This window comes from Oncorhynchus tshawytscha, linkage group LG13 (assembly GCF_018296145.1).
Source record: "Oncorhynchus tshawytscha isolate Ot180627B linkage group LG13, Otsh_v2.0, whole genome shotgun sequence".
NCBI classification, from domain to species: Eukaryota; Metazoa; Chordata; class Actinopteri; order Salmoniformes; family Salmonidae; genus Oncorhynchus; species Oncorhynchus tshawytscha.
The window spans coordinates 49,875,226-49,941,360 of record NC_056441.1 but is presented as its reverse complement, the minus strand read 5'-3'; the positions used below and the strand labels follow the sequence as shown (position 1 = coordinate 49,941,360).

Here is a 66,135-nt window from a genome sequence, read left to right as displayed (position 1 = left end):
GAATTTATCTGAATTAACATCTATCTGAATTTCTGTCAGTGTCCATTTTGAAAGCGCGGAACAAATAGGCCGACCTCATTGCAGCTAGTTTGCTTGCACTTGCTTGTACTTAGAGCAACGTTTTAATGATATAAGAATAAACATTATGAATTTACTGAACAGAAATGTAATCATGTTTGTTTTATCCTTTTGGCCTTTGTTATTATCGAAGGAGAAAGCGGTTCTTATCGACTTACACAAATCCACAAGGAGTCAGTAGTAACCACATTTGTTTAAGCAAGTCAGCCATATCAGCTGACTTGTTTATATATATGTTTTTTTTTTAAGGCAGTAGATGAGGCTGAATGAACTGTTTCGCTGCCAGATAAGGCTCTGCTGATAGCCAGGTGTAGCAGTGGTAAGGATTCACTCCATGGCGCTGAAGGAAAGCTCTGCTGCTGGGACAGCTTTATATAAGGCTCTAACAGTTTGTGGGCACCGTTTGTCACCTTTATAGTGCAATTAATGTATTGTTTAGTGTTGTGTTGTGTAGGTATGCATCTTTTAAAAAATGACGAGTTTGCCACACGAAGATTTACATGCTAAAATCGCCACTGGTAATAATAATAATTTTAAGGGAATAATAATGCATTTTATTTGATGAAATGGTTTCTTGCATCAAACACAATACAATAACATGTTCAGTTACCTCTTAGTCTGGAGGACAAGTGAATGAACAGGTTAATGTCAAACCCTGCACGTTTTTCCAAAGGTGTAATGGATTGTCGACATTGAACACCCCGGATTGGCTATTACTGTTGGCTGAATTAAATTACTATTTCCTTGTTAAAATGTTATGACATGCATTTTCTCCATTGTTTTTGATAGTAGGCAACTGATAGGCCTACACGATTATCAAATAGCCACAGTAGCCTTCATAGCCACAGTTAAAACTGTTACTAAAAGTCGGTAGGCTTCAGCCTCAGTGTTCATAGTAAACGCGCACCGGAAGTTGCACAGAATTTTCACAACGTTCAAGTTTTGCCGAACTGAAATTTGCTCAGTGCCCCAAAATTTTTGAGGGAACATTGGATCTGACACTTGTTTTGTCCACACGAGGACTCGGACTCTCAAAGAGCCCTACAGTCTGTCACTGGGCCGTTCTCCATCACGCCTGATTAAATCGACGATGAGAACAGGAATGATTATGACCAGAGCTAAACAGACACAAAGAATAGCGACTCAAACCCATAGAATGGTCCCTTTTAACTCCATTATCCGCCTGCCCATTATCTCCGTATGGTCTTTGAGGCCGGGATTATACATATCCCTAATAACAAAGATCGCCGACCCGCCCTACCCATGTCGACACTCCCACGCCTTCTGCGACCCTTTTGATCCCACGAACCGCGGCCGTCTGACGAAAACGGTCGCCGCAATTATTAAAAAAAAAAAAAAAAAATGTTTTTGTTTTTCTTGAAAAAAAAAAGATAAATAAATAGGTAAAGGAAATGTACAATATGAACCAACATAAATGAAAAAAATAGAAATAGAAGATGACAGATTTCATTTCAACATACCGGTAGGCTACATCAAATGTAATTATACAATTCTACAGCGCAAATACTATTTTTGTTACTATGTAACTTGAGGGAACTTAGGCTATACATTCATTAATTAAGACTTGAAATCTGGGCTTCTTTGAAAATGTACATTTATGAATATAGATTTTACTCAGAAGTAAAAAAATAAAATAAAAATTTTAAAAAATTTCATACTATCTTTTAGTCAGTTGGAGTCTAGGTAATTACTTGGTGCCAGGAGCTGACTTTGAACTGTAGCTTATTATTTATCGACCATTTACATAATTTTCTGTGGTCAGGCAATCCCATGTCGATTAAATGTGAATGTTGATTAAAAAAGTATGAAGAACAGGCTGTGTGTGTTCTCTCTCACTCTTTATCTCACTCTCTCTTTCTCTCACTCTCTCTTTCTCTCACTCACTCACACAGCCTATATTAAGGCACCATAATTGGGGAGGAAGGGCTCGTGGTAATGGCTGGAGCGGAATGAGTCGAATGGTATCAAACACATGGTTTGTGTTCGATGCCATTCCATTGTCTCCGTTTTAGCCATTTGTATGAGTCCGTCCTCGCCTCAACATCCTCCACTGATAAACCCTGAATTGCTGATGTTATATTTTGGCCAATAAGAGGCTTTGAAGACACCGGCAGCCATTTTGGTAGCAGTCCTCCATAGGAATAAATGGAATTCAAAAGTACATGTTCCTCTTTGTTGTTGTGGGGACAGTAACATTATTACTCTCTAAAAAAATACTCTAAGGAATAGGTTTTTATAAGCAAATATATATTTTTATGTTCAGTTCACATATCCTAATATAATTTAGAAGTAGGCTAAGCATTAAGGTGTCCGTAATAAAAACGAATAGATAGTAGACCTTAATGCATTTCTATAGATTCCAAAATCTTTTTTTACTTTGGGAGGAGTACCAAAATGGCTGTGTGGTGGCTTTAATACGTCGCCCCCTGTCAGTCATCCAACATTTATAGGCCTACACATCCTTGGCTAAAACCAGAGAGTAAGAGGCAAGTGAGAGGCGAAGCGAGAGGGTTTACTCGGCCCAAAACCTGTCCACGAAAATAAGACCACGAAGTTTGGCCATTTTTTTATGTAGGTCAATGAGAGTGTCAAACTCAACCAACAAGGTAATAGCTAATTTTCTACATGAGGCTTATTCGATCTAATTCAAGTTTTGTAATGGTTCGGTTGTTAGGAATGCACTGATATAATTGGAGGCATGTTGCATTTTGTCAACTTTCAAAAAATACTACTTTATATCGGAGTTGTGCCTGTTGTTCACATGCGTATCTGCCCTCTCATTGCTAGAATGGTGCCACCTGATCTCGCCTCCTCTCGCCTGTCTTCCGTCTTTGAGGACATGCATTTCCATTGTTAGAGTGGTCACTCGACTATGTTTTCAATATAATAGATCATCTTTGCTAAAACTGTCCTCGCAATCAGACCAGTCAAATCAAATCAAATTTCATTAGTCACATGCACCGAATACAACCTTAAAGTGAAATGTTTACTTACGAGTCCCTAAAAATATGAATAAGAATAAGAAATAAAAGTAACAAGAAATTAAAGAGTAGCGAGACTATATACAGGTTAAGGGGGGGTGGCGCTCCAGTACAGCTTGCCGTACGGTAGCAGAGAGAACAGTCTATGACTAGGGCGGCTGGAGTCTCTGACAATTTTTAGGGCCTTCCTCTGACACCGCCTGGTATAGAGGTCCTGGATGGCAGGAAGCTTGGCCCAGTGCTGTACTGGGCCGTACACAGTACCCTCTGTAGCGACCTTGCGGTCGGAGGCCGAGCAGTTACCATACCAGGCAGTGATGCAACCAGTCAGGATGATCTCAATGGTGCAGCTGTATAACCTTTTGAGAATCTGAGGACCCATGCCAAATCTTTTCAGTCTCCTGAGGGGGAATAGGTTTTGTCGTGCCCTCTTCACGACTGTCTTGGTGTGCTTGGACCATGTTAGTTTGTCGGTGATGTGAACACCAAGGACCTTGAAGCTCTCAACCTGCTCCACTACAGCCCCGTCGATGAGAATGGGGGAGCGCTCGGGCCTCTTTTTCCTGTAGTCCACAATCATCTTCTTTGTCTTGATCACCTTGAGGGAGAGGTTGTTGTACTGGCACCACACGGCGAGGTCTCTGACCTCCTCCCTATAGACTGTCTCGTCGTTGTCGGTGATCAGGCCTACCACATGTGGGGTCTCCTGATGTGAGCACCTTTCTCGCTCTACCAGACTGCAATCGATAGTTGTCTACTACATTTCGTCACTAGAGGGCAGTCTGTCTCCACTAGATGGGCGAGAGGGAACTGGAGTTGGGGCCTATACAATTTTGCAGCACTAAGAGACAATAAAGCAAGAAAAGTTATGTAATCCGCAAATGTTACTAGCTAGCCATAAATGGGAAAAGAGAGATGCAGAATATGCCTACGAATAGGCCAAAGCTATTTCTTCTTTCCTTCTATGACTATAGCCTATGTTCATCTAGGCTTACATGCATGAACTGATCATATAGCCTAGGCCCATTGACCCTAAGTAGCCTAGCCTATTCAGTTCCATAACACTGTCATAGGTAATCCGCAGGTTCATTATTCATATATAAGTGACGGACTAGGCTCAATTGCCCTTACAGGGTTGATGCCCGTTGTGCAAGGTTCCATGAGGAATCGGTCTTGGGGATCCCAAAAAACATTTGTTTTTTTGCCCTAGTACTACACAGCTGATTCAAATAGCCAAAGTTTGATGATTAGTTCATTATTTGAATCAGCTAGGTAGTGCACCCCTTGGGGTCCCCAGGACTGAGGTTGGGAAGCAAGGTGTTAGGATTAGACCAATGTTCCCTCTAAACTGCGTGCAAGGGAGAATACAGGAGAGAGAAAATGGCCGAAGCAGATTTTCTGTTTGAATCAGATGGCGTGTTGAGTGGAGATGAGAGGGAGAATAATTGTATTCCAGTGGCAAATGCAAAAGGAAATAAGAGAAGTAAAGTGGTAGTGGAATCTAGTAAATTCCAGCCTAGTTCTGATTTTTGGAGTAAGAGTTTTGGATTGATGTTGTTACTTTGTATTGGATAACACCACAATCATTTGGGCTTGCTTGGGCTCATAAAATGTCTTCAATGTAGGGCTCATAACATGTATTTAATGTATGGCTCATCAGACTCCGGTCACATCAGACTTTCATTTTCATGCCGAACAAAGCTCTACTCAAATCCATACATGTTAATATTCTTTATACGCTTTAGAATTACACTTCCGGTTTGGGCAGGCTATACCAGATTACCCGGGAGAAAAGTGGTTATTCTCAGGATGGAACAATTGTAATACCGGGAAAATATTCTACCCTAGTCTGTAGTATATTCTTTAGATGTTTGGGGCTGCTGGTGAACCATGATGTGCAGGCATAATCAAAGTGACGCTGAAATAGCGCACTTGCCAGAGACTTTTGGGTGTCTATAGGTTTCCATCCAATTGGCAACAGATTTTAATGCAAATATTCTAACATCTGCCTAAAAACAATATGGACATTTCAAGGTTTCCTTTACGAAAATTTGGCGCGGGGCAACGTGACCGGGAAGATTTAAATGTACCATACATTTGAGAAATTTACCAGACATCCATATGCATTCAAATCCTACTTGGCGCAGTCAGCACGATAAAAAAAAAACTAGGGATATTGGCCAAATTATCCACATTTACGTGTCCTTAAAAACAGCCTATAACAAATTAGAAAAACACGATTGCTTGTGTTTTGATATGTAGCATATGCAAAACTTTCTAGATTTTTATTTTTTCCTTTTTAGGCTACTTTAAGCAATGATTGTCCACCTCACGGTTCAGCTGTTGGAGATTTGAACACTAAATGCATCAGGGCATTGCATACATAGGCCTATAGGTTTAGGTGTCTACTGTATGATATTGATATATATATATACAAAATATGGCCTTTATAAAGAATAAAAAGCTTAGGCTTAGCCCCAGAGAGAGAGAGAGATAAGAGATATGCCCGCGGCATGCTAAGACACCGACATGCTTGTATTTATGTTAGATGGTTACTGTGTCTGCTATACAGATATAGATGTACAGAAAGAAGCTAATGCGTACATTTTTTTATCAGAATATTTTGTATTAAGATAAGCATAATATTGTTAGATTATAGGAGTAACTCTGGTAGGCCTGAAACATTCTTCCTCACCTTAAATTGAGAATCAGTCTGTCGGAATCAGTCTTAAACTAAATACGGAGTACACAATTAAAAATACAGATCTAATTTCATTTAGCCAATGAAAACGTCTCAACAGAATTAAACAAAACAGGTTTCACATGTTTAAAGAACTGGTTTCGATTAATAAATAGACTTATAATAATAACAATTATATACAATAATAATAATAAAACAAATTATTATAAATACATTTTACTTCCAAAATTGCATCCTACCTGAATGGGGAGTTGTGTAGCAGCCTGCATTCTTTTCATCTTAGTCCACTACAATATTACAATTTATATTAAATTGCCCTTGTAAGCTTTTCACTATAAGAATACTGTTTTTCCTCTTTCCATGGCTGCTCTGTTCTCTCTATCCTCAGCAGCAGGCGCATGTGTGCGCAAGACGTGAGAGAATGGTGCTGGAGCGAGAATTCAAGGTGTAGGCTGTGATAGACAGCCACTACAATTCGGCCTGCTACAATGTTATTTATCTGCTTTAAAAACACATCGACCAAATGCTGACAATTACCATCTTAGGGAAAGCCTGGAGCATTTTCCCACTAGAGTTGTGTTCCCATCAAATTTACTTGTTGCAGATACTTTACTCACATAAAAAGGTTGGAAGGAAACCTGGTTAATGTCAAGCCATTTTGAGGATGCTGGAATTGTATCTTGGATGAATGAATGTGCGCATGGCTACAGGATCATTTTGAAGTAGCCTAATCAGATTAAAACATTGTGACTGGTCGTGTTTATGCCACATACACATTTAGGAAGATCAATTATACATATGTTAGGCTATATTTAAGCTTTAGGTTCTAGGTGCGTGAGGAACAGTCGAGGAGAGGAGGCTGTGCGTGTTAAGCTTTTCTGAGGAACTGGGCCTGCCGGGAGCATATGTGGTCACATGCATTATTATAGGACGAGTTGGGAGAATGATGATCTGCATCAGACAGTAGTAAAAATACAGCCGGACTGGTCTGCTACTTTGCCTTTCCTAGGTCTTATATATAAACTGTCGAGAGTAGACCCACCACTGATCCAAATCTAATGAAGCATTCAAATCACAGGGCTTTTGTTGCAGATTTTTTATTGCAGCCTAGAGTAGGCTAGAATGCTGTACTCACATGAAAACAATAATGCAATTATTAATTGCATTGTGGTGTTGTGGGCTAGTCTAGGTAGGATAATTGTATTGTCCCTTAACAAGATCAATAGGGGAGATTGTTGAGCTGTGTGTGTCTCATGTCTTCACTGTTCTTTCATGTGCAAGGATGCACCTGGCCTTTCCTCTGCCTATCAGCTATTCCTATTTGTTCTTGTCAATTCATTTAAAAAAAATAATTGGTAGATCTGGACAAACAATCCACCTACCACTACTGTCACTTTGAATGGTGGATAGAGGGCATGATAAACCATTAGACTGATAGACTATACTGACCTGTGGTATAGTAAAAGTTAGCACGTGGAAAAGGGTAGTGTAGTGTATAAGGGTACCAAAAAACCTTGATATAGGGGAGGTGCGTGCAAGCAGATGAGGAAATGTGGCTAGGATGTAAGAAATTATATATAGTAAAACCTGCAAGAGCCAATGTAAACCAGGAAAACAACGTAGTACCACCCCCTGTGCCCAAATAACTACACATCCTTCCCCAAAGCAAAAATAAAATTTTGACAACCCTCCCCTATTTTGGACCATCCCTCCCCCCAGTAAATTGTGATATGTCCCTTATTTCTCCTTGGCTGTCCCATCTATGCCCCCTCCACTCAACCTACACTGCCTTTCCAGCTCAAACTGCCTCAACTTCATCCCAAGATGACGACTTTCAATCTCCATCATTAAAATATTTTGTTTGCTCTTTTACGTTTTATGTGCCTTGAAAAGCATTGTATGTCAAATGTATGTATTTTTTTTGCCCAAGGTAAAATTATAAACAGACTTATTTGAAAAATATATAACAAGATCATCCCAGAATTTGGATATTAAAAAAGGTGACACAGCGATTCAGATTCATTACCACAAAAAAATGTGATTCTTGTCCACATCTGTGAACTGTAAAGGCATATATTGGATATATTATGTAGAGCCTTCAAATGTACTTCTCTGGCTTTATCTCAGGAATCAAGGTAATACCCAGATGCAGACACGTCGAATTGACAATGGTTTGATATTCCAACAGGGGCAGGCAATAGACAGGTCAAGGCAGGCAGGAGTCAGTAATCCAGAGGTGGGGCAAAGGTACAAATCAGCAGGCAGAGTCAGGGGCAGGCAGACTGCTCAGGCAGGCGGGCTCAGAGTCAGGATAGACAAGGGTCAAAACCAGGAGGGCGAGAAAAAGAGAGACTGGGAAAAGCAGGAGCTGAGAACAAAAACGTTGGTTGACTTGATGAACAAGACAAACTGGCAACGAAAAAACAGAGAACACAGGTATAAATACACAGGGGATAATGGGGAAGATGGGCGACACCTGGAGGGAGGTGGAGACAATCACAAGGACAGGTGAAACAGATCAGGGTGTGACACCTTATTTGGTATACAAAACCTGTAAGGCGTTCACCATGCTCTTTTTCAAATGTATGTTGTCAATTACTGAATACGAATAAAACTTTCCTCTTGGTGTCACCGCCAATAGTAGTGTCAACTGCACAAATTATGACATCACTTTGTATGGTAAACCTCCAACATAAAAATCTGCATTTCAAAACATTGCGAAACGGTCCATTTTTTTGTGTGCTTATAAGCAAATGCAACAAGGAAGTTATGAAAACAATTAGAAATATGTTTTACAAAAAAACTTTCTTAAGACCACGATCAAAGAATACCATTTTCAGACTAATACGTCCACAATATTGGGCTGTAGAGAGAAACTATGCGCCAAGGTAAAAATGGAGATGGATATACTCAGTAGATTCTGCAGAATCAGTAGTGTTAAGGGAATTTTTATCAATAATGACTAATTATGTATACATTTCAATCAGGACTGACTATTCAGAATACTATTATGTTACTGTATATGTACTAATCAGAATACTATTATGTTACTGTATATGTATGAATTTTCTTTTTAATCCTAGTACTGAATATAATGTGTGTAAATATAATCGAGAATTAGAACAATGACTGTTCCTTGGTAGAAATGAATGAACTATATCGTCAGTCTGGCTAGAAGGCTTATCTTCACAAGCATGTCCTTGGCTCGGTCGTATATTATCTTAATAGGGTGAGACGATGTGAGAACCATACAGCCTTTGTACTAGAACGGAGATGGCACGGGTTGGTACTGGAACTAATGACGTCATTTTAAGTTTATAACCTGTGGTAAAATGTGTAAGGAGCAGTACTCTCATGAATAAAAGCTGCTGTTTGACTTTAAGACTGGGCTCTGTCCATTTTTATAAAATAAGGGTCATACAAATCCTTATGAATTGACAGAGTGTTTAATTTTAATTGGGTGTTAAAACATAGAGGAATATAATTCCTGCAACATAGAGTCTGTTATTTCTTGGAGGACTGAGATCTAAATACCCAGCAGCATTTTCTACTCCATCCATTCCATTGGCCACAACGGAATACACTGTATACATGTATGAGTTACATATTGGCTTATACGTAAAAAAAATAAAATGATTATATGTGCCGAGGTAAAAGTGGGGTTGGGAATATTCAGTAGGGTCTGTAGTTAATAGTAAGCTAACTCTATATCTTCCACTTAGCTATCTAAATTGTGTGCTGCCTTAAATTATGCAATGCAAAGTAGTATGAATTGGCTATAGATTGCAGTGCAAAGTATTTGCTGTGAATTGTAGTGACTAAAAGCAACAAAACATTTGCCTGACCATCCATGAATGTGACAACCCAGGGAACATAGTCCATCTCAACTATTCCTGTGACCCACCTGTTCTGCAAGGTAGCTAGTTAGCTAAGTAAAGATGACTTAAACTACCACTTTTTGGGGGGTTGTTATGTGATATTGTCTTACTTAGCATTTTAATACTATATACCAGTCCTACACAAGGCTGCACAACTGTCAAGACAACAGTTTAAGGCTATAGCCTTTGTCCTCCATAACTCTGGTGTGTGCTATTTGTGCCATTACTACAATTTGAATTGTGACATTGTGATTGCATAGCCCTTCGCTTGTTATCACTCTTGTCTAACACATCATTCCTGCTCTCTGTAACCGAAACCAATTTACACTATTCACCATCATTCTCTGCGTGTCTCGCTATAAAGTTAACGAGTGTGTTGATCTCTCTGTGAGGTTGCCTAATTCCTTCTGACTGAGGAAGGGTCAGTGTGCTGTATATACCCACTTGATGTACAGATATACCCACTTTTTGTACAGTTACTTGCCCCATTCTCTTCTCCTCTCCCAGGTTTACTTTGTTCCATCTCTACAGAACCTACAGAGTGGGTCTGCAGCGCCAGACAGCAGATACCTCCAGGGCTCCTTTCTCAAGGTCCAGATTTGTCTGCCTAGATCTACCCAACATCAGACATCCATCAAGATGCATCCTACTCCTAAATCTCATCTACCATAACATTCTAGTTAGGTATTTTCTCAGTAGATCTTCCCTAATCACATTTCTCCTCCCTCCTTAAAATCTCCCCTCTCTCTCCAGATGACATCCTGCGACTAGTGAGGTCTGGCCGCCTGACAACCTGCCCGCTCGACCCCCTCCCCTTCTCCAGACCATCTCTGGAGATCTTCTCCCATTCCTCACCAACTCATCCCTGAGCACTGGCTGCGTCCCCTCTGACTTCAAAATGGCAGAGTTGCTCCCCTCCTCAAGAAACCAACACTCGACTCATCTGATGTCAAAAACCATAGACCTGTATCCCTTTCTTTTGAAAACACTTGAGCATGCGTCTCTGATCAACTCTCTCGTTATCTCTCTCAGAACGATCTTCTTACCCTAACCAGTCAAGCTTCAAGGCAAGTCACTCAACCGGGACTGCTCTTCTCTGTGTCACGGAGGCTCTCCGCACTGCCAAAGCTGACTCTTTCCTCTGTTTTCCTCCTCCCAGGTCTATTCACTGCCTTCGACACCGCGAAACATCAGATCCTCCTCTCCACCCTCTCAGGGCTGGGTGTCTCAGGCTCCTACCTGGCAGGCCGCTCCTACCAGGTGACGTGGAGAGGATCTGTGTCTGCACCATGTACTCTCACTACTGGTGTCCTCCAGGGCTCGGTTCTAGGCCCTCTCTTATTCTCTCTACACCAAGTCACTCGGCTCCGTCATATCCTCACATTGCTATGCGGATGACACTCAACTACTTTTCCCCTTCCCCACTTCTGACACCCAGGTGGCGACATGCATCTCTGCGTGCCTGGCAGATATCTCAGCTTGGATGTCGGCCCACCACCTCAAACTCAACCTCGACAAGACGGAGCTGCTTTTCCTCCCGGGGAAGGCCTGACCGTTCAACCTCTCCATCACGGTTGAAAACTCCACAGTGTTGCCCTGCCAGGGTGCAAAGAACCTTGGCGTGACCTTGGACAACACCCTGTCGTCCTCTGCAAACATCAAAGCAGTTACCCCCTCCTGCAGGTTCATGCTCTACAACATCCGTAGAGTACGACCCCACCTCACACAGGAAGCGGCGCAGGTCCTAATCCAGGTACTTGTCCTCTCCCGTCTGGACTACTGCAACTCGCTTTTGACTGGACTCTCTCATGTCATCCTGCTCCTCCTGCTCCAGCCGAAGCTCGCATCAACTACAAGACCATAGTGCATACCCACGGAACAGCAAGAGGAACTGACCCTCCCTGCCTTCAGGCTATGTTGAAACCCTATACCCCCCAACCCGAGCACTCCGTTCTGCCACCTCAGGTCTCTTGGCCCTCCCACCCCTACAGGGAGGGCAGCTCCCGCTCAGCCCAGTCTAAGCTCTTCTCTGTCCTGGCACCCCAATGGTGGAACCATTGCCCATCTTAAGAAAACTTCTGAAACCCTACATCTTCAAACAGTATCTTAAATAATCCTCCTCCTCACCTCGATGACCCCGCCCCCAAATAAACCAAAAAATGTAACCAGCACTTGCACTTAACCACCCCCATAATAAAGAGATGCTCTGCTTTTTTGACACCACACTCCAAAAAACAGGTTTTGCAGGTTCTTGGTCTAATCTTGATTATTGTCCAGTTGTGTGGTCCAGTGCGGCAAGAAAAGACCCAGTTAAACTGCAGCTGGACCAGAACAGAGCGGCACGTTTTGCTCTTCATTGTAGTCAGAGGGCTGATATAAATACTATGCATGCCAGTCTCTCTTTGTTAAGAGTTGAGGAGAGACTAACTGCATCACATTCTTTTTATAAGGAACATTAATGTGTTGAAAATCCCAAATTGTTTGCATAGTCAACTTACACACAGCTCTGACACACACATTTATCCCACCGGACATGCCACCAGGGGTCTTGTCATAGTCCCCAAATCCAGAACAAAGTCAAGAAAAACGTACAGTATTATATAGAGCACTTATTGCATGGAATTACCTTCCATCTCCTATGGCTCAAATAAACAGCAAACCTGGTTTTAAAAAACAGATAAAGCAACACCTCGCGGCAAAACGCCTCTCCCCTATTTGACCTAGATAGTTTGTGTGTATACATTGTAGGCTACGTGTGCCTTTTTTTTTTAGAATGTATGTAGTTCTTTCCTCGAGCTGTTTTTGTCTAACGACGTTCTGTATTATGTCATTCTGTATTATGTTTCATGTTTTGTGTGGAACCCAGGAAGAGTAGCTGCTGCTACCCCCCCATTCTTCTAAGTAGTTAAGGAAGAATGTACTCTGATATGTGGTTGTCCCACCTAGCTACCTTAAGATGGATGCACTAACTGTAAATCGCTCCGGATGGATGAGCGCGTCGGCTAAATGACTCAAATGTCAAATGTAAATGGGTGCTGCAGAACAAAGCTCACTGGTCAGATACGTTCTTGCTGAGGCAAAGGACGGTGCGGTCCTCAGCGAGGACCACGTACGTTGCGTTGATCCAATCTCCAATAGAACATGGAAGTACAGTGTAGTGGCAGCCAGGACGTCACTGAAAAGGCTTGACGTCTGGCAGCCGCTGCAAGGGAAATGTTGGGTTAACTGACAGGGACATGGGTTGTCTTACCCCACGAAAGGGGTTGTTGCAGGCATGTTGGGAAGATGAACGTATTTATTGGTTTACAGTACAATTTAGTTTTTTTTTTTTAACTTGTCATTGTTCACGTTTATGGGGTCACACGTTGCTCACCTTTAATATCACTTTTGTTTAATCCTTCTGCTGGACACCAGACTTGTTGAATTATTGACGAGACATCCTGCTTCTTCCAACATGTTGCAAGCCAGACCTCTCTCCGCAGAAGACCTCATCCCTCGCTCTCGTTTGACTTTAGGCCCAAGGTTGTGATGAGAGAATAGTTGAGAACACACGTATGACTATTGGAGGCATTGGCTTCTAAATTGGATGGTCAGTATTGAGAACTCATAAATCTGTCTTCTATTAACGAGCAATGTAAAACTGAGATTAAGAGAACGTTTCCCCGGATCCAGATTCTGGGCTAAAAATAGCCATGATTTACAGTATAATTGAGATTGAGAATGCTTTATTCCAGGATTTACACGTAATCTGTGTTTGGGAAAACGGTCCTTAGAGGACATGAATCTATTACAATGTGTTTGATAGACTGAAATGCATAGCGTAATTCATGATCATTATGTTTAGGAAAAGCCCATTTTAGCCTCTCAATTGAACCCAAGTCAAATGATCTGTGTTCTTGTGTCCTCTTCAGTATAGTCTTTGACCCTCAGGAAGCGTCTCAGAGAGACGGGTAGTTCCCGATGCTGTACCAGAGGTCAACACCTGCATTATGGTCCTCTGTCTGCCGACCAACGCCTCTTATACGCATTTAAGGAGTTTATGACATCTTGCACACTCGAAACACTAAGGTTGACTTGGAGAAAAACTCACTGGAGAATCACGTACAAGTAAATACAAGGCGGCAATATACCTGTATCTGGTATATGACTGTTCTTTTCTTGTTGTTGACAAGCATGTTGTTATCCTATGGTCAGTACTGTAGCTATATGAGACATGTTTTAATTACCCCTGAGTGGGCTAACCCTATTGGCGCAATGCGTAGGATGTATTTGTTTCACGTCAGCAACCCGGGTTCAATTTCCTGTCTGTAGCCTACATAGATTGTGCAGGGTGAACACGTTCACTTGAAATACCCGAGACGTGCGCAGATGTTTCCACTTGGACTGGTTTGACATGTCATACCTGATCTACATATATATATTTACTCCTCTGATACAGATACTTCCTTCTCTTTTGAGCTTTGTCTCTGTCCATAATAGTCTCACAAAAGACTAACGGCCTGTCTCATCCCTGGTTTGCAGCTCCGCCTCCGTGAACCTCTTTAGCCAACAGAAAATCAACTAAACAAGCTGGATGTTAAAATACAACACAAACAAAGATTAAGTGATGGAGAGGGCATGCAACCTCCCAGCAGAGGAATGTGATTATGGGGTCCTAAAAGGGGTCCTAAAATTCTAAATCAAATAGCTAAATGATCCATGGTGTGACCATTTTAAAACAACAGCTTAGTAAGGGGGAGGGGGAAACTGAAAGGCTTTGAACTCTCTTTCTTATTGGTCTATTTACTAATTTACCACATGGTGATGTCCAACCTCATAGTGTGGAAATGTATAAATGTCAAACACAGGAACTTCATGTTTTTGACTGCACTGGGCCTTACTGTTTCATAAGCCTGCCATCTTGTGGTAGGTTGCTGCAGCTGCAGCTACTGTCTTGTCCATTTTGGGTACTTAATCTGGGAATACAGAGAGAGCACCTGATGCAATATTTATGCCAGCCTCGGCAAACAAATACTTAATAATGATGATGATACATTTGTGTGTATGTACCTTCTACGGCAGCTCCTTTATTATGCTTGGTGTGTCCCGGTCCCTCGTATCCACACACACACACACACACACACACAGTGGTAGCAACTACACTTAGGTCCAACGCCTTGATCGCCTGGCCTACACTAACACACAGACACACTTGACCCACACGCACACCGTTGCCCAGCTCGAAAGATAACTTCTTTCCTTGTTCGAGACTATAGTTAAACAGGGTTCCTTCCAGCAGCATGCCAACACAGTAAACAAACACCTTGTCCTCAGCCAACAAACACCCTGCTGTCCCTGTGCTTCACTAACTACAGAGGGGGGAGGGAGGGAGGGAGGGAGAGAGACACTGCTGTAGCAGTGTGTTGCACAGTCAGCCTGTGGTATTTTTATTTAGCCTACTTTGTGCAGGCAATGTGAGTCTCAATCATTGTAAAACAGAAGTCATTTTTCCAACAATTGTTTACACAGACTTCCCTTATAATTAATTCATTGTATCACAGTTCCAATGGGTCAGAAGTTTACATACAAGTCGGTTAGGACATCTACTTTGTGCACGACAGAAGTCATTTTTCCAACAATTGTTTACACAGACTTCCCTTATAATTAATTCATTGTATCACAGTTCCAATGGGTCAGAAGTTTACATACACTAAGTTGACTGTGCCTTGAACCAGCTTTGAAAATTCCAGAAAATAATGTCATGGCTTTAGAAGCTTCTGATTGGCTAATTGGCATCATTTGAGTCAATTGGAGGTGTACATGTGGATGTATTTCAAGGCCTACCTTCAAACTCAGTGCCTCTTTGCTTGTCATCATGGGAAAATCAAAAGATATCAGCCAAGACCTCCACAAGTCTGGTTCATCCTTGGGAGCAATTTCCAAACGCCTGATGGTACAACGTTCATCTGTACAAACAATAGTGCGCAAGTATAAATGGGACAACGTGGCCATCATACCGCTCAGGAAGGAGATGCGTTCTGTCTCTTAGAGATGAATGTACTTTAGAAAAAAAGTACAAATCAATCCCAGAACAACAGCAAAGGGCCTTGTGAAGATGCTGGAGGAAACAGGTACAAAAGTATCTATATCCACAGTAAAACGAGTCCTATTTCAACATAACCTGAAAGGCCGCTCAGGAAGGAAGAAGCCACTCCAAAACCGCCATAAAAAGAGGCAGACTACGGTTTGCAACTGCACATGGGGACAAAGATCGTACTCTCTGGAGAAATGTCCTCTGGTCTGATGAAAGAAAAATAGAACTGTTTGGCCATAAAGACCATCGTTATGTTTGGAGGCAAAAGGGGGAGGCTTGCAAGCCGGAGAACACCATCCCAACCGTGAAGCACGTGGGTGGCAGCGTCATGTTGTGGGGGTGCTTTGCTGCAGGAGGGACTGGTGCACTTCACAAAATAGATGGCATCATGAGGAAAGAAAATTACCCCAATGACCCCAAGCATACTTCCAAAGTTGTGGCAAAAAGGCTTAAGGACAACAAAGTCAAAGTATTAGAGTGGCCATCACAAAGCCCTGACTTCAATCCTATAGAATATTTGTGGGCAGAACTGAAAAAGTTTGTGCGAGCAAGGAGGCCTACAAACCTGACTCAGTTACACCAGCTCTGTCGGGAGGAATGGGTCAAAATTCAACCAACATATTGTGGGAAGCTTGTGGAAGGCTACCCAAAACATTTGACCCAAGTTAAACAATTTAAAGGTAATGCTACCAAATACTAATTGAGTATATGTAAACTTCTGACCCACTGGGAATGTGATGAAAGAAATAAAAGCTGAAATAAATCATTCAGTTATTCTGACATTTCAGATTTAAAAAATAAAGTGTTGATCCTAACTGACCTAAAACAGGGATTTTTTATTTGGATTAAATGTCAGGAATTGTGAAAAAATGAGTTTAAAATGTATTTGGCTAATTTGTATGTTCAACTCTAGTAACCAAAAGTGTTAAACAAATCAAAATATATTTATATTTCAGATTCTTCAAAGTAGCCACCCTTGCCTTGATGACAGCTTTGCACACTCTTGGCATTCTCTCAACCAGCTTCAACGGGAATGCTTTTCCAACAGCCTTGAAGGAGTTCCCTCATATGCTGAGCACTTGTTGGCTGCTTTTCCTTCACTCTGCGGTCCAACTCATCCCAAACCATCTCAATTGTGTTGAGGTCGGGGGAGGCCAGGTCATCTGATGCAGCACTCCATCACTCTCCTTGGTCAAATAGCCCTTTCACACAGATTATTGGCGACAATATGAAAAGTACACCCAAACCAAATCACATTTTATTTGTCACATGCTTCATCAACAAAAGGTGTAGACTAACAGTGAAATGATTACCGGGCACTTCCCAACAATGCAGAGAGAAAACAAACAAATACATTGAAAAAAAATAACACAAGGAATAAATACACAATGACTTGGTGCCTTCAGAAAGTATTCATACCCCTTGACTTATTCCACATTTTGTTGGGTTACAGCCTGAATTCAAAATTGATTAAATATAAACAAATTCTCATCCATTTTCACATTATTTCCCATAATGACAAAGTAAAAACAAGTTTTTAGACATTTTTTAAAATTATTATTTTTTACCCCCAATTTCATGGTATCCAATTGTTAGTAGTTACTGTCTTCTCTCATCATCGCTACAACACCCGTACGGGCTCGGGAGAGACGAAGGTCGAGAGTAATGCTTCCTCCGAAACACAACCCAACCAAGCCGCACTGCTGGAATCGCGCATCCAACCTGGAAGCCAGCCGCACCAATGTGTCAGAGGAAACACCGTACACCTAGCGAATTGGTTAGCACACACTGCGCCCGGCCCGCCACAGGAGTCGCTAGTGCGCAATGAGACAAGGATATCCCTACCGGCCAAACCCTCCCTAACCCGGACGACGCTGGGCCAATTGTGCGTCGCCCCATGAAACTCCCGGTCAACTGCGACAGAGCTTGGGCTCGAACCCAGAGTCTCTGGTGGCACAGCTAGCACTGGGATGCAACGGGGAGGCTTAGTTTTTAGACATTTTTGCAGATTTATTGAAAATTAAATAAATACAGAAACATCCCATGAGTCAATACTTTGTAGAATTACCTTTGTCAGTGATTACAGCTGTGAGTCTTTCTGGGTAAGTCTCTGGATTGTGCAACATTTGGCCATTATGCTTTTCAAAATTCTTCCAACTCTGTCAAATTGCTTGTTGATCATTGCTAGACAACCATTTTCAGGTCTTGCCATAGACTAAGTAGATTTAAATCAAAACTGTAACTCGGACACTCAGGAACATTCACTGTCTTCTTAGCAAGCAACTCCGGTGTAGATTTGGCCTTGTGTTTTAGGTTATTGTCCTGCTGAAAGGTGAATTAATCTCCCAGTGTCTGGTGGAAAGCAGACTGAACCAGGTTTTCCTCTGTTATTTTGCCTGTGTTTAGCACCATTCCATTTATTTTTTATCCTGAAATATTTAACGATCACAAGCATACCCATAACATGATGCAGCCACCACTATGCTTGAAAATAGTGGTGGTACTCAGTAATGTTTTGTATTGGATTTGCCACAAGCATAACACTGTATTCAGGACAAAAAGTTAGTTGCTTTGCCACATTTTGTACACTATTACTTTAGTGCCTTGTTGCAAACAGGATGCATGTTTTGGAATATTGTTTTTCTTTACAGGCTTTCTTCTTTTCATTTGATCAATTAGATTAGTATTGTGGAGTAACTACAATGTTGGTGATCCATCCTCAGTTTTCTTCTATCACAGTCATAGAACTCTGTAACTGTTTTAAAGTCACCATTGGCCACATGGTGAAATCCCTGAGCGGTTTCCTTCCTCTCCGGCAACTGAGTTAGGAAGGATGCCTTTTTCTTTGTAGTGACTGGGTGTGTTGATACACTATCCAAAGTGTAATCAGTAACTTCACCATGCTCAAATGGATATTCAATCTCTGTTTTGAGTTTTGTTACCCTTCTACCAACAGGTGCCCTTCTTTGCGAGGCATTTGAAAACCTCCCTGGTCTTTGTGGTTTAATCTGTGGTTGAAAGTCACTGCTCAACTGAGGGACCTTACAGATAATTGTATGTGTGGGGTACAGAGATAAGGTAGTCATGCAAAAAATCATGTTAAACACTATTAATGCCCATTGAGTGAGTCCATGCAACTTATTATGTGACTTGTTAAGCAAATGTTTACACCTGAACTTATTTAGGCTGACCATAACAAAGATACTTATTGACTCAAGACATTTCAGATTTTCATTCATTTGTAAAGAAAATAAAATCTAAAAACATAAATGGACATTATTCAAAGTGTGTAGGCCAGTGACAGAAAATCTAAATGGAATCCATTTTAAATTCAAGCTTTAACACAACAAAATGTGTAAAAAGTCAAGAGTACTTTTTGAAGGCACTGTACATGGGGTACAGTACCGAGTCGATGTGCAGAGGTACGGGGTAATTGAGGTCGATCTCTACATATAGGTAGTGGTAAAGTGACGAGGCAACATTATATTTAGTAAGCAGCAGCAGTGTATGTGATGAGTCAGAAGAGTTGGTGCAAAAAGAGTCAATACAGAGAGTCTGGGTAGCTATTTGCTTAACTGTTTAGCAGTCTTATGACTTGGGGGTAGAAGCTGTTCAGGGTCCTGTTCGTTCCAGACTTGGTGCATTGGTACCGCTTGGCGTGCGGTAGCAGAGAGAACAGTCTATGACTTGGGTCTTTGACAATTTCTAGGGTCTTCCTCTGACACCCCCTGGTATAGAGGTCCTGGATGGCAGGGAGCTCGGCCCCAGTGATGTGCACTGTTCTCAGTAGCGCCTTGCTGTCCGATGCCAAGAAGATGCCATACCAAGCGGTGATGCAGCCAGTTAAGGTGTTCTACAGCTGCACCATTGAGAGCTTTTTGAGGATCTGAGGGCCCATGCCAAATCTTTTCAGCCTCCTAAGGGGGAAGAGGCGTTGTCGTGCCTTCTTCACAACTGTGTTGGTGTGTGGACCATGTTAATTCATTAGTGATGTGGACACAGAGGAATTTGATGCTCTCGACCCACTGCACTACACCCCCTCAACATGCTCGGCCCTCTATTTCCTGCATTCCACGATCAGCTGCTTTGTCTTGCTGATGGTGAGGGAGAGATTGCTGCCCTGGCACCACACTGCCAGGTCTCTGACGTCATCCCTATGGGCTCATAGTTGTCGGTGATCAGGCCTACCACCGTCATGTCCTCAGCAAACTTTATGAAATGGTTGAACAGGGGACTAAGTACGCAACCTTGAAGGGCCCCAGTGTTGAGGATCAGCGGAGCGGATGTGTTGTTGCCTACCCTCAACACCTGGGGGCAGCCCGTCAGGAAATACCGGATCCAGTTGTAGAGGGAGGTATTCAGTCCCAGGGTCCTGAGTTTATTGATGAGCTTGGAGGGCACTATGGTGTTGAACGCTGAGCTGTAGTCAATGAACAGCATTCTCACATAGGTGTTCCTCGTGTTCAGGTAGGAGAGTGCAGTCTGGAGTGCAATAGCGATTGCGTCATCTGTGGATCTGTTAGGGCGGTATGTGAATTGGAGTGGGTCCAGGGTGTCTGGGATAATGGTGTTGATGTGAAAGCCAGCTTAGTAGGATTTGATTCGATCTTAGTCCTGAATTGACGCTTTGCCTGTTTCATGGCTCGTCGGAGGTCGTAGTCGGATTTCTTATAAGCATCCGGGTTAGTGTCCGGCTCCTTTGAAAGTGGCAGCTCTAACCTTTAGCTCAGTGCGGATGTTGCCTGTAATCCATGGCTTCTGGTTGGGATATGTACGTACAGTTACTGTCGATGCACTTATTATGAACTTATTAATGAAGCCGGTGACTGATGTGGTTAACGCCTCAATGTTGTCGTATGAATACCGGAACATTTTCCAGTCTGTGCTAGCGAAACAGTCCTGTAGCTTAGTATTCGGCTCTTCGGATCACTTTCGTATGGAGCGCATCACTGGTACTTCCTGTTTGAGTTCTTGCTTGTAAACAGGAATCAGGAGGATGGAGTCATGGTCAGATTTGCCAAAAGGAGAGTGAGGGAGAGCCTTGTATGCGTTTTCAGGTGCTTAATCATACGCAAAGTACAGACAGGAAATTATCAAGAATACTAACCTTCCGATGACGCCGCCACCACCACTGGAACAGGACGTCTTTGTGTCTGAAAATCCATATTAAAGTCATTCAAAAAGCAGACATGTTTTGACACGCTCAGACGAACGGTTGACAGCGGAGTTATCCACGATCATCGCTAACTCCTCCTTCTTCGAGCACAAATCAGGGCCCACTCTCAGAGCTGGCTTAGCTAGACATCCAGATCATGGCAGTTAGACTGTGTGTGTGTGTGTGTCCTGGAAGAATGGATCTGGGGTCAGAGGAGCTAGCTTGTGTGTTGCTGGGGGGCTAGAATGACCCTGTGACTGGCCCTCAGGTGTGTTTAGAGCGAGAGAGAGAGTGTCAGGTTTATAACCAGGGTCACCAGGTGCAGAGGGCACATGTTTATGTGTTGGATGTGTTAATAGATTGCTGGTTATTGAGTGGGTGGAGGTGGCAGTGAAGGTTGTATTTTTTATTTATTTAACTAGGCAGGTCAGTTAAAAACAAATTGTTATTTACAATGACAGCCTAGGAACAGTGGGTTAACTGCCTTCTGCAGGAGCAGAATGACAGATTTTTACCTTGTCAGTGCCGGGATTTGATCTAGCAAACTGGCCCAACGCTCTAACCACTCGGCTACCTGCAGCCCTTATGAATAGGTAGCTAATGGACGAATGAGACTGAAGGTGCGGGTTAGAATGTCACGTTGCTTCTATCTTTCTCTATGCTGGTCATAAGGGTGTATTGAGGTGGGTGGAAGAGGTCGAGATTCAACCAGTGGAGTGAAAATAAAGCAGTTGAAATGTTCCAAGTTAAGCACGGCTTCGACCACAGTGGGTCCTGACAAAGAGTACGAGACGTCGACCATGAAAGGAGAGATGGCGACAGGGGCATCTATGACGTACGATCAGTGTATTAGGCTACAATTCACTCAAGAGAATCAGGCAGATACAGATGTATCTGATACTAAACACATCTCAATGCTGGTAATATTAGCCATTGTGGTGAACTTCAGGCTTCAGTGTAAAAAGCAGTTGTGTCCATTGAACTCCTGTGGATCCTAGACCAGGGGTTTGCCGTTTGCTTTATGTGATGTCCTTCAGCTGAATGGCAGATATCAACAGACTTCCTGCACAGTTCTTCTCATAGTCTTGTATCACAGCGTCCCCACCTTGTCATAACTATCCCCCAAACAAGTCCGGCATGGCCACTCTCATACGATCCTCCCCGCCATTCAATATCATTACCCCTGAAGAATGGACACCATCTGAATGCATTGTTCCCCCTGCTCATTACGTGGTGTTGAATGGCACAGACTGGATTGACGGCTGGGACCGTGTCGCCTCTCACCCATCCTCTCACACTCTCACTGGGAGAGTTGGGTGATGGAGGGGTGGAAGGTGGGAGAGTGTAATTCCAGGGTTTAGGTTTCACGTTGTGGTCTTTGTTGGGGTGGGGGGGTGGGGGGGGGGAAATCGTGGGAACGGAGGGTCAGCCTAGTCATTCCCAAACGCACCTCTCCCCTTTCTCCTCACCCCTTTGGTGTGAACCCTCACCCCTGCCCTGCCTTCTAAACTGTACCCCCCCTTTTCCATTCTGTTCCCCATGAACAGGGGAGGCATACGTTAAGACACATAATTAAAGAGAAGTGAATTGGCTTTTTACATGAGAAAGCGTAACCTCACTTCTAATTTCATTTTCTAATTTGTAGCTCCAGGTCTGCCCCATACAATACCACAGTGTATCACAGAATTGCATGTCTGTCTGTTAAGATAAGACATCCAATGATGAAAGTTATCAATACGACAGTGTGTTTACCCCTTGAGATTATACTAATACTAAAGAGGCAAAGACAATATCATAAATGTATCCCATGACTGCATGGCCATAAGGCAGGGGAGGTAACCATGACTGTGCTGTTAGCTCTGTAAACACTTCAATTGGTTCAGCTGGAATTATTTTGTACACACACACACACACACACACACACACACACACACACAAAAAACGCTCTTAGTCTTGCACAACCGTGATGGCTTTCTGGCCTTTTCACTGCAGGTGCAATGGCAGACATATATGAAGTGTTCCACAAGTGTCAAACCAGAGGAGGCTGGTGGCAGGAGTTATAGGAGGACAGGCTCACTGTAATGGCTGGAGTAAATGGAATGGAGTCAAACACATGGCTTCCACATGGCTTCCATGTGTTTGACTCCATTCCAGCCATTACAATGGGCCTGTCCTCCTATAACCCCTCTCCCTGTCCCTGTCCTGGCCCAACAAAAGCCTTCTCTGTAGAGCGGAGACACAGCTATTAGATCTCAAAGTCCATGCCCTGGGCTTGGCCCTGGTCAGACACACACATACACACGCGGTCAGCTGATGGATTTCCCCGCACCCTACCCTGCTGGCGGACAGCCCATCTCTGTTAAAGTTCAGAGAGGTGTGAATGGGGCAGGGTTGGTCATTGTTACTCCGGTATAGAGGCGTGGACTGGAGGTGGCTGGCAGGAATACAAAGGGGCGGTTGAGGGTGGGAAGGTATGCACTTACCATGGCTGCTACCGCACTGCTTTGTATCACCTTACCTTTACGTAAACTGGGTCCTTTCAGACACCGAGTGGCGCAGGCGTACCCACGTAGCGTATCTGCTCTGGCTCCGAAGGGGAGCAGTGGAGGTGGTTACCTGCCCTCTCACCCTCTTTGGGGAGAAGAGCGGACCAACTCGTCTGGGTCTGGTCCAGGAAATGGCTTTGGTTCTCTACACAGTAGTAATTGATAGTGGGGCGTGTGTGTGCGCGCATCTGGTGCCCCCCCCCATCCGCCCTGCTGAAACCTCATTAAAAAGCCTTGCTGTTAATGAGCTATAGGATCATAGAGCTGCCTTCTCATTAGAAGGGGCAGGGCCAAGGCTATAGGATGCTGGCGCAGTCAGCAATTACAATGCTTACCCCTTGCAGGCTCAACCCCCTGGCACCCAGCACCCCCTAGAAGCCTTCCAGCTTGCCCATCCCAGTTCCCTGGATATGTAGCCTTCCTACCCGTACTACATAAAGTTCAACTGGCCTAAAGATTATGCCCCTTCACCGCCTTTTTTAGGAACTCTTTCGGTTGGTGTTAGTTTGATCTGTGTGGGTCGTTTCTCTGTGGACTGACTTCAGTCATCCTGAGTTATGAATGTTTAATGTCACAGCACTGGATGGGGGAGCCCCTCTATGCTCGTTTACATCAGTCTGATGTTTCAGGAGCGGGTTCGCCATTCCTACACTGTGTGAGACCGAAATGCGAACAAGCACACAGAGAGAGAGCGAGAGAGAGAGAGAGAAAGATCGCTTTGCCTCAATTCTTTAATGAGACTCCTCATAACCAGGTCAATGACAAAATGGTGTCAAGTTTACAAAGACAGTGGTGTCGTTAGCCTCATTGTAGTCAGCACAGACAGAGAAAAGCAAGAATTCTGGGAAACTGAGTTGAGTTTGAGGCATACAGCACAGTCAATTGACGATATCAGTGGCAGCGACATCTGCGAGTGCCATTCTATTGCACATAGCATTGGTCCTTGAACAACTATACTCCGCTCATGTCCATCAAATCGTACACATTTGACCCCATCACTGGTTTCATACACAAAGCAAAGAATTGTTTTTTTCAAAGAGTCCAAAAAAATAAGGGTTCCCTGCCGCCAGTGTATATTGACATCAATAATGATAACGTAAGTCACAGTAGTCACAAAATAGTTGGTGACACTTCACTCAAACCATGTTCTCAGCCACTATAGCTAAAAGGTTAGCCACAGTTATCTTGCCTTCCGCTGCGAGTACCGTTGTCGTGGGCGTAGGCTCCGTTTCCAAGCAAATAAAACAGCTGGTCATGTTTCGGTTGTAGTTAGCGAGGCATTTGACCGACAGTTCAAGTCAAGTGTTACCAAACAACTTCTCTGCACACACACACACACACACACACACACACACAGACACACGGTGTTACCCACAAAACTCTCCCACCTATCAACAAACCATTTACTATAGCTCTCCAACCTGTAGTTTCATTTGCCAACCACGAACATGGGCCCATAAATTAAAGGACAAATTCAAACCATTTCAAATGGCAGCAAAACATGCATATGCGCAAGCTTCAAGGGGTTTCCCGCGTTTTATGAACGTAAACAAAAAGGAAAGAAAAAGGATCATCCAATTATGAAGTACAAAAGGAAATAAATCCACACCCGTTTCATTTGAAGTCAAAATGGCAGTTTCTTTATGCTTAGCAGCTAAGCTCGGAAAACAAAATCAGCAGATGAGACGTATACACATTGGAGGAGACAGCCATACACACAGAGGAAGAACAGAACTTAGCTGGGCCTCGCGAGCCTTGTAAACTTTACATTAAGTGGCAAGTGTTGTGTCAAAAGCAAAATCTAAAAAGGATACAGAGAAACCTGCTTGGGTTCGTTTCCCCTTTGACCCCATCTCTGTCCAAACAACTAGTCTGTGGACGAATTAGAGTGTGACAACCACCCTGCCAGTTGTCACCACAGCAACAGAACAGGATATGAAAGCCTCACTAATCATAGTAATCTCATGCCACTAGATATATAAAATAAAAATAATAATTACAAGCCCTTTTTTTGCTTTCTACATTTGACAGTTCCTATTGGTAATCATCACTAGTATGTCGACTGAGTGAACCAATCATTTGACCACTGGTGTCCACTTCCTATATTGTGCTGGAGCATGGTGATCAACTTCCTGTGATCTGGTGGACTGTGGTCGTTGACTTCCTGTTCTCAAGTCCTATTTGCCGCCCTCCTTTCCATTGCATGTCAGGGTTTTGTGCTGTGGTCTAAGTAGGCGGGTTTGCATATGCTAATTATCAGCTCTGGCAAGACGTAACGTACCTCAGCATGGCATAGATAGGGAATTAAGAGGAGAGCAGGGTTGGTACCTAGATTCCAGTTGAGTGCTAGGAAAGGTTCATTACAATTCTATGGATATTTATGTTGGTCAAAGTGGTTGGAATGAGTGACAGTCCAAGCCAGTGCTTTTGAATGTCTTGGTCAGTGTACAAAAGTGTGATATGACAGCTAAGGTGGACCAGAAGTTTACGCTGAGCCCACGTCCGCACGGCCTTCAGCAGGAAGCTCACCCACACTATCCTCCACTACAGCTGGGCTGACAGTACCATCCACCTCCCCTTTCTGGTTCTCCTCAGCCTCCAATCCCATCTCCACCATGACAGCCATGTTGTTTTCTGTCTGGTCTGTAGTGGCTTCATCCTCCTCCATCTTGATGATCACCCTGTCATCCATTTGGACAAGGGCCCAGTTGACATCAGCTGCGCTGGCCTGGGTGTAGGTCCCGACGCTGGCATGGCTCAGCCCGTGCACCTTCTTCAGGTGTTTCTCCAGGGTGGCGTACACAGTGAAGGGCACCCCGCACAGCTGGCACAGGAATGGGGCGCGGGCCCCGTGGGCGCCGTGGGTCTTCATGTGGCGTGTGAGCTTGGAGCTCTGGGCGCATGCGTAGCTGCACAGGCCACACTGGTAGGGCCGTTCTCCCGTGTGGCTGCGCCGGTGCACCGTCAGGTTGCTGCTGTTCCGGAACTGTTTCCCACAGTACTCACAGGCCTCCTCCTTCTTCTTCTTCCCTGACCCCCCGTCGTTGCTACCACTGTTACTGCTGATGACGCCGTTTCCTCCTCCTCTCTGTTCGCTCTCCCTCTGCCACTCCTGGACCACCTCGCTGCTCCCGCCTGCAAACCACTCCTTCTCTCCATCCGCCATCTCTCCGTCCCGCTCGCTCTCCCACTCCCCCCCTACCGGAGCCCTGTCCTCCCTCTCCGGCCGTTTGGGGGTGCAGTTTCCGCTGGCAATGCCACTCTCCCCACTGCCCCCAGTCTCTCCGCTTTCCAGTGACCCCTCTGAGGGGCTGGCGCAGGGGGACGCGTGCTGGGGCTCCTCTTGTCCCTCCACCTCATCGTCCGCCAACTCTCCCTGGGGTTGGAACAGCCTGAGCAGGCTCATGTCTGGACCTCCAGGCTGGGAGGAGAGAAGGATCAGTCCGGAGTCTGGGGAGTGATGCTTGGACAGGGACAGGTCCACCTCAGAGGTCTCCCTCTCTCCTGGTGCTCCACTCAACACCGCTTCTCCTGCCCCCTGCATTATAAACCTCTCTCTCATCCCCTGCCGACCCCCCTCATCCTCCCCTACCAGCCCCACCTCCATCCCCTCGTAGCCCCCTCTACCCACGCCCGTCTCACTGCGGTGACTCCTCATGTGGCGAGCCAGCTGACCACTCTGGGCAAAGGCCTGGTCACACAAGCCACAGTGGTAGGGCCGCTCGCATGCGTGGGTCCTCCGGTGGGCTGACAGGCTGCGTAGGGAATGGAAGCCCTGGCCACACAGCTCACAGGGAAACCCCACCTGGGCGGGTCCACACTGGGGGAAGGAAGATGCGGCCGGGGGGGACGGCGACGGAGAGGGAACCAGAACACCAGCGGTGGTGTTACCGCCCTCAGCCAGCTCCCTCAGACAGAAGTTGAGGGCCTGTCGTTCTCTGGAGGAAGGGGTGGAGCTGGCCTGAGAAGCTGGCCTGCGGTTCTGCCGTGGACGGAAGATGTGGGGCAGACGCAGAGCGGAAGGGTGGAAGGCGGTGGCCAGGGTGTGGCTCAGTTGACAGGGATCCAGGGTGGCTGCAGGTTTGGAGTGCTGGTGACCCCCTCTTCCCATCTTCTCCCCATCCTCCTGGTAGATGCTGAAGGAGTGTGTGTGCTGGGCGTGTTGGAGCAGGGCCCAGGCAGAGGGCAACACACACTCACACAGCTGGCAGGTAAAGCAGGACGGCTCTTCTGCTACAGAAACAACAAACAGTAAGTAAGCCAAATCATTTTCTTGATCTGAAAAAATGTAAGGGTTGTCAATAGGTTTGATTAAAACAGCACACAGACAGTGGGAACGATTGTGGATAGCTAGAATATAAAAAGGAACACAGCCCGAACAAAGGCAGTCTGTTTATGGCAATGGTTATGTGCAGAGAAACTAAACTTGTTCAGTCAGTGAAGAGTGAACGACTACAGCAAGAGGGAAGATGCTTAACATTCCCTGGGTCAGGTCTACAGGACAAGGTAGTCTGAAGTTCAAAAATATATATATTTTTTAAACAGATTCTTCCTTCTCGAGACAGAAGCCAAGGAGAGAGGGACACAGAGATAGCGAAGGCTGTTGATTGGACCAGAAGCAAGGGAGAGATGAAAGATGAAAAATATGAAAGATTAAACATTTTAAAAAAAGGACAGAGACCAGCAGAAAGGGGAGATGGATAGTTAAGTACATCTGGAGACATTTTTTAAACGTGGTTAGCTTTGTCTCTTAACCGAGAACCACTCTCCAATTAAGCTGCAAATTGCTAATTAGCGGAACCGAGAAAACGAAGGCTTTATGTAAATCAGGGACTGACTCAGCCAGCTTGACAAATGAGGCCTTTTTGCATAAATCTAAATTGGAAAGAAGATCCTCAAATTGAGGGGGGGGAAAAAAATGTTACATTTTTTTCTTCCAAAGCCGATTCTGGTATAAGCCTCTTTCTTGTTTCCTGAAGTCAAAATCCTTCTGTATTTTACTAGAGGGGGAGGAGAGAAAAGATGAAAAAGAAAGCAACCCTTTCTCCATCTCTCTGCCGGGAGAGGATAGGAGACATGGTGGACACATCCTTTAACTTAGCTCGAAGAGATGAGTAAAGTAGGAGAGAAGTTGATAAGGATGCAGCAGTGCTGATCGAGAAACACCACAAAAATGTCACCCCTTGGATTGTACTTCAGACCCATCCTCCCACCCCTCAGCCTCCCTAGCCCTCCAAATCTCTCCCTGAGGAGGAGGGGGGGGTTATCTCGGGGGTCCTGGAGTGAAACACAATACCCAGACGGTTTCTCATTCGCTCTTTTTTTTGTAAGGATTCCCATTTGGCCCGGGGTCGCACTTGAATATTAAGCAGAAGCAATAAGTGCTAATTAAAAATGCAGATTGGCTAGGAGCACTAACGAGCAGCAGGCAGAATCGCTTCTCCCGAGGGAGAGAGGGGGAGGCAGGAGAAAAGAGTGTGTGTGGGGGGGGGGACGAGAGATTGGAATAGGGCAAGCGAGAGAGTCTGTTGAAGATGAGGGGAGGGGGGGATAATGTTAGAGACGAGAAGAAGAAAAAAACCAAGTAGAATAAATGCCAAATAAAACGAGACATCATAATAACCCGTCACGTTCTTCCAACTCTCTCGATCACACACACTAGTGTGAAGGGACACCTATCTGTTGTGGGATAACTGCTCCTTCACTTTGAGTCATCTTCCTCAAGCAGACAATCACTGTGGCGTGTATTCATGGATGCCAAGGGAAGCCAGGCTTCTACAAAACATTTTAAAATAGTATGACAGTTGCCGACCATAGCGCTGAATGCAAGGGAAGTCAGTGAGCATTTAGCCTCCCTTGATATATAAAAGTATAAAACAATAGTCAATCCGCATTGAGCTAAACTGTGTACTCAATTGTGAATGGTCCTGGCACACCCACCGCCCCCCAAAAAAAGTCAATTGTAGTCCGTTTGGACTTGGCTTCACTCTAATCACGTCGAGAGCAAATTGGTATTGACAGAAAAAAACTTGAATTGTTGCATCTTGTTGTCCTCCATTGGCTAGCTATGGATGGCGATAGGTATTTGGATTATCACAGCGATTCTGATCCAACCATAAATTCATACGTTGTTCCCCTGGCCTGAGAGGATGGAAGTTCAACATGTAGCTAGATGTAGCAGGCTAATGTTAACTACCTGGCCTGGCGCATGGTTGCCCATGAAAGGACGTTAGGATACCGAGCAAGCATTTTAGCCAAGTAGCCTAGAACAATAAAAATAAATAAAAGCATTTCCTATATGGACAGAATCATAGACCATTTTGACATCTTTTCACGTAGGTCGTAATGTTTTTTGGGATGGGGCTTCCTCAGTGATTTTGACCCACTCACCGCTACTGCATAGTCACTCTCCTTCCCACGGTCAGAAAGACCCACAACACGTAGCACATACAGTACTGTATTAAATCCTAGCATACCACATACAAAACCTTTCACTTTGAGTTACTTCAAAAATGTCCAATGCAGACGCTTCTTTTTCAATATCCAATAATTTTGGGGTAAAACTGTAGTGCCTTAACTGTCATTGTTTCAATTAAAATGGTAAAGAAATTAAAATAAATTGCTTCTTAGCAAAGAGCAATTTGTCAAGCAAGAATTTAACTAGGACTGTCTAGGAGTGGTCTAAGTGGGGAGGGAAAACTGAAAACTAGCTGTTATTGGCAGAGAGGTTGGAAACAACTCCATCCCACCAAAACAGGCTGAAATTTCAAATGGTCTTTAAAAAAAAAACCCAGCTCTTACACCAATAGAGAACTGTCGTCATTTTCACAATACCGCCGTATTATTCCAACATCCGTGTGGAAATATACAGTACCAGTCAAAAGTTTGGATGCACCTACTCATTCCAGGGTCTCTCTTTATTTTGCCTATTTTCTACATTGTAGAATAATAGTGAATACATGAAAACTACGAAATAGAAGTAACACAATAACGAGGCTATATACAGGTACCGAGTCAAGTGTGCGGGGGAACAGGTTAGAGGTATTTGTACATATAGGTAGGGGTGAAGTGACTATGCATAGACAATAAACAGCAAGTAGCAGCAGTGTACAAATGGGGGGGGGGGTCAATGTAATAGTGGACTGGAATCTGACAATTTTATGGGCATTCCTCTGACACCGCCTAGTATATAGGTCCTGGATTGCGGGAAGCTTGACCCCGGTTATGTACTGGGCTGTACGCACTATCCTTTGCAGTGCCTTACGGTCAGATGCCGAGCAGTCGCCATACTAGGCGGTGATGCAACTGGTCAGGATGCTCTCGATGGTGCAGCTGTATAACTTTTTGAGGATCTGGGGACACATGACAAATCTTTTCAGTCTCCAGAGAGGGAAAAGGTTTTGTCATGCCCTCTTCACAACTGTCTTGGTGTGTTTGGTCCATGATAGATCGTTGGTGATGTGGACACCAAGGAACTTCCCACTGTGAAGCATGGAGGAGGAGGTGTGATGGTGTGTGCAAATGGAGTAAGGAGGAAAGACAATAAATAGGCCTTAGTAGCCAAGTAATTACAATTTAGCAAATTAACACTTGTGATAGATGTGCAGATGATGTGCAAGTAGAAATACTGGTTTGCAAAAGAGCAACAAAAAAAGTAAATAAAAACAATACAGGAATGAGGTAGGTAGTTGGATGGGCTATTTAGAGATGGGCTGTGTACAGCTGCAGCGATAGGTAAGCTGCTCAGATAGCTGATGCATAAAGTTAGTGAGGGAGATAAGTCTCCAACTTCAGCGATTTTCGCAATTCGTTCCAGTCATTTCTCTGCTGCCACTGGAAGGAAAGGCGGCCAAAGGAGGTGTTGGCTTTGGGGATGACCAGTGAGATCTACCTACTGGAGCGCGTGCTACACGTGGGTGTTGTTATGGTGACCAGTGAGCTGAGATAAGGCTGAGCTTTCCTAGCAAAGACTTCTACATGACCTGGAGCCAGTGGGTCTGGCGACGAATATGTAGCGAGGGCCAGCCGACAAGAGCATACAGGTCACAGTGGTGGGTGGTATATGGGGCTTTGGTGACAAAACGGATGGCACTGTGATAGCAAACTGGATGCAGTCTGAGTAGAGCGTTGAAGGCTATTTTGTAAATGACATCGCCGAAGTTGAGGATCGGTAGGATAGTCCGTTTTACGAGGGTGTGTTTGGCAGCGTGAGTGAAGGAGGCTTTGTTTGCGAAATAAGATGCCAATTCTAGATTGGAGATGCTTAATACGAGTCTGGAAGGAGAGTTTACAGTCTAGCCTTACACCTACAGTTGAGGTCGGAAGTTTATATATGTTGGAGTCATTAAAACTCGGTTTTCAACCACTCCACATATTTCTTGTTAACAAACGATAGTTTTGGCAAGTCGGTTAGGACATCTACTTTGTGCATGACACAAGTCATTTTTACAACTATTGTTCACAGATAGATTATTTCACTGTATCACAATTCCAGTGGGTCAGAAGTTTACATACACTTGGTTGACTGTGCCTTTAAACAGCTTGGAAAATTCCAGAAAATTATGTCATGGCTTTAGAAGCTTCTGATAGGCTAATTGACATCAATCGAGTCACTTGGAGGTATACCTGTGGATGTATTTCAAGGCCTACCTTTAAACTCAGTGCCTCTTTGCTTGACATCATGGGAAAATCAAAAGAAATCAGCCAAGACCTCCACAAGTCTGGTTCATCCTTGGGAGCAATTTCCAAATGCCTGAAGGTACCACGTTCATCTGTACAAACAATAGTGCGCAAGTATAAACACCATGGGACGCAGCCGTCATACCGCTCAGGAAGGAGACGCGTTCAGTCTCCTAGAGATGAACGTACTTGGGTGCGAAGTGCAAATCAATCCCAGAACAACAGCAAAAGGACCCTGTGAAGATGCTGGAGGAAACATGTACAAAAGTATCTATATCCACAGTAAAACAAGTCCTATATCGACATAACCTGAAAGGCCGCTCAGTAAGGAAGAAGCCACTCCAAAACCGCCATAAAAAAGACAGACTGCATTTTGCAACTGCATATGTGGACAAAGATCGTACTTTTTGGATAAATGCCCTCTGGTCTGATGAAACAAAAATAGAACTGTTTGACCATAATGACCATCGTTATGTTTAGAGGGAAAAAGGGGAGGCTTGCAAGCCGAAGAATACCATCCCAAACATGAAGCACGGGGGTGGCAGCATCATGCTGTGGGGGTGCTTTGCTGCAGGAGGAACTGGTGCACTTCACAAAATAGATGGCATCATGAGGAAAGAAAATGATTTGGATATATTGAAGCAACATCTCAAGACATCAGTCAGGAAGTTAAAGCTTGGTCACAAATGGGTCTTCCAAATGGACAATGACCCCAAGCATACTTCCAAAGTTGTGGCAAAAAGGCTTAAGGACAACAAAGTCAAGGTATTGGAGTGGCCATCACAAAGACCTGACCTCAATCCTATAGAAGATTTATGGGCAGAACTGAAAAGGCGTGTGCGAGCAAGGAGGCCTACAAACCTGACTCAGTTACACCAGCTCTGTCAGGAGGAAATGGGCCAAAATTTACCCAACTTATTGTGGGAAGCTTGTGGAAGGCTACCTGACATGTTTGACCCAAGTTAAACTATTTAAAGGCAATGCTACCAAATACTAAACTTCTGACCCACTGGGAATGTGATGAAAGAAATAAAAGCTGAAATAAATCACTCGACTATTATTCTGACATTTCACACTTAAAATAAAGTGGTGATCCTAACGGACTTAAAACAGGGAATTTTTACTCAGATTAAATGTCAGGAATTGTGAAAAACTGAGTTTAAATGTATTTGGCTAAGTTGTATGTAAACTTCCGACTTCAACTGTACATGTTGTCATGCACCATTGACTCATTTCGTTATTAAAAGTGATCTTGTTTTGCTTGGTGGAGATACGGTACAGCTTTTGGGTAGTGCACGTGGGTAGCTCTTTTGTATAAGCCTGTGGGCACGAAGAAGAAGAAAAACACAGAGAGAGAGAGATACCGACACGGAGAGAGATAACATGAAAACAAAGCAGCTAGAGAGAGAGAGCGAGTTAGACAGAGAGAGAAAGAACATGTAAAACAGGCAGCAAGAGACCGAGAGATAGACAGAGAGCTGTTGAGAGAGAACATGAAAAACAGAGACCGAAAGAGAAAAACAAGAGAAAGACACGGACAGACGGAAACAGAGCACGCAGCAGTCCCCTGAGCGTTACACAAAGGAAGGAAGTGCAAGTGGCTGTGTGCGTCTGAGAAAGAGTGTAAGGGTCCCAGTTCCAAAAATATTAAAAAATATATATTTTATTGTCACATACACAGGATAGGTGCAGTGAAATGTTTTACAGGGTCAGCCATAGAAGTATGGAGCTCCTGGTGCAAATGAAGACTAAGTGCCTTGCTCGTGGGCACATAGATTTTTCACCTGATCGGCTTGAGTATTCAAACGAGTGACTTTTCGGATGCTGGTTCAATGCTCTCACCGCTAGGCTACCTGTAGCTCTAACAGTGGCTACCTGCCGCCCTAAGTCTCATCTAAATGCAGATGATTGGGATGCCCATCTGATGGACAACGTACACCTGCACTGAGAAGCCATGCAAACACACCAGAACTATGGTGACATTATCCTTTTAAACATGTTGTGAAGTATGACCACACCACAGCCCATTGTGACACCATCTCATCGTCCCTCTCAGCTTAGCACAGCCAGTCCTCCAGTGAGCGCAGGCCGTGTTATTGCGTGGCCAGAGAGCACTGTGCCTTGCCCTACGTGTTTACCTGGCCACTTCACCTGAGAGAGAGTGTCAAGGAGATAGAGGGGAGCTCAGGTGCATCGGAGCCCTCAGGGGCCCCCTGGGGCCTCAAAACACTGCTGCCTAACCTTTCCACACAATTACCCAGCGCGTCGCTAACTCAGAGGCCTCCGCAGCACAGCAACGCCCAGTTAATGAGCTGGACTGGAAGGGGGGGAGAAGAAAACAAAAGCAAGAAATATATATATTTTTTAAGTAACTGATTAGGGACCTGCCGGCACGCACCTGTTATGTTAGGCTCCACCTTCACACTATGCTCCTCCGCTTTGGACCTGTCCGTCACTCTCCTCAGCTCCACGAACCCAGCCTCTACCTGAGTGACAGCACCGCGTTGCTGTGTCCGGTTGGCTGGGGAGGGAGGGGTGTGAGTGTTGGGGTCGTGATTCCGGGAGCGGCAGCCCCCCTGTTTGTGCTGGATGAAGGCCAAGATGCGGGCGAGAGGGAAGGCCTGATCGCACTGCCCACAGGTCAGTAGGTCACGACTTTCCTCACGACCCCTGACCTGGGGAAGGGACCCCCACTCCTCTAATGGCGAAGGAGCGGCAGTGTCCGAGGGCTCAGGGGCATCTGAGAAAGATGAGAGGGAGAGTTAGATGAAGAAGAGGGGGAGTGTGAAAGTAATTAGGGCTGGGGAGTGTTACTGGAAAGGCGGCAAAGAAATAGAGAGGAAGATGAACATTTAAGAAAATAGCAATTACTTTGAACGTGTATATTCTTTCCTTCATGTCATCCTGTAAGATCTTACAACAGGGAGACCATGGGTGGTCAGACACCATGTTGATTGGGCAACTGCTAATATGGCCTTCAGAGAAAAATTACCCCTCCCCATTTCTTAAAATGCTACTTTTGATGCTGAGCCACTCCACCCAACACACTCCACCAGAGCTACCGTGGGAGTCAGGCTATTCCAGTCAGCCGACACTGACCCCCCCTCTGAGATGGCAGGCTGCATGATGTGTTCACACTGACATCATTGCTTAGTAAAAAAAAAATATATATATATATATATAACAATTATAAATGGATACCAATCCCCGAACGTTTACACCTGTCAACACACTCTCTCAACAACTAGGCAAGGAACTGACCAGTTTTTCAGTGAGAATGTGAGTGGCCATGACTTGATGTTCAGATTCACTTGGGGCTTGAGGCCAAATCAATCATCATCACGAAGGAGAGTTATGAGTCTAACGTGAGATTACTGAAATTAAATGTATACTTTAGATTTTAGCACCTTGCAGTGATGTAGTCTAGGTTTCAGATTCAACTTCAATTTCAGTCTCACTCATCAGAGCCATAAACGTAGGCTACAAAATAAAAATGTCCATGACTCATTTATGACCCATGTAGACTCAGCCAACAGCAGAGATGGTTAATGACTGTTGGTCAGGTTTGGAGTTGTTCCAGACAGAGTTGTTTGACTGGTCCTCAAAACTCGATAAAAGAGGGGAGGGAGGGAGTCAATACAGTCATGGGGCAGCATGGTAGCTTAGTGGTTAGAGTGTTGGACTAGTAACAGAGGTTTCATGTTCAAATCCCGAGCTGACAAGGTACAAATCTGCCCCTGAACAGGCAGTTAAACCCACTGTTCCTAGGCCGTCATTGAAAATAAGATTTTGTTCTTCACGGACTTGCCTAGTTAAATAAAGGTAAATGTACACACACACACACACCTTAACGCTTGGAAGGGCTTCACTTGCCCGGACATGGCCGAGTACAGGACAGGTACAGACAGTAGATTCGGGCTGAGGAGCTCACCAGTGGTTACTCAAAAATGTCACCTTTCCTGTTTCAGTGCAGACAAGCTAGGCGCGGTTGCACGCACATATGAATAGTCAAGGCTTGTGGTCAAACTAGACACGCTCTACAGGCCTTCGTTAGGGAACAGAGAAAGATGCATGTTCTTTCAGAGCACCTCAGTGTTTTAGTCAAACGCATGCCCACAGTCCCCTGGAGAAGAAAAACGATCTCTTCTCTCATTCTGACATATAGATCATTATGATGGCCTACATAAGGCCTAGTCAAGTGTATGGGGTATCCAAGATATCGTTTTTGAAGAAACGGAGATAAGTGAAAAAGGAGGTCAGTGGGGTTGTTGTGAGGGCAGACAATATCCATCTCCTCTCTCGCCTTGTCATACACGTACGGTGTCTTGAACACGCGGTCTGCCCCACAAGGAAGCGTTGGCGTGGGCAAAATAGGAGATACTTCAAACACAAAATAGGAGATAATTCAAACAGTCTCCACAGACAAGACAAAGAAAACCCAGGGGAAGACAGTGGACCAGCAAGGAAATAAAGTATAACGCCGTGTCCCCTTTCTAGAACAGAGCAAAAATGTTTATTACCTATGCTTAAAGAGACCTTTGTGTAGCCTATGAACATATTTCCTTTATTTGAACTGTATTTGTTACAAAACTGTGTGGCCTTATATCAGCTCTTTAAAAAAATATATATATATTTTTTTGGATCAACTTTTATCAATGATTCAACTTCAATGTCAAGGTGCGCATACCAACATAGCCTGACTGATACAACCCCCCACCCACCAAAAAAAAAAGGTTAACATGAATACGTCGTATATGAAATACATACAATGCATATAGGCTACCTCTTATTAGGGAACTATGGACATGGCCTCTCAGCTTACCTTGAATTGCACTCAGGTGTTGCGGTCGGCTGCCTTGTTTGCGTCTGGACATTCTGCTTAATCGCACCAGTCAATGTTCTGCCGGTTCATCCACACTCCGAATCGGAATCGAATTTTAAAAAGTATCAAGTTGATAAGAATAGCCTTGACCAAATGACTGTGTAGCTCTATGGCACCGACGGGACGTCGTAGTGACTAACTGTGCACCAGCCAGTGTTCAAGTTCAGGCTACCAGCCCCACAGCGGAGGAAAGGAGGGGCAGGGGCATAAGCGCCGCCCGCCACTATACTACACCGACCCGAACCCGCCCTCTATACAATGTCACAGTTTGTTTTACAATCCTTTTAGGGACCAAACAATTGATTGCCATTAAAAAAATCACATTTCCCTAACTCCCAAACATAACCTTAACTCCTATCCCTAAAATACACTTCCTTGTGGGGGACCAGAAAAATGCATCCACTTGTCCTAATGTTCATTGTTTTACTATCCTTGTGAGGACTTCTGTTCCCCACAAGGATAGTAAACACCAAAAACATAATACACACTCTCTCTCTCTCACACACAGTCCTCCTGCAGTGGTTTCATCATAGTCTAGGCTGGTTTGGCTTCTATAAGCAATCAATATTAGTGGCCTGTTTTATTTCAGGAACTACTTTATGCGAGGATATGGAAATGCGCTTTGCAGAATACATGGGATGGTGGGGAGGCAACAATAGGATTTTACAGCTGCACAGCCACTTCCTCCTTGCACCCCTAGCCTCTATGCAGCCTACTGGTTATAGCTACTTGCTGAGGATGTGGGTGAGGCGGAAGTGGCTTTATCAAGGCAGCTGAAGACAGGTGTTTTGCTGTCCGGCTAGTTTCGAAACCAAAGTAAACGGTCTGTTAGTTTCTCCTTTCGTTACTCACCAGACGCGACATAAAATACAGTGGCGGGGAAAACCCATAGGCCTGACCGTAAAACTTTTACAAAGACAAACTAAGTAGCCTAGGCTCTAGCCTATCTTGTTTGGAAAATGATTCAGACAGGTTAGGAAACAATATAGCTAAAAAGTATTGTGTTAAACATTGTAAATGAATAGCTACAACAACGTAACCAGCACGTTTGACAATGTAACACATGCGGACAAAATGTGTGTTAAACGTAGGTTATTTGATGAAACTAGCTATTTGGCGCCACCTGGTGGCTAAAAGTAGTCATTCAAATGGAATGTAAGGTAATACTTATAAATGCCGACATAAGAGGTCAAGCATTCACACTCATCACTTAGTGAATTGATCTTACCAGTAGGCTAAAGCACAACAGTTTCAAAAAAATGCATTATACACTGTATAATTGTAAATGCTAAACAGTACTGAATCTTACATACAAAAACCAAACTACCAGCTTGGTAACTGACTTTAATATAACCAAGCCCAAACAACTTTAATCAAGTGTTGGACAAGACACTTTGCTTCTTGTCTCAACAAAGCCTCAATAGTGAAGTTATGCCTTGGGCACCTTTATAATGCATGTATGAGAGATAACGTTCCAAGTAAAGACATACCAAACCAATAGACCTACTACATCAGATACTTCTGTGCGTTTTATTTGGACTTCCCAGTTTGACATCTTATCATAGTTGGACTAAAACAAACAAAGACTTCATCTGTTACCTCAGAAGAGTACAATCATGTCTCAATTCACAGGGTGAGCAGTTGGGGGGGCATGGCATACAAATTATTTTTCATACTCACACACGGGGCTATTACAACCCCTCAGGATTTCATTCATGTTCACTCATTTGAAATCAAAGAAAATTATGTACACAGATGAAGGTCAAATTTCAATACAATTCTTTTACATCCTATTCCTGTGATAAGACAGTGATGCCAACACCCCCTTCTCAGAGAGAGATGGAATGGACAGGGGAAAGAGCGCGCAGAGATAGAAGAGAAAAAGCAACTTAAGGCCATCATAAAGGAGAGAATATGTATGTAGAATTACTGAGATACTGAAATGTGTCCAGATGTGACAAGCTGTCAGCAATAACGTACAAAATCCATCACTCATAGCAACCTCCGGCCTCCAATTCAGTTCCTCCATTTTCCTCTCTCCATCTCCACCTCTCTCATTCAGACTCTCTCTACCACTCTTCCATTCAGGACATTGTCCCCCACTCCTCTCATCTCTTCACTGGAAGAGTAGGCAGAGGAGAGGGTGAGGAGGGGTGTGGGGGTTGGTGAGTCCCAACGGTATGTTTAGTATCGGTAATATGGACTCCTCGACCGGGAACGGGACCTCCTGGAAACCCGAGAAAAGAGTGAGTGAGTCTCAGGTGACAGTGCTTTTTAAAAATTTAACTAAAACTTCCATATTTCTGTCGAGCACACATGGTCTAAGTGCAGCACTGCTGTAGAGTATTGAGACTGACAGTGTTAAGCCTCATCTGTTTCTGATGTACTGAGACTCCGGGTTCAGTTTGTCCCCACTCCCCAATACCACAGCCGGCCTGGCAGGCCACACACTCCCCAGGGAGGACTAGGGACGAGGGGGCCTAACATTAGCACTGACAGCCTTCTGTGAGAGTATGCATGTTTTTGATTGGGACAAAAGAGTTTGAATGTGGGTGCGTGTGAGGGAGAGAGAACACATTTGAATAGGAGTGTGTGAAAGGGAGAGAGAGGAGGAGAGAGAGAAAGGAACAAAGAGAGTATGTCTGTCCTGTGAGTCACAGATAGAACACTGGAGATCATGAGCGTTACAGAAAGGGGAAATATATTCATAAGCTCAACATTGTGTTAAATCACTCTAAACTGTATATGGACTTCAGTGATCTTACACTTCCCCATCGCAGGGCGAGAAAGAGTTGTGACAGAACGCAGAGGGACAGTACGATGTGCTACTGAGATAAAAGTGCGTGAGAGGCAACATCCTTCCTCAAGAGGAGAGACTCTTGTGGTTTTTCACATACCTTCTGGATGAGCTGTGGTCACGACCTGAGGGACAGACAAGAGGACAGACATCGGTGAAGGAATGACCACCAACACAACAGCCCGCCAGAAAGTTCAATAACAACACTGTCACAATTAGTACTGAGCCACTGTGCCATAGTGAAAAACATTTTTTGGGGGTGTATTTTCTTACCTTTTAACTCTGCGCTGTTGGGAAATGGCTCGTAAGTGAGCATTTCACAGTAAGGTCTACTGTTGGCCTGTTGTATTTGGCACGTGACAAATCAAATTTGATTTGACTTGACAACTAGTACTGAGCCACTATCACAGGCTTATGGGCTGCGTCCCGATTCGACACCCTTTTCCCCAAAGTGTGCAATTGAACACTTCCCGTCATGGATTTAACAATGATATAACAGTAAGGGGTGACTCACTGAACTCACCATATTTCGATGGGGAGGGCGAGTGGCTTTGTCGTCCGTACTGTCTCTCCCACTCGTCCCTCTCTTTCTCCCGACGCTCACGCTCCCTGGAACACACACCACCGTTTAACCAGAGTCATACGGCACCACAATGCAGCATCACACACACACACACACACACACACACACACACACACACACACACACACAGTCTTACTTCATGCGGATCTTGCGTGCCATGGCTCTGAGCTCTCCCTCGCGCTCCTGTAAAGTCAACAGCCATGAGGGCCAATGGCAGACGACAACATATATATCAAAGGACTGTCTTAGGGGTAAACTGTCTGTTTCAAGAAACTTCACACATTATGCTATAATTGGGGGGGCTGGCTAGCAGTTCACAAACACAATTCCACACGCACCGCTCGCTTATTTTCCTGCTGAGTGACTTTCGCCTGGGCTGCTTTCTTATCCGCCTTGGCTGAGGGAGAAACAGAAGAGCAGAGGAAGGATGAATATGTACATACAAACACAGCATCAAGGAGTTGTAACTGACCAAACAGAGTCCAGTCTTGTCTACTCACACTGCCTGTTGAGGGCCTTCTGCATGCGTATCTTCAGCTTCTCCTGCGGGGTCATCTTGGGCTGTAAGAGACAGGCGCGCATCAGCACACACACTCGCAGGGCAGGAGCGCAGGGTGTGTGCGTGTGTGTGAAATTAAGGGGACACGGTTGGTCAGGGGGGGGGTATAGAGTCGTAAATAACGTGAGCCGTTTGTCATCTCCTGTCCTGTTTTCTGCTGGACTGGTAGATCCGGCTACGTGTGGCGAGGAGGCCCGAACTCCGTGACCCGCAGCTGTTGTACCCAGTAGCAGGACAGGATCACATTACATGGAACTGGACTCTTAAGTATTACATGCCTTATGCATTTCCATGTATATAACATGTGAATGTTGTGAGGACAGCTAAGGGTAAGAGAGTTGGGGGGGGGAAGAACAGAACAGTCTGGCAAATGTTGACCACAAGTAGCGCCAGCAGCCCTCCCCTCCCCTGCACATTCCCTGCTTACACTCCCTGGCCAGGTTGGAATTCAGCTCGTGGATAGACAAGCACACATTACAGGCCAAAATGCCTACAGAATTCATTTACCCATCCCTCTAACGCTCGCTTTCGATTCAGCAACCCGGATGTATTCCTTTCCCTGTGAATCCCCTGTACTGGAGCGGTTCATATCAAAGAATAGTGTCTCTAAAGGGAACGCAGCAGGTAACAGTGTGTGCTGTTAAGCCCTGGGTGGAGAGGCGTGGTGGTGTATTTCTCCTGCCTGCTCAGACAAGCCCAGCCCCCCCCCCACCGCTCTGCTGTCCACGTCAGCTGCATGCACCTGAGAGCTCCGACCTCACTACATAGCAGGGGTGTGCTTAACAGCCTTAAATGACCTCTCCTGAGTCGCCTTCACTTAGGCTGATCTGAAACATAGGCGATTTTAAATAAATATAGAGTATGCCTACCAGTACGTTGCCTTCACTTATCTAGTTCTTTTACTGTCAGCGCAGATGAAAGAATGGAGACGAGGAGAGGAAGCCACTTAAGACTATTGGAATGCACCCAGACTCTAGACTACTCTCTCCCTCCTTTACTCTTATATGGCTTCCTTTACTACTACTTTGCTTTGACTTACCCAGTCCTTTCAGATCAGTGGTGATGGAAGAGAGGAAACAAGGAAAGGAGACAAGGAAAAGAAGCCATTTAAGAGCCTCTGACAATGACATATCAGTGCTTTCCCCTCAGTCTTAGGGCACTAGCTTTACAACGGGTTGTCGACCTGTAGAGTGAAACGCCTCATTGAGATTTAGGGGGGCACACCTCTCCTCACACACACACACACACACACACACACACTCTCTCTCTCTCTCTCTCTCTCTCTTTCTCTGGTCTGACCGCAACACCCTCCATAGCGCAGTAAGAGCCGCAGAATACAGCAACATCCATAAAACAGACAGATACATAAGTGACAGAAACGGTGCTGGGAACACAAGTCCATTCAGGGATAAGGAGGGGAAAGAAGTGTCAGATAAAGTCTCTGTCATACTCCACTCTGCGATGTAGGTTCTGCCCTTTCGAGGTAGGCTAACCCTGCAACCACACTCTAAACTGAGTAGAGAAGGGTTTAACTCTACACTGCATTCAGGGGGAGGTAAGGTCACCAGTTACAATGGAAGCTCCACAGAGAGAGGCAGTCAAAAGACATTTCATATGATTTCCATTCTCTGTGTGCACAGTGGCATTCGGGGGGGGGGGGATTCCCAGCCTGATGGACAACCAGCTCAGCCTGTCAGGGGTGAGGGAGGCGTAGACTTTAGCAACAAACCCAGCTAGATCAAATTCTTACTGACTTTGGCAGCTCCTGTCTCTTTACCACCCGGAGTATCAGGCCTGGAGGGAGAGAAAGAAAGAGAGAGGAGAGGGAGAGAGAGAGAAAGGGTGAAAAAGAGAGAGGGAGGGAGAAAAGTAGGGCTGAAAATGTCACCATTTCTCATCAGAGAGCTCCTACTGTAGGACAGACTTGGGAAAATATTAGCTACCTATTTGCTGTTTGTTTTAAACTGCACATGAGGGTGGAGGCTGTGTGTGTATGTACATATTTGTGAGTCTGTGTGTGTATGTACATATTTGTGAGTCTGTGTGTGTGTTTTAGAGGTCTTCACGGATCTACCTGTACCCGATTACCAGAGACCCAATCCCGGACCTGAGCGGGTCCGGATCCAGAATACTAAATATCACGGGTCTGGGTCGGATCTGATTGTCACTGGTATCAGGTACGTGTAATTTTAACGGACTTGTCTGGAAGGACCCGTACAGATCTGAACGCAACTGCTGCAGTAGAGAGAGAAGTTGTAGAATTTATGTTGCTGCGCTTGTTTTTCACGAGAGTGGCACGTACAGCTTGTCGTTGGCCAATCATAAGACATCAAAGCGGCAATAGGCTACAGTCACATAGCCTCCGTGTGGGGCAAAAGTGAGGCGATATCTAATCAATGAAAGATGGAATTAAAACGATGGAATTAAAAGTTAAAGGAGACGGGTCGGCTATAACGACCAAGAGCCAACAGGTAGGCTGCTACTTAATAATCTGAATGGAGTTGCTGCTATTTGTAACTGTGCAGGACGAGAAAGCGCACGCGGCCTCAATTAGTCTAGGAAGCTAGCTAGCTTAACTAGCGTATCCCTGTTTGATGCAGTCAAGACAGGTACGACGTAAAGGAAGCATTGCACTGTTAGTCTACACCTGTTGTTTACAAAGCATGTGACAAATAACATTTGATTTGTAATCATATTGAATGATGAATAATCTAGCTATGGCAGAGTACCTTATGATAAACTGTAGACCACACTATCTACCAAGAGAGTTCTCATCTATATTATTCGTAGCCGTCTACTTACCACCACAGACAGATGCTGGCACTAAGACCGCACTCAATGAACTGTATAAGGCCACAAGCAAACAAGAAAATGCTCATCCAGAAGCGGCGCTCCTAGTGGCCGGAGACTTTAATGCAGGCAAACAAATCAGTTTTACCTCGTTTTTACCAGCATGTCACATGTGCAACCAGAGGAGAATTTTTTAAAATAAAATAAAACTCTGTACCACCTTTACTCCACACAGACGCACACAAAGCGCTCCCCCACCCTCCATTAGGCAAATCTGACCATAACTCTACCCTCCTAATTCCTTCTTACAAGCAAAAACTAAAGCAGGAAGTACCAGTGACTCGCTCAATACGGAAGTGGTCAGAGGACGCGGATGCCACAGGACTGTTGTGCTAGCACAGACTGGAGTATGTTCTGGGATTCATCCAATGGCATTGAGGAATAAACCACCTCAGTCATCGGCTTCATCAATAAGTGCATCAACGATGTCGTCCCCAAAGTGACCGTACGTACATATCCCAACCAGAAGCAATGGATTACAGGCAACATCCGCATCGAGGAGCGGGGCACTAAACCGGACTCCTGTAAGAAATCCCGCTATGCCTTCAGACGAACCATCAAACAAGCAAAGAGTCAATACAGGATTAAGATTGAATCCTACTACACCGGCTCCGGCGCTCGTTGGATGTGGCAGGGCTTGAAAACTTATGGACTACAAAGGGAAACCTGTACGCGAGCTGCCCAGTGACGCAAGGCTACCAGACAAGCTAAATGCCTTTTACGCTCCCTACAAGGCAAGCAACACTGAGGCATGCACGAGAGTACCAGCTGTTCTGGATGACTGTGATAACACTCTCGGTAGCCGATGTGAACAAAACCTTTAAACAGGTAAACATTCACAAAGCCGCGGGGCCAGATGGATTACCAGGACGTGTACTCAAAGCATGCACGGACCAACTGGCAAGTGTCTTCACTGACATTTTCAACCTCTCCCTGACTGAGTCTGTAATACCTACATGTTTCAAGCAGACCATCATAGTCCCTGTGCCCAAGGAAGTAAAGGTAACCTAATGAAGCAATCTCAATCGCACTCCACACTGCCCTTTCCCACGTGGACAAAAGGAACACCTATATGAGAATGCTGTTCTTTGACCCCTTCTAGAGCGGCACCCCTCTCTTGCATTATCAGCTCTGGCTAATAAAGTAGCTTAAATATGTACTTTTCTGCTGCTTCCCTCACTCAGATCCGACCAGATCTATATGGAATGGGTCTAGTTGGTCTCGGGTCTGTTCGGAACGGGTCTTTCTATTTGAAATTGTATTTCTGCATATCGGGTCCGGGTGGGAAAGCCGCAGGCCTATTTCGGAATGGGTTCAACTTTTTCAACCCGTGAAAGACCTCTAGCGTGTTGATGCGTGCGTGTTTGTGAGCGTACAGGTGTCAGTGGACTCACTTTCTCAGCTTGTCACAGAGAGCAGTGGCAGAGGGCGGGCCTCCTCTGTGTGAGGGGGAGGGGGAGCAGCTGGGCTGGGGGGACTGGGAGGGGCTAGGGCTGCTGCTGACCCCCCTCCGATGCCCTCCTGAAGTCCGCCTACCCCCCCCGGGCCTGGCACGGTCCCCCTGCCGAGAGTTAGAGCTGGACCTGGAAGGAGAACAGAAGGATGTGATCAGCACAACATCGAACAGTCCACCAGTTTATTTTAGTGTACAAAAAAGAGACATTGAGTTCATGATTTACTGAGTTTAGAAAAGTCTTCTGGTTGTCTGGGCTGCCTTACCGTGTGCATCTGCGTGCTGCAAAGCGACGACCCACGTCCCTGTCTCTGTCCCGTTCTCGCTCCCTGTCCCGGTCATTGGAGCGTGACTGTGTCCGGTCGTATCTCCTCCGTGACCCCCCTCCTCCGTTGGCTCCTCTGCCCCGGGACCGTGAGTCGGAGCGCCGCCTCGACCGGGAATGTCGTCCATCCCTCCCTCCTCCATGGCGTCTGTCGCGGCGTGAGTGAGAGGAGGAACGAGAGGAGGAGCGATGAGTGGAAGAGTGGGAGGAAGAGGAGGAAGGGCTGGAGGAAGAGCGGCGTCTGCTGAACAGAGAGACACACAGATGTGTTTAGCGACGACCCACGGGCTGCTCTAATCCTGTCTGCTTTGACTCAGTTTGTATTTCTGTTTTGATCTACTTCATTTCTTGTTAGGCTGCTAGTAATACTACAGTACCGTACATTGTTTTTGGTCATATCATCATCATCATGTAACCACACACAGGTAGAGCTCAGGACTTTTTGCTACTTTGTGAACCATACCGAACAGACAGATGGCGTACATGCAATATACGTTCCCTTACCTCATGGTGCCTTTAAGAGAGTGGTACTAAGGTGTATAGGGCAGCTTTAAATGTTAAGAGCTACAGTACCAGTTAAAGGTTGGACTGGTACCAGTTAAAGGTTGGACTGGTACCAGTTAAAGGCCTTTTCTTTATTTGTACTATTTTCTACATTGTAGAATAATAGTGAAGACATCAACATTATGAACACATGGAATCATGTGGTTAAAATAAATTAATATTTTTTTGTTTTTGGTTAAGTGTTCAACAAATCAAAATATATTTTATATTATTTGAGACTCTTCAAAGTAGCCACCCTTTGCCTTGATGACCGCTTTGCACACTCTTGACAATCTCAACCAGCTACATGAGGAATGCTTTTCCAAAAGTCTTGGACTTCCCACATATGGGTTGAGGTCAGGTGATTGTGGAGGCCAGGTCATCTGATGCAGCACTCCATCACTTTCCTTCTTGGTCAAATAGCCCTTACAGAGCCTGGAGGTGTGTTTTGGGTCATTGTCCTGTTGAAAAACAAATGATAGTCCTGCTAAGCGCAAACCAGATGGGATGGCGTATCACTGCAGAATGCTGTGGTAGCCATCCTGGTTAAGTGTGGCTTGAATTCTAAATATATCACAGACAGTATCACCAGCAAAGCAACCCCCACACCATCACACCTCCTCCTCCTACATGCTTGACGGTGGGAACCACACATGCGGAGATCATCCGTATACCTACTCTGCATCTCACAAAAACACTGCGGTTAAAACCAAAAACCTCAAATTTAGACTCATCAGACCAAAATGACACATTTCCACCGGTCTAATGTCCATTGCTCGTGTTTCTTGGACCAAGCAAGTGTCTTCTTATTGGTGTCCTTTAGTAGTGGTTTCTTTGCAGCAATTCGACCATGAAGGTCTGACTCACGCAGTCTCCTCTGAACAGTTGATGTTGACATGTCTGTTACTTGAACGCTTTGAAGCATTTGTTTGGGCTGCAATTTCTGAGGCTGGTAACTCTAATAAACGTATCCTCTGCAGCAAGAGGTAACTCTGGGTCTTCCTTTCCTGTGGCGGTCCTCATGAGAGCCAGTTTCATCATAGCGCTTGATGGTTTTTGCGACTGCACTTGGAGAAACTTTCAAAGTTCTTGAAATGTTCTGCATTGACTTACCTTCATGACTTAAAGTAATGATGTACTGTCGTTTCTCTTTGCTTATTTGAGCTGTTCTTGCCATAATATGGACTTGACTTTTTACCAAATAGGGCCATCTTCTGTGTGAAAATCTCTCATCAAAGCAAAGGGCGGCTACTTTGAAGAATAGAAAATATATTGATTTATTTAACACTTTTTTTGGTTACTACATGATTCAATGCGTGTTATTTCATAGTTTTGATGTCTTCACTATCATTCTGCAACGTAGAAGGGGGAAAAAAAATGTAATGATTAGGTGTGTCCAAACCTTTGACTGGTACTGTATGTGATCTCATTGATTTACCATAACACAGAATAACATGCAGAATTTGCTGTTTGTGACGCACAAACTAATTACGCATCTCTAAAATGTCACACTACTTGAATTGTAAGCTATTCAAGTCAAACAAACTAACCTAAATCTGAGCTCCACTTCACCTACCAAATCTCTATAGCCCAAATCTCTACAGCTGTAGTCACTGAACAGCAACATGACTGACAGGAGTAAACAACCAATGGAAAGCAGAAGGGGAAAGCTACCGACCGGGAGCCCCTGCTATGACCTGCGGGGTGTTGCAGCAAGTTGGCGGGAGTGTGGCCGGAGTGGACAGGGGGTGGAGCTTGGGTTGCCGCGGCAGCCTCCTCGTCACTGCCTCCAAAGCTGGTGATGAATGTGATCTTCTCTGGGCCTGGGGAACGGGAGCGGGACCGTGACTCCGAACTGGACTCCGACTGGGGCCTGAGGGGGAGAGGACGGAGGTCAAATCAAATAGGGGTGCTTATATTTGTCCTGCTTCACACATGTACATTCATGTAAACTGTACAAGTGTGTGGTGTAAAATGGAAATGTCTTTTTTGCATATCCCACTCCCCCTGAGACACCTTCAGAGATTGGGGTCAAGGCCAGGGATCAGCCATTATTGGCAGCGACCCTGGAGCAATTAGGGGTAAAGGAAAATTCCACTCAAAAACGATATTTTGTTATTTGTTTAATTAGTCCACTGGTGTGACAGCAATCAAGTTAACATATAGAACTTTAAAAAATACAGAACGTTTCGTAGTATGATGCACTTCGCATCAAGGGCAGATTTCTACCTAGTCGGCTCAGGTATTCAAACTAGCTCTAACCGCTAAGCTACCTGTCACGCTGCCAGAGGGGAGAATCATCAGTGCCATCTCTACTGATTAAAAGTTTACCTCAGCCTCACGAGCAAGCAGTTCATCATGAGTTGTTAGCACTGATCAAAAGGATGACTGTGCCATTACTTTCCTTGTCAAAATATAGTATTAGATGGACGTTTAAAAAGTGAAAAACTTAGAAAGTAAAATGGTTGGCCTCCCACTCACCGTTTGTAGGGATCGTAGGTTGGGCTGTCTCTCCTGGCATAGCTGGAGATCATAAACAGAGAAAGGGTTTAAAGAGGTGTGACAGTGTGTCTCGCACCATGTGTGTGCTACACATTGGTAGTGGATGAGGTGAGTTACCTCGTATGGTATACATTGTTATTTTTTCTAAAATCAGGGTTGGGGGTCAATTCCATTTCATTCTATTAAATTCACAAAGCAAACCAATTTTCATATTTTTTATTTAACTAGGCAAGTCATTTAAGAACAAATTCTTATTTACAATGACGGCCTACCCCGGCCCTAACCCGGACGACACTGGACCCTAAACCCTGGTATCAACTGCTGTTTACCTGGGTGGGCTGATCTGTCTGCCCTTCAGTCTCTTCTCTCTGAACTCCCTCCTCTGTCTGCGAGAGCGACGGCCCTGAGGGTCACACACAAACACCCTCAGTGACATGATCAGGGGAAAGCATAGGCCTACCAACAATCATTGACACGACAGCAACACACCGGACACACACACACTGATTCTTTCTTACCGAGTACATGGCCTTCTCTGCCTCCAGAGCCTTGGCGTGTTTAATGGCCTCCACCTCATCCTTGTCTTTCCTCAGCATCCTGTCAAACAGTCGGCCAGTTAACATACAGTGTGTTTAACAGCAAACATTTGAGTTTTACCTTTGCTAAAAAGACGCAATGAAAGCAACTTATTTAATAGAAACATAGCCATTTCCATTGACTCCAGCGATAATGCAATGTCAACACATACAATTTTTTGCCAAACACAATGGAAGCAGGCAGACTGACCTTACAAAATCTCCCTCTGCCATTCCATATGGATTGGCCATCTTGTTCAGATCCAACTCCTGCTCTGTGTTGAGCTCGTCAACGTCCACCTCCACGTCTGAAAACACACGCACACGACAGTGGTATGAGAAAATAATACATAATCACATTCCACATACATTACCATTTACTGGGCTTTTAAAATTTTATTTCACCTTTATTTAACCAGGTAAGCTAGTTGAGAACAAGTTCTCATTTACAACTGCGACCTGGCAACACTGGCTTGTTCATCATTGCAGTCAACATGCTGCATTATGGGTAAATTGTGATTGAACTACAAATAATAATTTATTACATTTTTTGATGCAAGGCCATTTGTAGATCAGTCCGTCGGCAGCAGGCTGCAAAGCCGAATAAGCCCCATGTCCATCCAACCCGACAACTCATACTTGCTTGAGTGAGAAGGTATTGGGACTCACCAATGTCTGGGATGCCCTCGTCCTCCTCCGATTCGCTGTTCTCAGAGTCATCCTCCTCCCCTTTCTCTTCCTCCTCCCCAGGCTCCGTAACAGTGCTGTCCTCGTACGTGTAGCCAATGGTAGCCTTCTCTTTAGCAAGCCTAAACAAAAGGGAGGGGCTTATTAATAATCAACACAATCTGTAAATTAGTGCATACTTCTAGAAACCATATAGAATGTGAAAAGATGGGATAGGACTAACTTTTTCTTCTCATCCTCATTTGGCCTCTGCAGGCCACCATAGAGCTCGTCCATTTGGATCTGGTACAAACACTGCTCCTCAGAGACTGCAGAGGGACAGCGGGAGGTTAGAGAACACAGAAAAACAACATACCCACTGGGAGGGAGGCACAAGAGACATGGCATTACCAACACCGGCGGATACTCACTGCTGGCAAAGTCGTTCTGCACTAGGCCCCTGTAACGCTCATAGTTGCACTTCCTCTCCTCCGACTCCTGTTCTGGGGTGCTGCAACCCAAACGCAACACTTCAATATGTTTCGCGAAAAACAGTGGTCCCACGAAACACATTTGACCTTTCATATCACATTTCATCAAACCACAACAAAACAACCTGTGTGTGTAATAATACACATCAGTGAACACGCCATACTAGCGGCGTAATAAGGTAGGAAGTCTGAAGGAGAGAGCTCAGTCACACTTACGCTGTGCTGAGGAGCGGAGGGGTGTAGGTGAGTATGAAGTCCAGGTGTGCCCTCACGTCAAACCTGTCAATCATGTTGTTGGCGTCTCCCTGCCAGGGCATCCTGCAGCAACAGAGAACATAACATACCGATTAGTGTTCTCAGGTGGTGCCACGGTGTGCAGAAAGTACGTTTGTGTGTTATGTCATGCGTTTGCGTATGTAAAAGCAAGACATGGTGGCGCGTATGCATATGCATGTCATGTGTTGTTGTATGCGTGTTTCTCTTCTCACATGTTGATGGGGCTTTCTGCGGCGAGCGCCACGGCCGAGTCCAGATGGATCTTATAGGCCCGGCCGTGAACCTGAAGGAACTGAGCCGGGTCCTTTTTCTGTAGAGGAGAGGAAAGGGTGAAAGGGAGAACACCAGAGCATGGGGAATCTTCATTCAGTAAATCACCAACCCTGGTCCTGGAGAGCTACAGGGTGCAAAAGGCTTTCGTTCCAGCCCAGCACTAAAACACCAGATGATATGAAGTTCTGCAGATCTTGATGATTAGTGTAACGGGCTATGCACAAGAAAAGCAAAGCAGCGCGCTGGGGCGACTTACGATCTTCTCGTAGTACTCTCGCCGGCGCTCGCCGCGGCGTTTGTAGTCCACCATCATGCCGCGCAGCTTGCGCTCATGTTTGCGGGCCTCCTGCCACATGACGGCTCCGCTGGGTGTGGGGGCGCGGCGGGGCACGGTGGCTGTGAGGAGACAGGACAGAACCAATACCATATTACACTGAACTAAAATATAAAAATGCAACATCCAACAATAAAGACTTAACTAACAATACCGGCGTTACAGTTCATATAAGGAAACCAGTCCATTGAAATAAATTCATTAGGCCCTAATCTATGAATTTCACATGACTGGGAATACAGATATGCATCTGTTCGTCACAGATACCTTAAAAAAAATGTTAAAGGTAGGGGCGTGGATCAGAAAACAAGTCAGTATCTGGTGTGACCATCATTTGCCTCATGCAGCGTGACACATCGCCTTCGCATAGTTGATCAGGATGTTGATTGTGGCCTGTGGAATGTTGTCCCACTCCTCTTCATTGGCTGTGCGAAGTTGTTGGATATTGTCAGGAACTGGAACATGCTGTCGTACTGTCGATACAGAGCATCCAAGCGTGCTCAATGGGTGACATGCCTGGTGAGTATGCAGGCCGTGGAAGTATTGGGACATTTTCAGCTTCCAGGAATTGTGTACAGATCCTTGCGACATGGGGCCGTGCATTATCATGCTGAAACACGAGGTAGATGAATGGCACGACAATGGGCCTCAGGATCTCGTCACGGTATCTCTGTGGATTCAAATTGACATTGATAAAATACAATTGTGTTCGTTGTCTGTAGCTTATGCCTGCCTATACCCTAACCCCACCATGGGACCGGTGTTCACGTCAAACCGCTCGCCCACGCAACACCACACGCTGTCTGCCATCTGCCCGGTAAAGTTGAAACCGGGATTCATCCGTGAAGAGCATGCCAGTGACCACTGAAGGTGAGCATTTGCCCACTGAAGTCAGTTACGACACCAAACTGCAGTCAGGTCAAGACCCTGGTGAGGACTACGAGAACACAGATGAGCGTCGCTGAGACGATCTCTGACAGTTTGTGCAGAAATGATTTGGTTGTGCAAACCTACAGTTTCATCAGCTGTCAGGGTGGCTGGTCTCAGGCAATCCTGCAGGTGAAGAACCTGGATGTGGAACTCCTGGGCTGGTGTGGTTACACGTGGTCTGCGGTTGTGAGGCTGATTGGACATACTGCCAAATTCTCTAAAACAATGTTGGAGGCGGCTTATGGTAGAGAAATTAACATTCAATTCAGTGACCTGGCAGGGTAGGAAACACATCCGTCCCGCTGACACAGAACACGGGGGCCCCTCAGGGGTGCGTGCTTGGTCCCCTCCTGTACTCCCTGTTCACCCATGACTGCATGGCCGTGCACAACTCCAACACAATCATTAAGTTTGATCACTGATGACGATAAGAAGCTTATAGGGAGGTCAGTGACCTGGCAGTGTGGTGCCAGGACAACAACCTTTCCCTCAACATAAAGGAGCTGATCGTGTACTACAGGAAATGGAGGACCGAGCAAGTCTCCATCCACATCGACAGGGCTGTAGTGGAGTGGGTCGAGAGCTCCTCGGTGTCCACATCACTAAGAAATTAACATTCCACTTGAAAAAAGGTCAAGAAAGAGGATTTACACCCACCAGCTCCAATTTTTCTGAAATCGTTTCTGTAGTTAGAAACATAAGATTAGCATTCCTGAAACATTCTTTTGTTGAAATATATTTTGATCTGAGAAATTAAGCTAATTGATAACACTCAAATTGGATCTTTTAATTTATAGGATTCATATAATCTTCAATAAATATAGTACACAACATCTGATTTGGACTATAATTCTTCCTAACAATGTGTAAGACATGAGGAATCGAATAAATTGTCAACAGCCAGCCCCAGACCACCCACACCAATCCCACCCCAACAACCAGTATACAGTATCAATTCTCTATGTCTGACTAGTCAAATTTTATTGGTCACATACACATGGTTAGCAGATGTTATTGTGAGTGTAGCGAAGTGCTTATGATTTTAGATCCGACAGTGCAGCAGTATCTAATAGGTAATATCTAACAATTCCACAACAAAACCTAATACACACAATCTAGTAAAGGAATACGATGAGAATATAAGAAAGTATAAGAATATAAGTATAAAATATATGGATGAGCAGTGACAGAGCAGCTAAGATGCAATAGATAGAAGGATATAGTATACAGAGGGGCAAAAAAGTATTTAGTCAGCCACCAATTGTGCAAGTTCTCCCACTTAAAAAGACGAGGCCTGTAATTTTCATCATAGGTACACTTCAACTATGACAGACAAAATTTGAAAAAAAAAAAAAAAAATCCAGAAAATCACATTGTAGGATTTTTTTATAAATTTATTTGCAAATTATGGTTGAAAATAAGTATTTGGTCACCTACAAACAAGCAAGATTTCTGGCTCTCACAGACCTGTAACAACTTCTTTAAGAGGCTCCTCTGTCCGCCACTCATTACCTGTATTAATGGCACCTGTTTGAACTTGTTATCAGTATGAAAGACACCTGTCCACAACCTCAAACAGTCACACTCCAAACTCCACTATGGCCAAGACCAAAGAGCTGTCAAAGGACAACAGAAACAAAATTGTAGACCTGCACCAGGCTGGGAAGACTGAATCTGCAATAGGTAAGCAGCTTGGTTTGAAGAAATCAACTGTGGGAGCAATTATTAGGAAATGGAAGACATACAAGACCACTGATAATCTCCCTTGATCTGGGGCTCCACGCAAGATCTCACCCCGTGGTGTCAAAATGATCACAAGAACTGTGAGCAAAAATCCCAGAACCACACGGGGGGACCTAGTGAATGACCTGCAGAGAGCTGGGACCAAAGTAACAAAGCCTACCATCAGTAACACACTACGCCGCCAGGGACTCAAATCCTGCAGTGCCAGACGTGTCCCCCTGCTTAAGCCAGTACATGTCCAGGCCGGTCTGAAGTTTGCTAGAGAGCATTTGGATGATCCAGAAGAAGATTGGGAGAATGTCATATGGTCAGATGAAACCAAAACATTACTTTTTGGTAAAAACTCAACTCGTCGTGTTTGGAGGACAAAGAATGCTGAGTTGCATCCAAAGAACACCATACCTACTGTGAAGCATGGGGGTGGAAACATCATGCTTTGGGGCTGTTTTTCTGCAAAGGGACCAGGACGACTGATCCGTGTAAAGGAAAGAATGAATGGGGCCATGTATCGTGAGATTTTGAGTGAAAACCTCCTTCCATCAGCAAGGGCATTGAAGATGAAACGTGGCTGGGTCTTTCAGCATGACAATGATGCCAAACACACCGCCCGGGCAACGAAGGAATGGCTTCGTAAGAAGCATTTCAAGGTCCTGGAGTGGCCTAGCCAGTCTCCAGATATCAACCCCATAAAAAATCTTTGGCGGGAGTTGAAAGTCCGTGTTGCCCAGCAACAGCCCCAAAACATCACTGCTCTAGAGGAGATCTGCATGGAGGAATGGGCCAAAATACCAGCAACAGTGTGTGAAAACCTTGTGAAGACTTACAGAAAACATTTGACCTCTGTCATTGCCAACAAAGGGTATATAACAAAGTATTGAGATAAACTTTTGTTGTTGACCAAATACTTATTTTCCACCATAATTTGCAAATAAATTCATAAAAGATCCTACAATGTGATTTTCTGGATTTTTTTTCTAATTTTGTCTGTCATAGTTGAAGTGTACCTATGATGAAAATTACAGGCCTCTGATCTTTTTAAGTGGGAGAACTTGCACAATTGGTGGCCGACTAAATACTTTTTTGCCCCACTGTACATTATATACAAGTGAGATATGTAAACATTAAAGTGACAATGATATCAAGGTCAATGATATCAAGTCTGTAGGTAGGCAGCCGCCTCTCTGTGCTAGTGGTGGCTGTTTAACAATCTGATGGCCGTGAGATAGAGATTGAAAAACAGCTTCTCTGTCCCAGCTTTGATGCACCTGTACTGACCTTGGCAGGGTGAACAGGTAGTGGCTCGGGTGGTTATTGTCCTTGATAATCCTTTTTGACTTCCTGTAACATCGGGTGTTGTAGGCGTCCTGGAGGGGAGGTAGTTTGTAGAGGTCGACCGACTATGATTTTTCAACGCCGATACCGATTATTGGAGGACCATAAAAGGCGATACCGATTAAAATCGGCCGATTTTTTATCTATTTATTTGTAATAATGACAATTACAACAATACTGAATGAACACTTATTTTTATTTAATATAATACATCAATAAAATCAATTTAGCCTCAAGTAAATAATGAAACATGTTCAAGTTGGTTTAAATAATGCAAAAACAAAGTGTTGAAGAAGAAAGTAAAAGTGCAATATGTTCCAGGTAAAATACACTGCTCAAAAAAATAAAGGGAACACTAGAACAACACAATGTAACTCCAAGTCAATCCCACTTCTGTGAAATGAAACTGTCTACTTAGGAAGCAACACTGATTGACAATAAATTCCACATGCTGTTGTGCAAATGGAATAGACAACAGGTGGAAATTATAGGCAATTAGCAAGACACCCCCAATAAAGGAGTGGTTCTGCAGGTGATAACCACAGACCACTTCTCAGTTGCTATGCTTCCTGGCTGATGTTTGGGTCACTTTTGCTGGCGGTGCTTTCACTCTAGTGGTAGCATGAGACGGAGTCTACAACCCACGCAAGTGGCTCAGGTAGTGCAGCTCATCCAGGATGGCACATCAATGCGAGTTGTGGCAAGAAGGTTTGCTGTGTCTGTCAGTGTAGTGTCCAGAGCATGGAGGCGCTACCAGGAGACAGGCCAGTACATCAGGAGACGTGGAGGAGGCCGTAGGAGGGCAACAACCCAGCAGCAGGACCACTACCACCGCCTTTGTGCAAGGAGGAGCACTGCCAGAGCCCTGCAAAATGACCTCCAGCAAGCCACAAATGTGCATGTGTCTGCTCAAACGGTCAGAAACAGACTCCATGAGGGTGGTATGAGGGTCCGACGTCCACAGGTGGGGGTTGTGCTTACAGCCCAACACCGTGCAGGACGTTCGGCATTTGCCAGAGAACACAAAGATTGGCAAATTTGCCACTGGCCCCCTGTGCTCTTCACAGATGAAAGCAGGTTCACACTGAGTACATGTGACAGACGTGACAGTCTGGAGACGCCGTGGAGAACGTTCTGCTGCATGCAATATCCTCCACCATGACCGGTTTGGCAGTGGGTCAGTCATGGTGTGGGGTGGTATTTCTTTGAGGGGCCGCACAGCCCTCCATGTGCCCGCCAGAGGTAGCCTGACTGCCATTAGGTACCGAGATGAGATCCTCAGACCCCTTGTGAGACCATATGCTGGTGCGGTTGGCCCTGGGTTCCTCCTAATGCAAGACAATGCTAGACCTCATGTGGCTGGAGTGTGTCAGCAGTTCCTGCAAGAGGAAGGCATTGATGCTATGGACTGGCCCGCCCGTTCATCCGACCTGATTCCAATTGAGCACATCTGGGACATCATGTCTCGCTCCATCCACCAACGCCACGTTGCACCAGACTTTCCAGGAGTTGGCGGATGCTTTAGTCCAGGTCTGGGAGATGATCCCTCAGGAGACCATCCGCCACCTCATCAGGAGCATGCCCAGGCGTATTAGGGTGGTCATACAGGCACGTGAAGGCCACACACACTACTGAGCCTAATTTTGACTTGTTTTAAGGACATTACATCAAAGTTGGATCAGCCTGTAGTGTGGTTTTCCACTTTAGTGTGACTCCAAATCCAGACCTCCATGGGTTGATAAATTTGATTTCCATTGATCATTTTTGTGTGATTTTGTTGTCAGCACATTCAACTATGTAAAGAAAAATGTATTTAATAAAAATATTTCATTCATTCAGATCTAGGATGTGTTATTTTTGTGTTCCCTTTATTTTTTTGAGCAGTGTATGTGCCATGTAAGAAAGCTAATGTTTCAGTTCCTTGCTCAGAACATGAGAACATATGAAAGCTGGTGGTTCCTTTTAACATGAGTCTTCAATATTCCCAGGTAAGAAGTTTTAGGTTGTAGTTATTATAGGAATTATAGGACTATTTCTCTCTATACCATTTGTATTTCATTAACCTTTGACTATTGGATGTTCTTATAGGCACTTTAGTATTGCCAGTGTAAAAGTATAGCTTCCGTCCCTCTCCTCGCTCCTACCTGGGCTCGAACCAGCAACACAACGACAATTAGCGCGCGCTAACTAGCTAGCCATTTCACTTCTGTTACACGAGCCTCATCTCGGGAGTTGATAGGCTTGAAGTCATAAACAGTGCAATGCTTGACGCACAACGAAGAGCTCCTGGCAAAACGCACAAAAGTGCTGTTTGAATTCATGTTTACGTGCCTGCTTCTGCCTACCACCACTCAGTCAGATACTTGTAAACTCAGTCAGATTATATGCAACGCAGGACACGCTAGATAATATCAACCATGTGTAGTTAACTAGTGATTATGATTGTTTTTTTATAAGATAAGTTTAATGCTAGCTAGCAACTTACTTTGGCTTACTTCATTCGATTAACAGGCAGCCTCCTTGTGGAGTGCAACGAGAGAGAGGCAGGTCGTTATTGCGTTGGACTAGTTAACTGCAAGGTTGCAAGATTGGATTCCCCGAGCTGACAAGGTGAAAATCTGTCGTTCTGCCCCTGAACAAGGCAGTTAACCCGCTGTTCCTAGGCCGTCATTGAAAATAAAAATGTGTTCTTAACTGACTTCCCTAGTTAAATAAAGATTAAATAAAGATGTAGTAAAAATAAAAAAATCAATAAAAATACCGCGCCCAAAAATACAGATTTCCAATTGTTATGAAAACCTGAAAATCGGTCCTAATTAATCGGCCATTCCAATTAATCGGTCGACCTCTAGTAGTTTGCCCCTGGTGATGGTGCTGTCTGCACAACGCCTCTGAAGAGCCTTGCGGTGCAGTTACCATACCAGGCGGTGATACAGCCCGACAAGATGCTCTCAATCGTGCACATGTAAAAGTTGGTGAGGGTTTGTCACCGCCTGGTCACTTTTTTTCAGCCTCCTGAGTTGAAGAGGGGCGCTGTTGCGCCTTCACCACATTGAGTGCGTGGACCATTTCAGTTTGTCTGTAATGTGTATGCCAAGGAACTTCAAACTTTGCACCTTCTCCACTGCTGTCCCGTCAATGTGGATAGGGGTGTGCTCCCTTTTCTGTTTCCTGGAGTCCACGATCATCTCTTTTTTTGCTGACATTGAGTGATAGGTTGTTTTCCTGACACCACACTCCGAGTGCCCTCAACTCCTCACTATTGGCTGTCTCATCGTTGTTGGTAATCAAGCTTACCACTATTGTGTCGTCTGCAAACTTGATGATTGAATTGGAGGTGTGCATGGCCACGCAGTCATGGGGGAACAGAGAGTACAGGAGGGGGCTGAGCACACACCCTTGTGGGGCCCCAGTGTTGAGGACCAGTGGAGTGGAGATGTTGCTTCCTACCTTCACCACCTGGGGAGGCCTATCAGGAAGTCCAGGACCCAATTGCACAGAGCAGGGTTAAGACCCAGGGTCTCAAGCTTAATGATGAGTTTGGAGGGTACTATGGTGTTGAATGCTGAGCTGAAGTCAATGAACAGCATTCTTACATAGGTATTCCTCTTGTCCAGATGGGATAGGGCGGTGTGCAGTGTGATGGCGATTGCATCTTCTGTGGACCTATTGGGGTAGTAAGCAAATTGAAGTGGGTCTAGGGTGACAGGTAGGGTGGAGGTGATATGATCCTTAACTAGCCTCTCAAGGCACTTCATGATGACAGTCATTTAGTTCAGTTACCTTAGTTTTCTAAGGAACAGAAACAATGGAGGCCATCTTGAAGCATGTGGGGACAGCAGACTGGGATAGAGAGAGATTGAAGTTGTCCGTAAACACACCAGCCAGCTGGTCTGTGCATGCTTTGAGGACGTGGCTAGGGATGCCGTCTGGGCCAGCAGCCTTGTGAGGGTTAACACGTTTAAATGTTTTACTCACATCGGCCATGGAGAAGGAGAGCCCACAGTCTTTGGTAGCGGGCCTAGTCGGTGGCACTGTATTGTCATCAAAGCGCACAAAGAAGTTGTTTAATTTGTCTGGAAGCAAGACGTCATTGTCCGCGAATGGGGCAAGATTTCTTTTTGTAATCCGTGATTGTCTGTAGACCCTGACACATACATCTCATGTTTGAGCCGCTGAATTGCGACTCCACTTTGTCTCTATACTGACACTTTGCTTGTTTGATTGCCTTACGGAGGGAAAACTACACTGTTTGTATTCGGCCATATTTCCAGTCGCCTTGCCATGATTAAATATGGTGGTACGTGCTTTCAGTTTTGCGCGAATGCTGCAATCAATCCACGGTTTCTGGTTTGGGAAGGTTTTAGTAGTCACAGTGGGTACAACATCTCCTATACACTTCCTTATAAACTCACTCACTGAGACAGCGTATACGTCAATGTTATTATCCGAGTCTACCCGGAACATATCCCAGTCCATCGAAGCAATCTTGAAGCGTGGCATCTGATTGGTCAGACCAGCATTGGATCGACCTAAGCACGGACGCTTCCAGTTTGAATTTCTGCCTATAGGAGGGGAGCAACAAAATGGAGTCATGGTCAGATTTGCCAAAAGGAGGGTGGGGGAGGGCCTTGTATGCATCTCGGAAGTTAGAGTTGCAATGTTCGAGCGTGTTACTTGCTCATGAACAGCAATCGATATGCAGATATAATTTAGGTAGACTTGTTCTCAAATTAGCTTTTTAAATGCAGCCTGAGGATATATAGTTTCCAGTTTGCAAAGAATCCAGTGAAGTTCCTCGATGGCCGTCTTGCTATCCGCTTGCGGCGGGATATACCCGGCTGTGACGATAACCGAGGAGAGTTCTCTTGGGAGATAATACGGTCGGCATTTGATTGTGAAGATTTCTAGGTCAGGTGAACAGAAGGACTTGAGTTCTTGTATGTTGTTACAATTACACCATGAGTCGTTTATCATGAAACATACACTCCCGCCCTTCTTACCGGAGAGATATTTATTCCTGTTGGCGCGATGCACTGAAAATCCCGTTGGCTGTATGGACTCCGACAGCATGTCCCCAGCTAGCCATTCTTCCGTGAAACAGAATATGTTACAATCCCGGATATCTCTTTGGAAAGCAACTCTTGCCCTGATTTCGTTGACTTTATTAACTAGGGACTAGACATTAGCGAGTAGTATACTCGGCAGCGGTGGGTTGTGTGCGCATCCGAAGCCTCACTAGAAGACTGCTCCGGCACCCTTTCCTCTGGCAGTGTTGTTTTTCTGAGTCAGCCTCTGGAATCAGTTCAAATGCCCTGGGAGGTGCAGACAAAGGATCCACTTTGGAAAAGTCGAATTCCTGGTTGTGCTGGTAAGTTGACGTCTCGCTGATATCCAATAGTTCTTCCCGGTTGTATGTAATAACACTTAAGGTTTTCTGGGCTAACAATGTAAGAAATAATACATTAAATAAACAAAATACTGCACAGTTTCCTAAGGACTAGAAGCGAAGCTGCCATCTCTATCGGCGCCATCTTGAATACGTAGCATGGAGCTGCTACTTGAAGTATTGCTTCTTCATACTATGTAATATATTCCCTGTGAATCTGTTGATGCTTTTTTTACCCTGTTTGGAGAAATTAGCCATTGAAGTCGCTGGCATTATTTACCATAAATTTGTGTGAAGGTACCACGTTATGCCCACTAGATTCCACTGTTCCTGCTACTTTTATCCATTTTGCTGGGCTGGGTTTCCCAAAAGTATCGTAGCACTAAGATAGTCTTTCGTCCATTTAGTTTCAATGGAATTATCACATATTGGTAATAATTGAATCGAAAAAGATATGACTGCAATTCAATGGTTTATAATTGTATTATTTTATTAAGGTTGTCACAACATTTTAGTCACTAGCCCATTTCTCAATTAAAGTTCTGGGCTTGTAGGAAAAGTCCTCATAGGAGAATTGCACCAAATGGATAGCCCTCTCAGAGAGCTGCCATTTGTTGGTCTATTCAAGGAGAGTTGGGTTGAAGCATTAGGTTGCTAAGAAAATGACAAACGGAATTGCTTTGACAGGGGACTGGCTTTGCCACACAATTGACCACATCATGTATTTTCATCATGAGCAAAAGCTATTGGTTTTCTACACAAAGTTGCTAAGAAAATGTTGTGATTCATTTAATAAACACAAGAGACCAGCAAAATGAATAAAAGGGTGTGGAGGCAGTAGAAGGAACAGCGGCATCTAGTGGGCAAAACATGGTACGTTCACACTAATTTATGCTAAATAATACAAGTGACTTTAATGGCTAATTTCTCTAAACAGGGAAAACGTCATCAGATTCACAGGAAATAGGCTACATCACAAAGGATTAAGAAGCAATACTCCAAGCTGCAGCACCATACTACTTGTCAAACATAGAGAGCTGATCCTGCATACTGGTTGTTGGGGTGGGATTGTTGTGGGGTCCGTGGGTGGCTTTTGACCATTTTATTGGATTCCTCGTGTCTTACTCAATGGTAGGGAGGAGTTTGATCTTAATCGGATGTTGGGTACTACATTTGTTGAATATTGTGTGAATACTATTAATTAAAAAGGGACAATTTGGGTGCAATCAATTAGCTTAATTTCTCAGAGATCAAATTAGATTACAACCAAATAAAATTTCAGCAATGCTAATCTTATGTTTCTAACAAAAGAAAACATTTCCGAAAAATTTGAGATGGTGAGTGTCATGGTTTGCTGAAATGACATGGTATGACCCATGGTCCACACACACCAACAGTAGTAAAGAAGACACGACAATGCCTCTTCCCCCTCAGGAGGCTGAAAGGATTTGGCATGGGATCCTCAAAGTTTTACAGCTGCACCATTGAGAGCATCTAGACTGCCTGCATCCCTGCTTGGTACAGCAACTGCTTGGCATCTGACTGCAAGGCACTACAGAGGGTAGTATATACGGCCCAGTACATCACTGGGGCCGAGCTCCCTACCATTCAGGACCTCTATACCACGCGGTGTCAAAGGAAGGCCCTGAGAATTGTCAATGACTCCAGCCACCCAAGTAAGACAGACGTTTATCTCTACTACTACACAGCAAGCAGTAACGATGCATGAAGTCTGGAATCATTAGGACACTGAACAGCTTAAAAAAATAGTTAACCAAACAGCTACCCGGACTCTCGGCATTGACTCATCACATACGCTGCTGTTACTGCTTATCACCTATTATGTTGCCTAGTCACTATACCCCCACCTATATTTGCATATCTACCTCAATTACCTCATAACCTTGCAAATCGACTCGGTACTTGTACCCCGTTTAGCAAAGTTATCGTTACTTATTGTGCATTTCCTCGTGTTACTATTTTTCCCGTAAGTAAGCATTTTACTGTTAGTCTACACCTATTGTTTACGTGACATGTGACAAATACACATTTATTTTGATTTGAGACCTGCCCCTACAACCCATTGTAGCACAACCAAAACATGGTGAACACCGTTTATCACTAAACGTACAAGTGTAGCACGCTAGCTAACGTTAACCTAGCTATCATAGTAGAGCGAGAAGTACGGCGACATTTGTTTTGCAGACTTAAAACACAGTGTCTGCAGAAAATGCGTTTTAGCTTCTTGAATTTCCTAGCTACTAAGCGCAATGACTGCTGTCCCAATAACGTGAGCTAGCTAGCCGCTTAGCTCTTTCTTAGCTAATTAGTCATTAAGCTAACTAGCAATGATGGCCTCCATGTGTGGTTGGGAATAATGCACTCGAAAGATTGTGTATAAATACAGTACATGCCAACATTAATTGAGTTGATTTATTTGGCACATATTAGGATACCTGTTTTTGTAGACCTCCAACACACACTTGAAATTGTTTCTCCAAATTGTTCGGCTGAGCGATGGCAGCCGATATCATCCCGTCACACCTCCTTCAGACCGGAAGCCCACTCTGCGTTTGCGGGATGTTGTCAAAGTTGTGTGTTGTTTATTTTTCTTCTTCTTTGGTATTATGGCGGTCCGCAAACAAATGTTATAGGTGCATGCCGCCATCTACTGTGTTGGCTGTGCATCAGCCTGCTTTTCTGTAGTATAAATTCATTACACTTTGTGAAAAAAATTGCCCTACCAGCTAACCCTGCACCCATTTAAACCGCAACACTATTCCACTACTTTGGCCCTGTCTGATCCTACTCCAGGCCAGCAGCCTGGGAGGACGGGACACTATTGTTCAAAACATCTTAACCAATTTTCCTGCAGTAAAATCTCACACACCCAAGTACTTCTCCTCAGCTGCCATCAAAATCAAATCAAATTTTATTGGTCACATACACATGGTTAGCAGATGTTATTCCGAGTGTGGCGAAATGCTTATGCTTCTAGATCCGACTTTGCAGCAGTATCTAACAGGTAATCTAACATCACAACATCTATCCTCTGGGATTTACGTTCCATTCCTGGGGTACAATTGATGACCATGGCCTTGAATGCCAAAAAAAACACCTTACTGAAGCACATGTTATTCCTATCACTCTCTATTGGCTTCGGGCTACTCACATGGATCCTCTTAGGATCCCTGACCCTGGACCCATCTTCCTCTACTACTCTCTTCACTGCCTCGGCATATGGCACCTTCTGCACTACTCTGATCCTGGCAACCTCAACCTGCCTTTCTCTCACCAGACACCTCTGATCTCCAGCACCATGGGTACCTCTACAGATTACACTCACAACTTTTCCCACCGATAGTACACATTCCTTTGTCTCATGTCCTTCTGCACACTTCTCACATCTAGGAATATCCCTCCTACACACTGCTGCCACCTGACCATAAGCTTGACACCTCAAACACTGTAACGGATTCGGGACAAAAGTGCTCACTTAACTTTATCTGGTAAAGACTCAAAACTCAGTAGTACAGACAGTGTCTTCTTTGTTTCACCGAGCTCTCTACGAGTGTAACTGACAGTTAGACTTAGAGGTTATGTTGTTGTCCTTTGTTTGAATTGTTTACGTGTATGCTGTGCAGGGGAAATAATAAGACAAGCGGAACTAAGTAGCTAATACTGTTGTAACGGGGATCCTTATTGTAGCAACACACTTTTGGAGGGAAGGCGCTGTGTTAGCTAAGTTTTCATGTCATCGGGTGTAGTTCATAAAGGTTGCAGTGTGTATGTTGGGATGAAGTGTGAATTCATGCCAGGAATAATAAGTGTGAAGTTTGATTTCCTCCCTTCTGTAATAAGCAGCCAATGAGGTATTTTTCCTTTATTCATGTGTTTAATATGATACTGTTATAGCGCCGGTTAAACTGTTATGTATGTAAGCACTTCAGAATTATACCAAGTTAATAAGTCACTCGTAAGATAAGAAGGTTGTAAGAGTGTGCTTAACTGTATTTTTCATTTACTTTATAGTTCTCACGGAAGGTGATAATTCTGACTAAAACTACAGAATAAAGCCGCCAGTTAAAATCAAGGAACAGTTGTGCTCGTAGTTACTGAAGAGAGCTACAGTGAGACGAGTCTGCATCGCACCAAACAGAGGGTGTCACAGACACAGGGAATCTTCAACTTCAGTTGATCCTCCTCAATACTTAACGTCACTCCAGTTATCACTCCTTTCACTCCTTTCCCCAGTCGCATGGTTTAGAGCGCACGCTCCCTCTGGAAGGCAGAAATGCAAAAAATCAACACGATTCCACTTTGAGTGCCTTACAATGACCAAACATTCCCCAAACTTTTCTCCACCCAACCTGACACCACATATGGATCTGCCAGAAGACAAGGATCCATTCTCTCCTAAAAATCTCACTCCCACTGGGCCAGAATCAGGATGAGGCTCAAACTCAGCGGTCTTCACAAAAGTTATTTTTGATCCACCACTCCATATTCACTGAAAACATGTTCCAATTTTCTCCTTTTTTTCCCCCTGTCAGCCATCTTCTCCTTCATCAGATCTTCCAGAAGGCTTGTGCATTCCCCCATCTCCCCATCTCATGGCCACTGGTGTGTAGTTTTTCAATTCTGAAATGTTATATGCCGAATAACACAGAGTTTCTTCGCAAGACTTCCGGGAACATCGCAAGACTTCCGGGAATGCTTGCGAAACACACCAAGCAGACCAGGCTGGGATTTTGGGTTTAAGAAGTCAACGAGAGAAGGAAAACATTATTCCATAGTTGTTCATTTTCTCTAAATCTAAAGGCACAACCTAGATTCTAGCCAATGTTTTAAGTAGTTGAACATGTTATTACTCAGACCTTGTGAAGGTGACAAACTGACATGTTTTCATTTTCGTCAAAAACAACTTTATATCGGAGTGCCTTTGATGTGACGGCCTGCACGTGAACAGTTAGGCGCGAGATGACCGTTAGACCCGATGACGTGCTTCTGTGCATGAACTTAGCTAGCCAACGTCGCTATGACATCGACTACAAGCGTGATCAGGGATTTCTACTGGAGAAGCAGTTCCTGGCGTACTGTCTTTGCTAGTAAAATGGTTGTGTTTTTAAAGATACATAGGACTGAAATATATGTTTTGGAAATATGAACATTCATGAAAAGGGCTCTAACCTAAATGGCAGTCTCTAAAAGGCCACAGGCCTCTACGGGGAGTTTAGTCCTCGCGTGCATAATCCTATCCGGCATGACAGGCAAGGCAGTGGGGCAGAGCAGCTAAGGGACCCGACAGGATCGAGTTCTCGTGTGCCTCTGGCGGTACTAGAGGGGCAGCTGATAGCCAGTGTCATTTTAGAGAACCATGGGGGCCAGGAGGGTGCCTGCTCTGGTCCACGTAAGGGGCTTAGGCGCTACCCCGTGAGGAGAATGCACAAGGACACAAAAGTAGTCTTGGGCCACCCCATGGAACGCCTCAGGTGTGGCAAAGGACCCTCTAACTCAGCT

At 44.7% G+C, this 66,135-nt stretch overlaps 2 protein-coding genes across 5 annotated transcripts; both read right to left on the bottom strand.

Annotated features, from left to right (window-relative positions):
* Positions 1 to 24,146: 24,146 nt before the first annotated feature.
* LOC112244691 (B-cell lymphoma/leukemia 11B) lies at positions 24,147 to 37,220 on the bottom strand. 2 transcript variants are annotated; one of them, XM_042295847.1, is made up of 3 exons: positions 36,935 to 37,220; positions 34,511 to 34,852; positions 24,147 to 27,663 (listed from the first exon to the last, which is right to left on the bottom strand). In XM_042295847.1, exons 1-3 carry the CDS (start codon positions 36,984 to 36,986, stop codon positions 25,919 to 25,921), a joined length of 2,139 nt encoding a protein of 712 aa, XP_042151781.1. In that variant the 5' UTR covers positions 36,987 to 37,220; the 3' UTR covers positions 24,147 to 25,918. The 2 variants fall into 2 exon arrangements, with proteins under 2 accessions (XP_042151781.1, XP_024268200.2); XM_024412432.2 differs by having other exon boundaries at positions 24,147 to 27,666; positions 36,935 to 37,217.
* Positions 37,221 to 38,494: 1,274 nt separating this feature from the next.
* Positions 38,495 to 63,207, bottom strand: LOC112244690 (CLK4-associating serine/arginine rich protein). 3 transcript variants are annotated; one of them, XM_024412429.2, is made up of 21 exons: positions 63,072 to 63,207; positions 51,144 to 51,283; positions 50,827 to 50,924; positions 50,555 to 50,656; positions 50,279 to 50,358; positions 50,092 to 50,176; positions 49,851 to 49,990; positions 49,393 to 49,489; positions 49,125 to 49,203; positions 48,936 to 49,009; positions 48,586 to 48,627; positions 47,783 to 47,977; positions 45,503 to 45,805; positions 45,178 to 45,366; positions 42,688 to 42,727; positions 40,875 to 40,935; positions 40,713 to 40,771; positions 40,511 to 40,557; positions 40,315 to 40,400; positions 39,892 to 39,916; positions 38,495 to 39,221 (listed from the first exon to the last, which is right to left on the bottom strand). In XM_024412429.2, the coding sequence occupies exons 2-21, from the start codon at positions 51,240 to 51,242 to the stop codon at positions 39,179 to 39,181; spliced, it is 1,944 nt and encodes a 647-aa protein (XP_024268197.1). In that variant the 5' UTR covers positions 51,243 to 51,283; positions 63,072 to 63,207; the 3' UTR covers positions 38,495 to 39,178. The 3 variants fall into 3 exon arrangements, 2 of the variants coding, with proteins under 2 accessions (XP_024268197.1, XP_024268198.1); XM_024412430.2 differs by having other exon boundaries at positions 45,503 to 45,802; XR_006078646.1 differs by lacking the exons at positions 38,495 to 39,221; positions 39,892 to 39,916 and having other exon boundaries at positions 40,323 to 40,400; positions 42,684 to 42,727.
* Between the last annotated feature and the right edge of the window lie 2,928 nt (positions 63,208 to 66,135).

What these genes read in the sequence shown, in the direction of transcription:
- LOC112244690 (XM_024412429.2), bottom strand. Translation starts at nt 51,242, where the DNA reads ATGTGGCAGGAGGCCCGCAAACATGAGCGCAAGCTGCGCGGCATGATG. An exon ending in GCAGAGGGAGATTTTGTAAG is followed by an intron (nt 49,204 to 49,392) that starts GTCAGTCTGCCT and finishes ACTGTTTGACAG; the next exon opens with GATGCTGAGGAAAGACAAGG. An exon ending in GAAGGCCCTCAACAGGCAGT is followed by an intron (nt 40,772 to 40,874) that starts GTGAGTAGACAA and finishes TTTCTCCCTCAG; the next exon opens with CCAAGGCGGATAAGAAAGCA.
- LOC112244691 (XM_024412432.2), bottom strand. Translation starts at nt 36,986, where the DNA reads ATGTCCAGACGCAAACAAGGCAGCCGACCGCAACACCTGAGTGCAATT. An exon ending in ACACCTGAGTGCAATTCAAG is followed by an intron (nt 34,853 to 36,934) that starts GTAAGCTGAGAG and finishes CATCTTTCTCAG; the next exon opens with ATGCCCCTGAGCCCTCGGAC. An exon ending in GGTGGAGCCTAACATAACAG is followed by an intron (nt 27,667 to 34,510) that starts GTGCGTGCCGGC and finishes TTGTTTCTGTAG; the next exon opens with CAGAAGAGCCGTCCTGCTTT.